Here is a 69922-nt window from a genome sequence, read left to right as displayed (position 1 = left end):
TCTGGCTCTGACCCTGGCCCTGGCCCTGGCTCTGACCCTGGCTCTGGCTCTGGCTCTGGCTCTGGCTCTGGCCCTGACCCTGGCTCTGGCCCTGGCTCTGGCTCTGACTCTGGCCCTGACCCTGGCCCTGACCCTGGCCCTGGCTCTGGCTCTGGCCCTGACCCTGGCTCTGGCCCTGGCTCTGGCCCTGGCCCTGGCCCTGGCCCTGGCCCTGGCCCTGGCTCTGGCCCTGGCCCTGGCTCTGGCCCTGGCTCTGGCTCTGGCCCTGGCTCTGGCCCTGGCCCTGACCCTGGCTCTGGCCCTGGCTCTGGCCCTGACCCTGGCCCTGGCTCTGGCTCTGGCTCTGGCCCTGACCCTGGCCCTGACCCTGGCCCTGGCTCTGGCTCTGGCTCTGGCTCTGGCCCTGGCCCTGGCCCTGGCCCTGGCTCCCCCGACGCGGTGGCTGTCGGAGCTTTGGCCATTTCCTTATGCTAATAACTCCTAGCAGGAGACGCCATGCAGGGGGCAAGCGAGGGTCTGGCGGGGGGCAGGGATGCTCTGCGGAGGGACCCGACAGCCGGCGCGGTGGGCAGGGGCCGGCGGGGGGAGGTTCAGCGCGGCCAAGCGCCGGGTCCTGCACCTTGGTCATAACAAGCCCGGGCAGCGCTACAGGCGTGGGGCGGGGGCTGGAGAGCCGCGCTGAGGAGAAGGGCCTGGGGGTGTTGGTTGCCGCTCGCCCCAACGTGAGCCGGCAGCGTACCCGGGTGGGCAAGAAGGGCAGCGGCATCCCGGCCTGTGTCAGGAATAGCTGAGTCAGCAGGAGCGGGTTGGGGATCACCCCCTGTGCTCAGTGCTGGTGAGGCCACACCTTGAGTACCAGGTTCAGATTTGGGCCCCTCGCTCCAAGAAGGATGTTGAGATGCTGGAGCGTGTCTAGAGAAGGGTGATGAAGGGGGTGAAGGGGCTGGAACACAAGTCTGATGAGGAACAGCTGAGGGACCTGGGACTGCTTAGCCTGGAGGAGGCTCCAGAGAGACCTCCTTCTCTCCAACTCCCTGAAGGGAGGTTGTGGTGAGCTGGGGGTCAGTCTATTCTCACAGATAACCAGCGACTGGATGAAGGGGAATGGCTGCAGGTTGCATCAGGGGAGGTTCAGGTTAGAAATGAAGATAAATTTCTTCTCAGAAAGAGCAGTTGGGCATTGGAACGGGCTGCCCAGGGAGGTGGGAGAGTCACCATCCCTTGGGCTGTTCAAGGAAAGGTTGGATGGGGTACTGAGGGATGTGGGTTAGTAAGTAATATGGGTGGTAGGGGCATGGTTGGACTAGATGATCTTGGGTATCTTTTCCAGCCTCAATGGTTCTATGATTCTAATTCGTAACACCAAGTGCAAGATCCATGCTGAGGAAACCCAGCTGATAAAATGATCTGTAAGTGGGACTGAGACCCAAATATTCCCCTCTGAGCCAAAGGAGTGAAAGCAGGTCACACAGGCCCAGTGGATGGGGCTGAGCCCCCCAGGTACTCCTGATAGTAACATGAAATGTACGACCTGGGGAGAACCCAAGTTTTAACGGGAGCAAGAGTTCACCTCCAAAAAGTCCTTGTCTCATTAGTTAAGTAGAGCTCATCACTTCCCTTTTCCCCATGAAGGAGGCCTCTGCAGTGCAGCTCTTGCATGTCACACCTGGCAGCTGAAGGAACAACTGGAGCAAAAGGGAATTGGGCCAGTGGTGCCTTATCAGACTCGGGCCAGGCCAGGAACCTTATCACTGAATCAAACTGAACGTAGACTTTGAGTTAATTTAAGTACAGGCTGGAGGTAAAAGAAAACAAACCCAAAGAACCCAAACCAGCTTCTAGTAAGTTTAGTAATGCTGTCAAAAAAACCCCTAACAACCCAAACCCAAAACCCCACACTTAGGGAAAAATATCCAATCATATTTTGTGATTATTAATCATTCTGACTCTTCATTAATGACCTGACATGCCAGCAGTGTGTGGTGATTAAGACAGACACACTTCACAACGCTGGATCTCCATGGTCACTCATTACATTAAAGCTTTTAATTTCTTGATCTCATGGTTTCCTGTCAGCTGTAACTAAAGACATTCTCACAATCCCAGCTCTTTATTCCAGTGTCCTTTTCAGCTGAAGTCCACTCCATCAGTAACAAACACCACTCCTCTCAGTACTTTGTATCATCAATGTATTAGCAACTGTTGAGAAAAAGTCCTAATAGCACCAGGAAAGAGTTGCCTATTAACAATGAAAACTTTTATTTGAGGAAATGCATAGAAATAATTGTGAAACTATTGTACAAGCAACATTGTGCAGTGTGTGGGGTTTGTGTTACTGGGAAATGTAGTTAGCAATAAAAATACATACTTCAAACTTCTTTACATCTGGATAAAAGATTATTAAACTATAAACTACTGAACATTTACAGAAGGGTTACATGCCCTTGGCTGTAAGCACAGAAGGGTGCAGGTTAGTCCATTATTGTGTTGGCCATAAAGACCACCCAGGTCCAGTGTCACCTCATCCTGTTGATGCTCAGCAGAGCCCCACACAAAACTCCCCAGCTAAGCTTTAACCTTCCCCCTGGAAGCTGAGAGCCCATGAGACACCCCCCCACACACAGACCCCAGCTCTTTGCAGCAGCAAGAGCCTCAAGGACAACTGGAGGAGCAGGCACGTCTCTGCTGCTGTGGTTGGACCAACAGCAGTTCCTGCACCAGAACTTTGGTGCCTCCACATACAGCTGGTTGGGAGGATCCTTTATTCATCTGGATTTTTGTTTTCTCCAGAAATTGATTGAAAGAAAGAAAAAAAGAGAGAAAAGCAATCTAGCTTGACTGAAACCTTAAAATGGTTCTAGTTCTGACTCTCAGGTCACTGCATGTCTGGTGGAAGTAAGGCTCTTCAAGTAGCAGCAGCTTCACAAATTGGAGATGTACTCAACTTTTCCCAGAAGAAATACCAAACAGTGGTAGTTACCACAGAGAAACCAAAGAGTATGTATAGTAATGCCAGGGAAGTGCTCCCCTTTGGCTCTACTACAAACACAGTTAGCCCTTGCATGCCTTTATTGCATGATCCAAGGACTCTCACAGCTCGTTCTGCCTAGCAGCACAGCTTCCTGCAGGGACCCTAACATTTTAAGACTGGTAGCACAGTGCTGATCTACTAGTTTCTAGGTTATGGTTACTCCAGTTCTGTGTGATCACAGAGGTCACAGATCGCTCGTGCAACACAAGCCTAAGCACAGGCTGATTTTGGAGCTGTACAGCAGTCCTGCAATTCAGCTTTGGGAGACTTTGAAGCAGTATTGCTTTCTACACCTAGATTCCTTAGGAAGAAAAGTTTGAGCTACTGAGCTAAGACTCTGTCAGCCCATCAGCCTCAAACATGTAAGAATAAAGTGAGGAAGGAAAATCTGACAGAATACTGGAAGTCAATAATGGCTTTCCAGGTGTTAGAGAGCTTTTTTAAAGGCACATCTGAGCCCAAGGCAATGCCATGGTGTAGATGTTGCTCTGCACTGTGGTGGTCTTCAGATGAAACATCAGTTCCAGTATCTCTTTCAGGTTGAGGTTTGCTCTCCCAAACGTAGTGTAACAGTATGGGACACGGTTCCTGCTCCATGTGAGGGTGCATTTCATCTCTCTATGACCCAGTGTGGCCTCATGACTAGAGAGTCATTCCTCTTTGTCAGTGGAGGGGAGGTATGCATTGCGTTACTGGACGTGTAGATGGCCTCCCTTGAGGCATGCAGCCAGCTTCGCTTCCTTTTCATGTTCCCTACAAACGCTCTAAGATACAAAAACTCCATTCTCAGGGAATTTTCCCTGGTCAGGTCTCTGGAAGACACTGTTATCCTGAGCAGCTGGTCCAGCACCGTATTCTTCCTGTAGCTGGACACCTCTCTGAGGTTGATAGGCTTTGAGCGGGCATAAAGAATCCGGAATTCCAGGTCAAAGTGTGCAACTGCAGGGCCTGACAGGATCAAAATGTTACTGCTGTTCAGCTTCCCGTCCGTCCAGGTGAAACTAGCAGGGGAAGAATGAGGAAATACTGAGTTAATTCAAGATAATTAGTGAACAGAGTACGAACTGAAGATTCTCTTTCATCACATCGTCAATTTAATGAAGTTTTCCTGTAATCCAAGCAATGAGCAGTGTGTTCTTTGAAGGACAAACAGAGTCACAGGAGGAGTTGGAAGGGGCCTCCAGAGCTCATTGTGTCCAACCCCCTGCCAAAGCAGGGTCCCTGGGACAGGTCACACAGGTCGGTGTCCAGACAGGGCTGGAATCTCTCCAGAGAAGGAGACTCCACACCCCCTGGGCAGCCTGTCCCAGGGCTCCCTCACCCTCACCGGGAAGAAGTTCTTCCCCAGATTGGTGGGGAACTCCCTGTGCTCCAATTTGAGGCCATCGCCCCTTGTCCTGTCCCCACAGACACTGAGAAGGGGCTGCCCATGTCCCCCTGTGTCCCACCCTTCAGATATTTATAAACATTAATAAGATCCCCTCTTTACCTTCTCTTCTCCAGGCTGAACAGCCCCAGTTCTTTCAGCCTGTCCCCACAGGGGAGATGCTCCACTCCTTTCATCATCTCCGTAGCCCCTCTGGACTCTCTCCAGGATACCCCTGGCTTTTTATCCCAGGGAGCCCAGAACTGGACACAATATTCAAGGTGGGGCCTGACCAGAGCAAAGGGGGAGGATCCCCTCCTGTGACCTGCTGGCCACACTCCTCCTGATGCCCCCCAGGATCCCATTGTCTCTCTCAGCCCCCAGGGCACACTGCTGGCTCATGGCCACCCTGTCACCCACCAGGACCCCCAGGTCCTTCTCCACAGAGCTTTTCTCCAGCAGGTCACCCCCAGCCTGTACTGATACAAATGGTTGTTCCTCCCCAGGTGCCAGACTCTCCACTTGCTTTAGTTGAACCCCACCTGGTCTCTCCCTGCCCAGCTCTCCAGCCTGGCCAGGTCTCTCTGGATGGCAGCACAGGGTTCCTGTGTGTCAGCCACAAATGTCAGGCACAAACTCCACAAGGAAAGCAGTTTGGCAGCGACATTCCCTTCCCACCTACAGAAATCCTGGCCAGCAACAGGAAGAAACGGGCACTTGCCTGTAGGAGCCTGTGGTCACTCTAATGCCATCAATTAGCATGAACTTTTCACGGACTTTCCCGACAATTTTGGCTCCTGACCTGGTGTAGTACGTCTTCCCAGTGATATTCCGGATTCTCATCAACTGTCAAAGACAAGGCAAGTGTCATGACTGCAACAGTTAAATGATTGCATTTAAAGGAGTAACACACCACCACCACCACTGCTGAGACGCCAGCAAAGCTGCTGAGCAGCAGCAGCACAAGATTCACCCTCTAGGGAGCAAATCAAGACTTTATCTTGTTTCAGCAGGTGAAGAGGTGGCGTTAAGGGACGAACCCACCAACTGATGGTGCAGAATGCAACTGGAAAAACTCCCAAATCTTCAAGGGATCCAAAGGCCACAGACTCCTGAGAACCTGCTCCTCCAAATTCTCATCGAGCCTGAGAAGCTCCAGTCCTGCTTTAGGAGCATTCCCTGAATATTCAATTAGCATTTGTGCTCAGAAAGCCACTGTAACAGCTGCTGACAAAGGTTTCTGGTTTTCTGTTAACGACCTTCTTGTGTGAGAATGGGTAAATCTTCCAAGTAAAAGCTAGAGCTACATAAACCCCATTCCAAATTCTGGCAGTAGGCAGCATGGTTTCTTCTTTTTATAGCTCAAAGTTTACAGTCTTAAAAGGATCAACTCCCTCTCCCTATAAATACGACAGGGCTCACCTTTTCCTGTCCCAGGTCAACTCCCAGGTCCTTGCACATTTTCAGAAAGTGGGAAAATGAAGACTGATCTAGAAGGATATAGGCTTTAACTTGCCGTTGGCTACAAGCTTCCAAGAGATCTTTGAAGATATCTGTGTCTGTGAAGGAATCCATAACCAGGGCGATCATCTGCAACAGGGTTCAGAAGGAATCATTAGACTGTTCCCACAGCGTCCCAAGGGAGACAGCACACAAGGAATCCGACTGTCACAGGACTGTGGAAACGTGTAATGACAGAAAAGGAGGAGGAGAGGGGTCTGATTAGAAGAAAGTCCTGTGAAGAGAATGGTATTTTGGTAAAGGGGATCACCCAGTGCAGGACACAGATACAGGAGGCACAATATTACATCTCCCCTTCAGTATGCTCACTTACCTCTACAGTTAAATATGTATATATAAAGTTAAATACCCTACATTATATAGATATTATATATATATTAACATATATTATCAATATATATAATTAAATATAGATAGTTAAACATTCTACAGTTAAATAGAACAAATAATTCCTGACTTTATGAACAGAAGTTGTTGAAGATGTTTTGCCCCAGTCCTGTTGCGTGACTGACTCAGAGCAGGTGACATCATTAAAGATTTTTCTTATTTCATTTCAGAATTTCACTTTTTACTGTCATTTCAGCTGCAGACATTGAAGTTTCCTTTGCCAGGCTCTGTAGCCTCTCTTCATTACGTAGGGGCAATGTAGCCTGAACACCTAGTGTGGAAGGACACATTCTCTCTATTTAAAAATGAGAGTCCATCACTAATTAGCAGCAACAAGGACTCCTGTATCTGTTCAACAGCATGTTGCTCATGGTTTTTAATTAAGGCTGTACTAAGCCCTTCCCTTTTTCACTGCATAACTTCACTTTCAAGATAAAAATTCCAGACACCTGAGATTTTTCTCCTTTCTCCTAGAACCATGTTAAGACCTGCACAAGCAGAGGGAGACTTGACACATCTCCAAAAACCTAAGGGAACTGAGAAATCCTTGAGGAAAGGAAAGCCACTTTGCTGTCAGTCTTCTTCAGCTGCATCAGTGACTTTTGGTGTAACAAGAGCACCCAGTTATCATGGAGTTGTCTGGGGGTGCAGAGAATATCTCAGCCAACAGACAAATCCAGTCTCCAGCTCCTGGGGAAAAGGGTTTGGGATTATTTTTCTCTGGGAATAGTTGTCTTATGCCCAAAGCTTAAGTTTCCCAAAGTCCTTCAAACTTATCAAACAAATTCTCTGTTGTCCACTGCTCTTTGCATCTCAGCTCTCCAAGATAAAAAAAAGGTTTGTCATCAACTTATTATCCAGATTCTCCAGATGCTACAAGCCAGGATCTGATTATGTGCCCAAGCCCCTCGAGTGCCTGGGAAGGACCTGCCAGGGCAGTACCTGGGGTGGGATTTACCTCCCTGAACCCCAAGGTGTGAGGTGCATCTGACAGGCACTGCGGAAGGAACTGCTGTTAAACAAGCTGGGAACGGATGTATCCCTCACAGGTACCAATTCCCGGAGGAAGCTTGGGGAGGGACGGATAGCACGGACTCGTTTTTCCTCAGGTTGTAAACACCGAACCTGGTAAAAGATACAGGAGATTGGGGGAAAGAAGGTATAAAGCAGTAACAAAGCAGCACAGCGAGTAAACCCGGGAGGTTGTTTGAAGAGAACGACGGGGGGAAGGAGGAGGCGGCCCTCGGGAAGCCGTGCGGGGGAAGGAGAGGTGCGGGGGGGTAACGGGGAAAGAACGGTGCGGGGAGAAGAGCCCGCGGGTCTCCCCGCCGCGCCCTGACCTGCCGTGCGGAGCGGATCTGCCGCCGCACCGCCTCCTTGCAGCCGTAGATGCTCTCCCCGCAGCCGGGCTGGAAATGCGCCTCCACCCGCGTCAGCCCGCGGAAGGCGCCGCTGGCGAAGCTCGGCCAGCCCAGCTCCAGCTCCGGCGGCTCCAGGTCCGAGAGCTCGGGGAAGTAGGTGAGCGAGGAGGCGTCGAGCGAGGGCTCGGCCGCCGGCTCCGGGGCCGCGGCGGGCGGCAGGGCGCCCCGCGCGATGGCCTGCACCTCGGGCTCCGAGAGGAACGGCGGCAGCTTCTCCCGCCGCAGGAAGGCCCGCAGCGCCTCGGGGCCGCCCGCCACCAGCTCCTCCAGCGCCAGCCGCTGCGCCTCGCTGTAGGGCCCGGGCGGCCGCGGCGGCCAGCGCCCGGCGCCCTCCTCCAGGCACTGCGAGGGGTTGGCCATGGCGGGGAGCGCTGCGGGACGGCTCGGCGCTGCCCCGCACCTTTATCGTGGCTCCGCGGGCGCGCCCCACACGCGGGAGGGAGGCTCGTCCCCGCCTCCCGCCCGGCCCCGGACAGCAGCGGGCGGCTCCGGGGGCCAGGAGGCACCGGGAGCGGGGCCGGCTGGTTTCCCCCATCCTCCCCCGCACAGGAACAACCCTGGAATGAAGCCGGGAGCGGGGCCGCGGGCTGCTGCCCGGCCCCGATCAAAGGCGGCGGCGGCGAAGGGTGGAGGGGACGGACGGAGCCGCGGGCGGGCGGCTGCGCTGAGCCGGCGGGGCGGAGGCCCCGGCAGCGGGGGAGCCCTGGGCAGGCACCGGGCTTCAGAACGCCAAATAAATAGAAAACAAAGCTCAGAGGTGCTTAGGGGAAACCCCCCGCGGCAAAAGGAGTTTATTAGTAGTGTTTCCTCTCCCCGTGAGTGCAGCGCAGCCCCTGTGCCGTGTAATGGAGATTAAAGCACACACAGAGCAAAGTTCCCTTCCCATACATGCACCATCACTTAGACAAGCTTTTAAAAATACAACTTGAACTGGGCTTTGAGGGTGTAGCTTGGCTCCCTCGCTGCGCTCCCGGTGTTCCAGCAAGACTCTGTCTTATCTTCAGCAGCAAGTGCAGGCAGAGCTCTGTCCCTGCCCCACACCTCTCCTTGTATATCCAGCTCACAGCCCTGGGGAGGGAGCAGCTGCTAATCCAGGCAAGAAACAGAGCCAGGCCTCCGTGTCCACATAGATTTGAGAGATAGACATGGCAAAGTTAATAAAGCATTACTCTCTGTGCTGAAGGCAGAGCCCTGTTGGTCTTCCATTCGTTGCTGTTGATGGCCCAGTGCAGCTGTCCTGAATATTCCCATGTACCATATTGCCCCATCAATAAGAAAAACCAAGCCCTGACTCTGATCTGACTGGCAGAGTTCAGAGCCTGGCTGGGCCCTGAAGTACTGGGATGCTGATCTGCGGTGTAACAGCACAGGTCAGATGTCAGAGTCCACACCCTGCTCCAGTAAGCGATCCAGCAAGCACAAACACACACAGCACTGCTAAAGGGAGTCAGCTCATGGCTCTGCAAAGGAACTTGGCCTAAGATCCATTTAATATCCAAAGTAGAGTACTTCCAAAAGTTGTAGTGGTACTTCAGCTCCTCAGACCAAGTTTGTAGTGGATAAAGGATAAACAGAGCAGGAAACATGGAATATTTGAGATAGCACAGTTCTGTTTCCTCTGAAGAGTGGGGGAAACCCCACAGGTTTGGCTCTACTCGTACAGTAAGATCAGCAAACAGAACCCACAGCACTTTGCAGTGCATTTGTCCATTGAATTCTGCCATGTGCCCTCAGTGACAGTCTCACCTCCAAGCTCAGCCAACGGAGGAGGCTCTTCACAGCCCTCACAACAGCAGCAAGATGCATCAGATGTTCCCAGACAGAGCCAGAACTTGAAGCTCCTCTTTTTACAGTGCAAAGGCTGAAAGTCTGAATTCAGTGCAACAAATTACATGAGGCAAAGTTCTCTGGTGCCATCCCAAAAGAGAAATGCAGTAGGTGTGCTGCAGCAGGACACTGAGCTCCAGGTAGCACCTCATCTCCCAGGTACAAGACCAAAACCCCAGCACCTCAGCAATAATGTTCCCATTAATACCATCACAGGTCCAACATATCCAGGCGTTACCTCCCAGCACCAGAAGCACTGACATCAGGGCTGGACCTGAAATGGGCACAGCTGTCCCAGAGCATGAAGTTGTGCCTTCCTGGTCTTGGTTTTAAAAAGATGCTCTCATGAGGATGTGTATAGACACAGGTATGTGTGTATATATACAGATGTATCTATACAAAGGCACAACAGGCTAAATCAAGCTGAAGAGCTAGTTAGCTCAGTCCATTTCAGAAAGCTTAAACGATGGGGAAAAGATACAGGTGAGGATAAAAACCTGAAGCTGCTCCACCAGCCTCCTCCCAAATTTAGTGGAAGGGTAGTCAGACTAAAATTAGCTTTATGGCTCTTTATAAAAGCTGTTTCCCCTCATGACAAAGATAAAAGTAGAGATAAAAGACAGCATTAAAAAGGAAAAAAACCTGAGCATACCTTGACATAAAGCTAAATCTCCAAAGCTGCTCTGAGCAAGGACAGTGTGACATGGATTTTTTCCAAGTTTAGCTAAATGAAAGCCATCAGCAATCCTAGAAAGCAGTAACAAGTTTACTTTTCAGGTTAAACATCCAGAATTAAAATGACCCTTCACCACTAACGCATCTGAGGGGGACGTGCAAGTACCTACAGTATAAATAACCCCTTTATTGCTTGAACCACACAGTAATAAACACAAAGTGCTGGAGAGCGACGCACACGGGTATTAAAGAGAGTAAAAAGTGCTGGAAGGAGGTGGAAGAAGCAGCGGGTCCAAAGTGCCGGCAGTTTGAGGCTGGAGCTCTCCCCTCCCGCGTGCAGAGCAGAGCTCATTTGCGCAGGGAGAAGAGCGAGACGCCCTGGAGGCTGCGCAGGCTGGTGCTGAGGTCACGCCTCTGCTTCAGGGTGCACCCTCCCCTGTACTGGGTCATGTAGCTGTCAGGCACACGTCCCCGCCGGGACAGGATGTCCACCATGTGGCTCAGCTTCGACCGGATGGTGGAGTAGTGGAATTGCCTCTCTTTATGGAGTTTTTGGAAATACTCTGCCCTGTGGCTGCTAGAATATTCGAAGGACCGGAGGGAGGACAGCGAGCCGGCAGAGCTTGTGAGGGAGCGCTGGGATGATGTTGATGAAGACCGCGATCGCAGGGTGGAACTCGCTGCAGCCTTTCCGGGCAGAGGTGGTCCGTCACTCGACAGCTTCCTGGGAAGCAGGGGTGTTTCCACGTACTCATCTTCCTTTGTCTGTGTCACCGTGGTCTTCAGCAGAACCGAAGTCTGAGTGCCTGTCATTCTGGCAGCGACAGAGGTCTGAGTGCTGGTTGCTGCCGTGCTGGTGCTGGTCTGTGTGGCAGCATCACACACGCTCACTACAGACTTCTCTTCCCAGGGGCCAGTTTGGGTGGATGAGTTTTTCCGTTCCACCACAGCCTCTGGACCACTGCCCCACTCTTCACAGAGGCAGGAGTGCCCCAGGTCACAAGGTCTGCCCCCAGGAGTATCTTCAGGCAGGTTTAGTTCTTTCAACAATTTCTTGGGAGTACTAGACATTCTGGCAAATTTGGCTCTCAAGTTGCCTTCGACAGTGTATTCCTGAGGGGACTCTGTTCTGCTTGGCAGGTGATCCAATATCCAGCTGTTCCTACAGCTGGACGGTGACTTCAGGCTGATGGGTGTCGACTGGGCATAAAGAATCCTAAACTGGAGGTCAAAGTGTTCAACCACTTGACCTGACAGTAGCAGCAAGTTACTGCTGTTCAGCTTCCCATCAGACCACGTGAAACTGTTGAGAAGAAACCAAAGCCCACAGTTAATCTCCAGTGCCTTTCAACACCTAGTTACAGACCACAGGATTCAGCTCAGAAGTGCTGTGTGGGGAAAGAGTCAATGGACCACTCCCTGTTTCTTCTGCAGGAGGAAGCCTATTTAGCCATGGCAAAGTGCTTTCCTTTCCTAGCAACAACTGTATGAACCCATTTTCCACAGCTGTTTCCAGCTTTGGGTCAGTCCCACTTACACCCAGTGAGTCCCCTTGCCACTGGCATTCAGTAGCACTGGCTAACAGCAGTGTTCATACTTCCCTCTTGCAGACACACCCCCTCCCCCCATGGCTTCATCATGCCCTGACAGACCCCAATACTTGCCTGTAGGAACCTGTTGTCACTCTAATGCCATCAATTAACATGAACTTCTCATGGACTTTCCCAACAATTTTGGCTCCTGATCTCATGTAGTATGTGTTCCCAGTGAGAGTTCGAACCCTCAGCAGCTGTTTCAGAAGAGAAGGGGAAAAGTAACATCAGATGGAAGTTAATTGCCAGGCATTGATTAGCATTGACACAAGCTTCCTGACATTGTCTGTGTGATTAGTTACACAGAGCCAAATCTCTGTTGGACTGGGAGCCTATGAAGAGAGCAGCCAGTTGTAATTAATTACTGCCCACAAAGGTAGGAGTGCTTCCCTGCCCAGAGAAACTCACTGGGGGGGTGAACAGAAGTCTGTCCAAGCCACAACACAGCTGTGTCAGCATATATTCAGAGGAATTAAATAAATCACCTGGATAACATCATCCAAACCCTTTTAAAAAAGAAAGCAGCCACGTATTAGGAAAGAAACGATATGTTACCAGAGCTCCACCACCCTTGAGCTTCCCATGTTTCTATTTTCCTGAGCAAGCAGTTCATTGAGCCAAAGAATAAAGCTGCTTAGATCTTGCAAGCAAAATTAAACAGTTGAAAATTGTTGTTGCCTCAGGACAGGGATGGCAGCACACACTCCACCCAGCACTCTGGGGAGCTGTGCAGCATAGTGGCATCTCCTACGTACAGGCAGCACATGTGCCTTTTCTGCATGGCTTTGTGAGTAGTTTCACATGCTGGATTAGAGGTTGCACTGAGCCTCAATAGGCTGAGAAGCATTCCAGAAACTCCCTTTTCATATCCACTATCAAACAGACAGGATGCATCAGCCTCTCAAGGGAGCCTGACCTCTCACAGAAAGGCAACTTCGATACCCATAACCATAAACTCCACCACAAAACACCTGAAGCCAAACCACACCTGCCAGTTCAGCACTTACACTTTCCTGCTCGGGGCAAACCCCCAAATTCTTGCACATTTCCAAGAAATGGGGTACAAAATCCTGGTCAAGAAGGATATAGACAGGGACTCTGCGCTTGTTATAGGCGTTCTGAAGGTCACCGAAGATATCAATGTCTGTGAAGGAATCCATCACAAGGGCAATCACCTGCAAACAAAGTGTGACATTTGTTTAGGAGCTTTATTCATTCCACACAAGGCCAGTTCACTGCTGCTGCCACAGCTCTGTCATGGCCAGGGGTACAGCTCTTTGTCCTGCTGCACAGGCCCTGCCAAGTTACAGAAGGTCTCTATATTCCTGCAGTGTTTCTGGAAACTGCAAAGCAGAACCCAGAGAGGTTCTTCCCTCACATCTGCTGCCATTTCTGTATGCTTTCACAGCTGCTTTCCTACATAACCACCCGGTAGCTGGGCTTTTGGTAACAGTGGGGAGGCTGTGGCAGTGGAATTGGGAATCCGGAGAGGCCATCTCCACTCCTGGCCTCCCAGCATGACATACCTGCTGCAGATCACCACTACCCACAGCAGAATTAGCTCAATGGGCCTCCTCATTGTCACAGCTGAACATCTCAGCTTCTCTCTGTGTGGTGGGAAGGGAATGCTCTCCCTATATAAGTTACCAAGAGGTAAACCTCTTCTGTGACTATGTATTAACTGCATTCACTATTTCCTGGCTCATACTAGATGTATTCTGAGTTTCCAGCCCATACCTTCACAAGAACCACCCCCCCCTTGACTTGACAGTTCTTTACAGAAGATGGAAGATTTCTCTCAGACAGCCAAAGACAAGATGATAGCCCTACACTTATGAATGAGCCATCCCACTAATTCAGAAGAACCCCAGGGAACTGCATGAAGCTGTGACCAGGGAGGTTTAGGTTGGCTGTTAGGAAGAAGTTCTGTACTGAGAGGGGGGTTGGGCACTGGCACAGGCTGCTCAGGGTCACAGCACCGAACTGGGCTGAGGGCAAGAGGATGATGTGCTCAGTGCCATCTCTGACTGGGCTGGGCCTGCATGGAGCCAGGAGCTGGACTAGATGGTCCCTATGGGTCCCTTCCAACTACACAGATTCTAGGATCTGCTGGAGGCACCTGCCCTTAGCAGATAGATAAGGCACCCAGACCTTGCTGCAACATGCCCAAGGTGTGTATGGACGTGACACAGCTGCTCCATGGGTGGCATTGCCCATACTCAGAGAAAACATTTCCCACAAGAACAGGCCAAGCTTTACATTCCCACCTGCTCCTTACAGGGTTGGTTCCACACAGATGAGTTTTTAGGAATAACACACAGGCACATTGGTGTTTCTAGGTCAGATGGGTTTATGCTTGTGCTTCTTACAGTTTTCCTGGGCTTTTCTCCAGCCTATCACCCATCTAAGTATCAAGGGAAGACAAAACTAAGATGCTTTTGAAATACACTTTTACTCAGTGTGAGCAAAAGTACAGTTACATAAAGAGGAACCCCCCTTTCCCTAAACTCATCCATTCTGCACAGCAGAGGCAAGATAACAGGTGTCCCATTCAGTCACTTCAGCTAACAGCACTTGAGTGAGGTGAGAAGAAACTCCACAGCATCTGAAGGTCTCCTGTTCCTCATTAACCCAGAGGTGACTGAGCAGCACCACACAGGATTGGGCTACAGGGAGTCAGAATTCCTCCCCATTCTGTGTCCACAAAACCACTCCCCATGTCAGGCAGGCACACGGCAGAGCAGCTCGCCTGGCTCTTGGCTCAGTGTGAGGAAAGGCATTTAGAAAGATGCTACAAGCAAGAATGTTAAAAACAAGTACAGCTTTTTGGAGAAAAAGATGCTTTGATGGAGTTTGCTCATATCACCAGACAAGGCTCACTACCGAATAAGGATCCTTTGAGAACAGAGCTTCCCCTGTCACCGTTTCTGGCAGGGAGCCCATCGTTCCCTTACCCTTACACACCCCCTAAGCTCCCAAGCCCTGAGGCAGGCAGGGACAGAGCTCAGCTGCTGATTCAGGATGAGCACAAGCTACACACTTGTTCCAACACGGAGGTTGCTACATCTGGCCACCCAAAGAGGAAGCCACACAATTTAAACTGTAGTTAAAGCCAATTGGATGGCTGCTAAGGGGAAGGGTGGGTCCCTCCGGGGGCTGGCAGTTGGAGGAGATGAGCTGGGGAGTGTGAGGAGTTATGGAGAACAGTTAGAGCTTACTGTGCCACGTGATTTTTAAGCCGTGCTCTGCTTCAAATCACAGCCATCCTCTGCCAGAGGGGGGAAGCCCTGCGCGTTACTTGGGGACAGTTAATGAAGGGAAGGGGTGAAGCAGGGAAATAGCTTTATAAGGGGAGGCCGCTTTGCTGTCACAGCCTTTAAGGGGCAGCAGGTTTCTGCAAGCGAATCCAGCTTGCAGAGCTCATCGGTGAGGAGCCTGGAAAGGGAAGCCTTCTGCTTTGATTAACAGCAACACCAACCCGGCGCCAGAGGCTGGACCGGCCACAACAGCCCCCGGCTACCGCCCCTGGAGCGGCACAGCGGGAAGGGCGGGTCCCACGGGCACACGCTGACCGGGCGAGCACCGCTCGGGGGTTTAGGAGCCTGTGCTCCTTCCGAGGCCTTCTCCGCTGGACGGGAGGCTGCAAGCCACGCAGCCTCGCTCGGCTCCGAGCGGCTGCGACTCTCGTCGAGGCCGCTGCTGGTTTTCGCCCCGGTTCCCCGTCCCGCTCGGATAAGGCGCTGCCGGCACAGCCCGCGGGTCTCCCCGCCGCGCACTGACCTGCCGTGCGGAGCGGATCTGCCGCCGCACCGCCTCCTTGCAGCCGTAGATGCTCTCCCCGCAGCCGGGCTGGAAATGCGCCTCCACCCGCGTCAGCCCGCGGAAGGCGCCGCTGGCGAAGCTCGGCCAGCCCAGCTCCAGCTCCGGCGGCTCCAGGTCCGAGAGCTCGGGGAAGTAGGTGAGCGAGGAGGCGTCGAGCGAGGGCTCGGCCGCCGGCTCCGGGGCCGCGGCGGGCGGCAGGGCGCCCCGCGCGATGGCCTGCACCTCGGGCTCCGAGAGGAACGGCGGCAGCTTCTCCCGCCGCAGGAAGGCCCGCAGCGCCTCGGGGCCGCCCGCCACCAGCTCCTCCAGCGCCAGCCGCTGCGCCTCGCTGTAGGGCCCGGGCGGCCGCGGCGGCCAGCGCCCGGCGCCCTCCTCCAGGCACTGCGAGGGGTTGGCCATGGCGGGGAGCGCGGCGGGACGGCTCGGCGCTGCCCCGCACCTTTATGGCGGCTTTGAATCCAAACAGTGCCGCGCCGCCGCCGCATTGGGGGAGCTGCGCTCCGCCCCGCGCCCCGGTTGGCCGCGGTGGAGGAGGAGGGCTGACCCCGGCCGCGCCTGGCCCGGGGGAAGGAGCGGTTCTGGCCGCGCTGTCCGAATCGCCCTGCGCCGCGCCGGGCGCTGGGGGCGACTCGACCCCTCTAGCGCCCGGTCCCGCAGGCCGTATGCCCCGGCGTCCCCCTCCTCACGGCACGGGGGTGCCCCGGCCGAGGCGGCCCTCTCGCCGAGCCCCTTCCAGCGGCCACGGAGCCGCCGCGTCCGCCCGCCGTATCCGGGCCGGTGAGGGGCCGTGCGCCCCCGCCGCATCGCCTGCCCGGGAGGGGCGACTGGCTTCGGCCCGGCTGGCCTCGGCCCGGCGCTCCCCCTTCGCGAGCGGCCGCTGCCCGCCCAAGCGCGGCAAGGCCGGCCTACCGGGGTGGGGTGGGGGGGGGCTTCCCGGCTAGGCCCGGCCAGCGGGGCGCGGGCCTTCGGTCACAACCCCACCCGTAAGGCGGGTAAATAAAACTCCGTGGCGGGTTTGTATTATGAAAAGAAATTTAATATAATTTTTAAATTAAAAAAATTCACTCTTATTAAAGACACTGCGCCAGGTGCTAATACTGCCAGACAAACCCTTTTGGCATGAGCGTCACGTACGGTGTGAGGTTCTGTGCATGGCGCCAACACGCTAAGAAACCGCCTCGTCATACCCCACGTCGGGTCTGGACAATATCAAATAGCCTTTTTTTTTTTAAAAAAAAAAACGTTTTAAATATATTAGACTCTGATTGCCAAAGTGCCGTTTTATACACAAAGCTGCTAGTACAATATACACTTCTTACATTGTTTTTCACATGAAATACACGTCATCGAGTTGTGTTTGTACACGGTTCACTACGGGTCAGTGGGGTTACGAGTTATTGCAGAAGGCTTGCCCTCCGTCGCTGCGATCCTGTGCGCGCCGCAGTCGCACCGAGCCGTGCCGGGGTTACCCACACCCCGGCCTCCATTCTCCCACCGCAATCTATAGGCTGAAGATGTATAGGTGGCAATATGAAGGCTGCATCCGTGCTGTTTAAAAGCCAGTGCCTCCCCTCCAGCTCCCAGCAGAGGTGACTGTATGGTTGTAGGCTTGGGAACTGGTGTTTTGAGCGGAGTTACTGTGGTTCTGCAGTTGAAATGTCTTAACGTACTCCAGGTTGTAATGGTGTCATGGCAGATGTTGCCTGAAGGACTCAGCAGTACTCAAATTGTGGTGGGGAACTGAAAAGTCCATTACCGTTTTGTCCAACATGAAAACAGCAGAATAAAGTTAAAGAACAACCAGGGGCAACACGTTCTTCTGTACAGCCACAGGCAAAACAAACCAGAGGATGTAAGCACTGGCTGTGCTCTGCAGCAGGAGGCTAGACCTTGCTGCCACGTGCCTGTTCTGGATCCTGCCTGTAGAGAACTGCTATGACAAAGTAGGTCAACGGGATTTGTTAAGTCAGAATGAAGACCCTGGCATTTCTTTGCTGTGTGCTTGGGCAGAGAGGGAGAGAAAGAAAAACCTCAACATCTGTTGTTTTGCTCTGAACTGTTATCCCATCGCAAAACTGTCCAAGTTAAAGGACGGCACCGTGCAGTCACCCCAAACCTTCCAGAGACTGGTTGCCGAGTTACCTTTAGCAAGTATGGATAAGGCACAGAAATACCCAGACACAGGGAGAAGAACTCCTCCTGGCCGATGCACTCCAGTTCCTCTCTGGCTCACTGGAGACCAGTGCTATTGGTGTCTCAGTTATGATATTCCTATTTCATGGTATTGCTGGTTTAGTTTCAGCAGAGATTTGGGTAAACAGAGCTCCCAGATTAAAGCCAAGGACACTAAACAGAAGCTGTAACGCCATCTGGCATTAAGTTAGCACTTTCAACCCCACAAAATACAACAGGAGAACTCGTGGCCTCTACTGAGTATTGTTTCATTATTGCTATTGCCCTGCCACACACCTCTCCTTCCCTACCAGGGGTTCTTCACTCACGTGGTACTTCAACCACACCTCCAAGATGGTAGAGAATCACACCAGCTAGAGTCAGTTCTTCCCAAAACCAGGAGGGGTCTAAGGTTTTGGAGCACCACAGAAGTGAGACCAAGTGGGATAAAATCACATCACTTGGTACCTGAAATAGAGATCCAGGTCTGATCTCGAACAGATTCCAGCAATGGTACTTAAGCCCTTATCACGTGTTTCATTGCTGGGACTTTCTTGGTTGAGCTCAGTAAAGCAGAGACACTATTTTGAGACACTTTTCTTTCCCCCCCCCATCCAAAACCCCCCCCATCCAAAAAAAGTCTTTCAACAAGGAAAATAAAGCTGCTTTCACCAACCACTTCGCTTGCTCACAACAGAACGACCTCAGCACGGAGGATGCAGAGGGGTCACCTCACAAGCAGCTCTGCCTACAGCTGACCTGTCAGTGCATCCGCGTTCACAAACCTTCACACAGTTTATGAGCAACTAAAAACCTTTGGCTTGCTGCTAGCAAAAGTGGGGCTCTAACCTGACACTAAATCAGTGCTTAGATGTTTACTGAGCATAATAACAGTGAGTATAGCTTAACCCCCCCTCCCAAATCTTCCTCTAATAAGCCAAGTGCTAGATAAGCTGGTTACAACATCATTGAGAGTTCCTACAGCTTTTTAGCAACACTAAGATCCAATGAAAGAGCCAAGTGCTTTCTGCTGTGTACATCAGAGCTTTCCACTGTGATGGCCTTTAAAACACACAGATGTAACCCCCCACTACTGTTGTAACTCTGCTGAATCTTACAATAACAAGCCCTGCTCCATAAGGCAGGCACCTCCAACGCACGCGTGGGAGCAGCCATGTGTTGCTACGCCTGCTTGCCTCTACAAAACAGTTTACCAGAGGCAGGTTAAATACTCTGCTCGCCCCAGATCTACAAGCCTCACCTCAGTTTCTCCTCTGAACATATTTCCCAGTGACCGTTATATCCCAAACATCACCAACATGTAAGTGCAGATCTGTTCCAGGTCACTCTCCCATAGTCTTCACAAGTCCTACTCTGATGCCCAAAGCTAGTGGCAGATAAATACCTGGCACAGAGGTGAAACAGATCCTGGAACATTTATTGATTACTGACTCTCTTGGCTGGGTAAGAATTGATTACATTTGATCAGATGCCTCTGGACTTCGGTGAGCATGTTGGCTTACAGCAATAGAGCCCAAGCAGCTGCACTGCAGCCAGTTTTACAATTACAGAGTCAAATTAGGGGGATGTTTTGTCATCTAGAACATGTAGTATCGTTGGTCTGATAGCAAATCAATTGTTGGTTTGCTTGAGATCACAGCCAGAGTGATGAGTTCCTGGAGTTTTGCCTATAAACCAGTCCCCGTGGACTAAAAACTGTTTCTCTAAACCAGAATGGCTTCCTGCAGCTGGAATGTATTGGCAGCTGGCAGCGACAGCAAGCTGCAAACTGCACAGCACCGTTGCCTTCAGTAGTCCCCTTTCAGTTTCCTTGGGGTTAGGTAGGATTCAAGACCCTTGACAGCACAAAGGAAGGAAAAGGACCTGACTCCTCTATTGTCTGGGCCCCCATTTTGCACCACTTACGACCTACTGGAGGGTGGCACCAAAATTTGTTACACTGAGTCCAGAATTCCCACTGGGATGGATGTGGTGAGACAACCCCCCCCACCACCACCACAGGAGAACAGAGGCATCTGAAAGGTCACCTTCCCATCCCATTACACCCAGCCCACACCTGGTGGTAGCCAGAAGAATCACCAGACCCACTGTTACCCACACGGCGATGTGGTAAAGATGGTCTGGGTACCGAATCATCCTCTTTCTACTAGAGAATGACTTTAAATCCCTTGAGGTTGAGTCAGGCACAAGAGTATTTCCTAGCCTTCTGTTTAGCTCTTGTGTTGCAGTAATGGGGAAGCCCAACTGCTCTGAATGAGTCAAAGCACAGAAAGAACCCCCTGCCTACAACTGAACCGAGGTGTGAAAAAACAATCAAATCAGACCAAGTGCTACCGTTCCCTAATTTGTTCCTAAAACCAGTGAGGGGAGAAAATTCTATCTTCAGAGTTGAAAAGGAGTAAACTGCCAGCCTGGTAAGAACCTCATGGGTCCTGAGGCGCTTCCTGCGCAGTGTGGGTGGCTGTGGTGGTGACACACAGCCTCAAGTCCCCCAGAGCCCTCAGTCGTAATGGATGCAGCTCCTGGCGTGATGGGGAGTGGAGGGTGGCACTTGACAGCCATTGGCAGCCTAACTCAGCTTTTGTAGCCTAGAAAAAAAAGGAAAGGCTGTGGGGGAGTGTATGTGTGAAGTGTAATAGTGATGTCTAGCAGACGCCAGCTAGAAGGAAGACTGATGGAAGCTGCACTTGCTGTTGCTTGGCTGAAGCACAAGTACACGAGCTGGGTTTAATCCACTGATGGCTTACAAAGACCCAAACAGGCTTATGTTTTCAGAGTTTGGAATTTAAACTGCCTGAGGAGACACACATTCATGCAGGCAAACAGGTCTGCAGTAGCCCCTGCGTGAGGAAAAAGGGCTGGTGGATCTACAGAAGTAGCAGTAAAACAACCTGTTAACTCAACTGTGGGCAGTTCCTCAGCGCTGGCTCCCCAGACACTCTCCAGGCACTCAAAGCCTTAACTTGAGCCAGCGCCAACCCCCCAGGTTACACCGTGCTGGTGTTTCTGAGGTAGTTTGTCACTAAAACACGTGTTGGGGTACCATTCCCCCTACAGCAGAGAGCTTTGCCAAGTACTGCACAGCACTAAGCAACCCCCACATTCACGGTGGCATTTAAGACTTAACAACAGCTGCTGACCACTGCTGAGGGCTTCAGCACAGGAGCTGGGAAAAACAGACCAAAAAAAAAGACTATCCTGCCCTGCTGCAGCATGTAACTACCAAAGCAATGGGTTAATACTTATTTATCAGCCAAAGACTGCGGGTTAACGTGAGTGTCGTAACGTCTAGGGAGATCAGAAACACCTTTGTGACATCCCTAGGTTAGTGGTGGCAAGCCTTTCCTCCTCATCCCTCCTGAGCCCTGTGGTTCTGGAAATCCAGAAAACTCCAAATGCAAAGCATATCGCCCTGGTATCCGTGCTGAGCAGAGAGAGTAATAAACAGATATACAGAGATAAACAGAATCGGTAGGAAAGTTGAGATCAGCAAAAGTCTTTTCAGTTTTAACAAATTAAGAGTCTAAATAGTACAAATAAGGTTTGTTTTTTAAATTACTTATCCCAATATAGACCTTTGTCAGTGGTTTATTGCAGTAAAATTCTATTGCCAGGGCCCCTTATTGCAACATCAGTTTTAAAGCCTATTGAGTGAAGCCTGTTCCAGGAAAAGTTCTGCTTAAAACCTGATGGCAGTCTGCAGTGACGAGCTTACGTGGGCAGAACAGGACCCAGCCAGTGCAGAGTTTTTGACAGTGAGCTGTCACTGCCAGGAGATGACACCTTGAGAACCTCCTGAAGCAAGCACAGCATCCCTGCTTGCTTGCTGCTCAGGCCCTGCGAGTGTGGGATCCGGCTGGATGGCAAACAGCTCTGTCCACCCTCCCAGAGCCCACGTGGGGTTGTTCTCCTCTCCAGGGCAGATGCATGGCCTGAGAGTGGAAATTCAGGTCTGAACTGTCACCTTCCAGAAGCTTGGTGACTTGCAGCAAGAGGCTCAGATGCAAAGATTTTAATTCAGATCCTTTCTTTGTTCCAAGGCATCTCATGGAGGCAGCACACCGTCGCTTCTTCCCCAGGGAGCAAGACTCAGGTGACTCTTTTTACACCACACATTGTTGGTGTTTTACACCACCCTTCCCCTCCTAAAAGCCTCACTCCACCTCCATCACTCATTCAACTGCGTGGAAGTAACTGGCAGGGCAAAGTACAATCCAAGGTGAACGAGGCCACTACAGTCCAGATGTCAGCAAACAGGTTGTCCCTTTGGAACACAAGCAACCCAGCCACGACAGACCCAACCAGCCCACCCACATCTTGTTTCCTCTGGGGTGAGAAACTGGTGAGACTAGGAAATTCTGCAACACCCATGCACCTTCTCTTCCATTTCCTCCATGGGAGCTTTGAATTTCAAGAGGGGCGGATCGCCGCTGGACACCGTGTAATACACCGAGGTCCCATTGGTGCTGTAGGGGGAAGTCCTGGATGCGATTAGGTGCGACTTGGCCTCAGCCCCGTTCTCGGCGACCCCTCCCATGCTGCTGCTGAAGTGGGTGCTGAGGAAAGGGTGATTGAGGAGTTTGGCTGCAGCCCGCTGCCGCTTCAGTTCGGAGAGTGTTTGGTGGTTGTGCTCCTTGTAGGTGCCCCAGAACTGCTGCGTGTCGGGGAGCCCGGGGTTGCCGTAGGGCAGCATGTGGCCTGGGTTGCTGTCAGGGTCGGTGTGCATACTCCAAATGTCCCCATTGGAAAAGGTGTACTGGTAAGGGCTGGCCGACGCCATGAGTCCATTCTGGAGGGGGATTTCAGAGTCACACTGGGTGCTTTTGTTTGCTAGCTCCGGAAGGAGGGAAGAGTTCTCCAGCACTGAATTCTGCAACAAGATGACATGAAAGAAAAGCATCTTCCCCCACCCCTCGTAACAGTCACCCCTGTGACACCTTCCTCAGCCTGCCCACGTTCAGCCCTTCCACCAGACAGGTGCTGCAGCACAAACCTCGAATTCACCCACTAACACAACCCTATAATGGTGTGAGCCCCGGCCAGGAGCTGGTTCCCAACTGGGAGCATGGAACGTGAACTCACAACCTCCCTCCCCACCAAAAAAGATAGAGAATATGCATTCATATAACATGACAATAACTGAATTAAACCCAAATAACAGTTCTTTAGTGAACAGTGAGGGCAACAGAGCACTGGAATAGGCTACCCAGGGAGGTGGTGGAGTCTCCATCCCTGGAGATATTCAAGACCTGTCTGGACACCTATCTGTGCAATATGAGCTAGAGAGCCTGCTTTGGCAGGGGGGTTGGACCCAATGATCTCTCAAGGTCCCTTCCAACCCCTATGATTCTGTGATTACCAGTTTACATGCTATTTTTTCAGAGCTTCCTGGTTCACCAGGACTGCATCTCCAAACTGCAACTGTAAATCCAAACCTGCCTTTCCCTGCAAGTGGGACATCCCACTTTACACCAAATGAGAATTTGCTCTTTTGCTTACATCTGCTAGATGAGGTTTATGAATCTTTCAGCCCCCTTACACTCCAGGGCACCCACTGCTATCGAACCTGCACCATCAGCCCTGCTTGGTGACTCCCATAGAACAAAAGCGATTCCTTACAGGGTCTGTGTTCTCCTGGTCAGACCGAGTCTCCCCGATTTCTCCAATGAGACCTGAGTTTCTTCCTTCTTCCGCCGCCCCCAGCTGCTGCCAGATGATGGCTTCTTTCTCACACTCCTTCCTGTAGAGGTTTGTCCGGTCTGAAAGGCTGGCCCTCCTCACCACCTTCCTGCAGGACAGGGAGAGGGAGCAGTGATGCTACAAGCAGGACATGACATTTCCTCTTACCCCACAGCTCTTCTCAGCACCAAATCGTGTTTCGCAGCCTCTCCCGCAGGAATGGAACATGGATTCAGGTTCCCAGCACCCACACAAAGCAAAGGCACAGGCATGGATATTAAAGGTGGGAGGAATTTTAAGGAGTTTTCAAGCAATCAGAGCTCATACAGCTCACCTGATGGCTCTGCCCTGCAACCGGTGGGGTAAATGTAGAGGGAAACGGCCCACAGGATGTGTAGGGAGCTTTGTGGTCTGCAGGACTGCTTTGGTGTCTAGCCAGCATCTTATAAAGGCCTGTGCAAACCGTGGCTGCACACAGTGTCTTGGCCATGACACATACTATTGAGCAGCTCAAGCTACTCCACTTGAGCAGTGACTCTGTGACACAGCGTCAGTGGTCAGCAGGGTAAACCCACAGCCCCGGTCCTCTGCTCGGAGCAGTGCTTAAACCACAGCAGTGCAAAGCCATCTCCCCACCCCCAGGAGACACCACCTAGAGACAGAGCTGCTCTTGGAAGGAGCTCTGCTCTCAGCTTCTGCCTTGGGGAGTTGGCTTGGAAGGACAGACGGGTGGCTCTCCCCACACCATGGTGCTGCAACCAACCGCGTCTGGGTGGCCAGACGTGCAGGGAGCAACGCACTCACCCCCGGCTGCCAGTGCTGGAGGTCCTTCGACTCAGGGAGGATTTATGCCTCATCTGAGACTTCATGATCACATCGTGTTTGTGTTTCAACTCCAGAAGTAACACTTTGAATTCCTCCTCTTCGCACAGATCTACAGCACACACAAACCAAGCCGTTAATCAGATGGCTTAAATGTGGTACCGTTACCACCACGTTACTACCACATTACTAACTGCACCTTCCTAGTACAGGCAGCTACAGACACAGGAAGAGAAGGGAAATTTAAGCAGAACATGCTTAGGCATGTTAGACTCTGAGCAAATTAGGGGAGGCAGAATAGTCTGGACATCTGAACAGGAGCGGGAAACAAGGGCTGCTGACTGGGGCGGGGGCTCAGCTTTAGCTTTCAGCTAGATTTTGCCCCACCTCTGTAGCATGCTGTGCCCCACCCCTGAAAGGGGGAGAGGGATCAATGACTGCATCAGTGCATCAATGCATCAATTACTTCTGTAAATACCAGCCTGCAGCTCCCCCGGATACAGCATTTTCCATAAGCCTCCAACATGAAAGGGAATACAGACAGATGCAAAGCTGAGTGGGGTAGAAGACAACAAGATTCCACCTTTAAAGCAAGGATGCACAGAGTTTTGCAGTTAAGGCTCGGAAAACTGCTTGCTGAAGAAGAACGTGGCACACTGTTACCAAACATGCCGTCGGATGCTAGCACATCAGCATTTTTACTTCCCATCCATCCCAAGACTCATGTGTGCTTTCTCCTTCCTCCCCAACTCCTTACAGCTTACCACACATCACTGGATCCAAGCAGACACCCAAGTCTTAGTGCTGCACTCAACAGCTGCTCAAATCCAAGGCTACAACGCACGAGTAGGGAGACTCCCAAGCACAGTACAGAGGGGCAATGTCAGTGGAAGCGCGCAGGAGAAAGACTTGGTGCTTGAGAAATTCCTTCTCCCTTGTTGTTAAGACCAGGAAGAAGCGTTTTCAGAAGGTGCCAGTTTAGAACTGCAGTCCCATTTAAAGGAACTGCAGTTTTGATTCTAAAGACATCTGAAAAATGATGTTAATGCTTCTGAAGGCACCATGTGAGGACTCCAGCACGTTTAGCTTTTCTTAGCATCTCTTTATTTTTACCAAGTTCAGTAAACTCACCGATTGGCATCTCATCCAAAGATGTCCTGGCACTCAAACTAGCTCCATGGGACACAAGCAACTCCGCCATCTGCATCTAAAGAAAGGGGAAGAAGGCCAAGTTGACAGAGGTATCTTAGGCAACCACTTTCCTCCTCAAAGCTGGAAAGCTGGAATAGGAGAAGCAGCGATGGCACGTGTGCTCAGCTTGCCTCAAATTATTCTGCTACATGTGTGATGTTAAACATTTCCTACCGTTCAATTGGTACCAATTCAGTACCTACATACTCCCCCAAACTTTCTCAGCAAGAGTTTTTTTTGGAGCCCCAAGGCCTTCATCAGACACATCCCATGAGTCCAGCTGATTTCTACCATTTGCATAGTACTCCACTATGAAGTTGTGCCAGAGGAGGTTTAGGTTGGGTGTCAGGAAGAGGTTCTGTACTGAGAGAGGGGTCGGGCACTGGCACAGGCTCCCCAGGGAAGGGGTCACAGCCCCGAGCTGGGCTGAGGGCAAGAAGCATCTGGACTATACCTCAGTACCATGCTCTGACTGTGCTGGGCCTGTGTGGACCCAGGAGCTGGACTTGATGGTCCTTATGGGTCCCTTCCAATGCAGGAGATTCTGTGATTCTATGAATTTGTCCAGGAAGAAAGAAATGTCACCCCTCATACATGGAATGTGCAACAAAATCAATACCTGTCCCCAGAAAGCAGCAGCATGAAGAGGTTCCCAGCCGTCCCAGTCCTTAACATCCAGGCTTGCTCCCTGGTCGAGAAGGACTTCAGCTGCATGCAGGTAACCATTGGCTGCAGCTATATGCAGCTAGGAGACAAGGAACAGAGCATGAAGCACCCACAAGGACCACAAATGCTTTTATACACCAAGTTTCAGTGGCATTTCTTGGATGTCCCCTGAGTCACCTGGATGGGCAGGACATGTCACACGTGGCCGATGCCGTCAGGCCAAAAGCAGGTTGTTCCTGTTACTAGAACTGGGCAGCACCTGCCTCTAACTTTGTTTCAAGAGGAAACTGCTTAACAGTTCTTAAAACAACTTACATACATGGGTTAGAAAAAACATGTTGCCACATTTTAAATGGAGAGCTCTTAAGTGCTTCCCAGTCTGTAGGGACACAGCACCATCAAAACACGAGCCTGCAACAACACCACCACCACCCACTGCAAAGTCTGCATTCCTCATGCCAGGTGAATGTCTCCTCTCAAGTGCTGTGGATGTGATTTTGGTTTTTTATTAAATTTTCCTCCTGCTTTAGCCAGGACTCTCTTCATCCAAGGGTGCTCCCACTCCGCCATAGATGTTTTTGCTGTATGAAAATCAAAACCATTTTAATCCTCGGCTACTCTCAGTTACAGGAATCTGATTTTTCAGATAGTGGCTTCTAACTACAACCATCACTTCAGAGGCATCATTAACAGTCTCCTTTAGTCCCCCACAATACTTCACATCTCTGAAGATGTTAATAATCGTGGTCTGCTGTTGCATCTCTGAGCAAAGCACTGACCCAGCACTGCTCTGAAGGCATGAGCTCCACTCGGAGTTCACCTGATTTCAACTGTGCTAAAGAAGGGAATTAGAACTTCTTCTCTGAAGTTTCCACGTGGGTTCCACCACACAAAGTTAAACCCTTGTCTAGAAAGAAATTCTGACACTTTCTGGCAATTCGGTTAATTTCTCCATTAAATATTGTGGTGCTGGGTGAATTAACAAGGAATCACTTGGCTTCCCTTTTTCTATCACCCCCAAGAATCTCCTCACCATCCTTGTTAAAGGGAAAAACATGTTAATAAAAAGAAAAGCTGCAATAAAAGCATCAGTCATCCAGGTTTATCTTGGAGGGACCCTGACCTCCCCCTGTGCTTCTGGGATATGCTATAGGTGACAATTTAGAGTCAGAAACCTGGGTGCTGTGCCATGATCTGGCTATCAAAGTGATGACACCATGTGGCCAGGGCATCAGTTCTGTCTGGACACAGGCACCAACTGGAAGTCCCAGCGTATCAGACAGCATCACTGAACTCTCCCTGAGCCAGGGGTGCTGTAAGCAAGGGGTTAAGACACACATTTGCAGGTGAAAAAGAAGAGAACAGGACTGGGATTGTCCAGCCTTTGGCATCTGTCCAGTCATACCAGATGCCAGCTTTGTGCTGTACATTTGTCCCCAGGGCCAGATGCCACCCTGCATGAATAAACACAGCACTCCAGTAGGCAGATGCTGTAAAAGCTCAAAGAGGAGGAGGAGGCAGAAAGTCCCCAGAGTGCCCAACACCAGATTCTGTTCCTGTTACAACCAGAGGACTCAGCTGTGGGAGCCGGGTCAGAACTAGTGAGAAGCCAAACGTTCCTGGGTGGTCTTTCAGTCCCGTTTCCTTGGGGATCAGCACAAATGCTACCCATGTTCTGCAGCAATTCCTCACAGGGTTTCTCACACTTTTCTTTGGACCAGCCACTGCCAGACAGAGCCCAGGAGTGTGGCAGTCCTGCTGCAGGACCCAAGCTGCTGGACAACTGACAGAGCTCACACACACAAAGGATCCACCTCAAAAAGCACAGGGACAGTCACCGAGTTACGTCAGCTGGACTCACGGGCAGAGCCTGTTCCCAGGTGACAAGGAACTAAAACAGGGGAAGAGATCAAAACAGCTTCCTCACACCTCTCCTTAACACCCTGGTTCTGTACACCTCCTGCCACAGGGCAGGTTTCGTACCCCACGGGCTGCAGGAAGGCAAAAGTGAAGCCGCAGCAGTTTCACTCACCAGTGTAGCACCTTGGGCATCAGTCCTGTTCAGGTCTTGTCCAGTTGCAAGTATGTCATGAATGTCACAGATCATGACCTGCTCCGGAGCAGCCCGCATCTCATTGATCCTTTCCTGTGTAATTCCTGTTAAAATCCCGAGTTAAGAGTTGGAAAGGGCCCTTGTCTCTGCTGGTTGAGTAAAATTAGATTTATGATTATGTTTAATATGAGCTCATATCCCTTTCAGAAGCAATATAGCTGAGGGGATTGACAGCTGTCCTTCACCCTCATCATTATTTAGGAATCAAAGGAACTAGAGTCAGGTTCCAAGAAACTATGCCAGGCAGCAGTGCTCTGCTTTCCTCCAGAGGCGAATCAAGAGCTGAGAAACAAGGTAATTTTTAGTACTACACTGACCCCTTTTTGTAGTTTACATGAGCTCAATCTCCTTACCTTGATAGGCCATGCAAGTCTCAATGACATCCAGAGTTGGCTCATCTTCACAGAGGTCATAGGGCATGTTGCCATCAGCATTTACTGCCAACAAGTCTGCCCCACTGCAAGGAGAAAGCAGAGTTACACGAGGAAGGACCTCAGGCATCCTCCAGCACACAGTGCCAAGCGCTGGGATAAACACCTTGCAGAAACTAACTGGGGTTTAATAATCACCCAAACATCACCCAGATCTGTGTGAGGTAAGAAAGATTTGCAGCAAACCTGGGAAGGGGGAAGATGAACTCCCAAAGCAGATGGCAGGCAGCATGCCACACCTTCCTCATGGGCTGTGGAGCACACAAGCCATGGGGCCATTCCTGTCCTCTCCCAATCCTGGCACTGGACAGCTTCTCAATGACAGGAGTGATTTATGTGCTGAACTTCTGGGTACCTCCTTGAGCATGTCCAGAGAAAGGCAACCAGGCTGGGGAAGGGGCTGGAGGGCAAATCCTATGAGGAGCGGCTGAGGGAGCTGGGGGTGTTCAGTCTGGAGAAGAGGAGGCTGAGGGGAGACCTTCTCACCACCTACAACTACCTGAAGGGAGGTTGTAGAGAGGTCAGCAACAGTCTCTTCAGCCAGGGGACAGGAGATGGCACAAGGGGAAATGGCCTCAAGCTGCCCCAGGACAGGTTTAGACACTAGAAAAATAGTTTTTACTGAAAGAGTTGTCAGGGCCTGGCACAGGCTGCCCAGGGAGGGGCTGAGTCACCTTCCCTGGATGTGTTAAAAAAAGGGTAGATGAGGTACTTAGGGATCTGGTTTAGCTTATGATGGGAATGGTTGGACTTGATGATCTCAAAGGTCTTTCCCAACCTTGTGATTCTGTGATACCAATGCTGAGCAAGTACCAGGTGCTTGTTCTCTGGGCATCTGGCAGTCCACAAAGACCAGAAAAGTTGGGAAGGACACGGGCTGAATGGTAGAGGGAGCTTTCCATCTAGTCAAGAGCGGGCTGGCAATAAATAGTCCTAAAAGCCAATATCCTGCCAACTGGTGAACTTTTCTCTCTCGTTATCCAAAGGCACTTCTCTAAGAGCTTTGGTGACCTCTGGGAGGTCACTATTCAGCAGTAAAATCACCAGCTAACTTGATCACTGACCCCATATTCCCACATAGTGGAAAATTCTCAGCAGCTTCCAAACCGTGCCATTTCAGCTCACTGTTAAACAGTTCCAGGTGAATTCTGATCTACATTGACAGCCACCAGCCTTGGAAAGACAGCAGGCAGTATCCATTGGATTTTAGATTTCTGTTTGTTTATTTTTCCCCCTCTGCCTGAGCTGAGCAAACCCCATTGAAATGCCTATTTGCAAAGCTCCAGCGTTAGTTTAGTTTAATCAGCAAAGAACAAATCACAGAACTGTGGGCTGCTTCCTCTGATCATCTCCAAGGGTTCCAGGTCCCATCACCAGTAGCACTGCCTTCAAAGGCAGTGCTTAACTAGTCATTTGATAGGTGTCACCTCCTGTAAAGGACAACTTAGATTGGTGCAAACAAATTAAATCACCCCAGTACAAGTCCAGGGAAAGACTGTTTCCAAGCATGGGATCACGATCTTAGGCTACAAGAGTCCAGATGTGCTGCAACTACTTACCACAGGGCAGTCTAGGACAACTAGGGCCATAAGCTCCAGTTCCTCACCCTGCCACCCATGCCTATGACAATCCCTTACCTACAATTAAGAGCCTGAGATGCACAGTACTGTTCCACATTTGTTTTATCCATTTTTATGCCCTCCCATCCAAAAATATCCCTAACCCAAGTGGAAACATCCACTAAGAGACCACTGTTTGCATTCTCCACTCCACTTCCTTCATGGTATGCCCAAAGAAGCAGGGCCACATTTCCAGTGCTAGTCTCCCAGATGATGGCATCGTAGAGAGAAGTCTCCCTCCCTTGGGGAGAAGCTGCAGTGTGAGGCAGATGTTAACACTCCCAAAACAGGCTCTGCCCTCTGGGAGATGGAGGAGAGGGCTCAGAGTCAGGACTATCTGCTCCAGACAGGGCTCACAGCAGCTGCTTATTAAATGCTGCATGGGGAACAGCTCAAAACGCATCTGGCTTCCTCCTCCTTGCCAGCAGGTCTAGGAAAGACTTGAGCTTTCGGGCCCTGGTTAAAGGCAAGCAGAAGGTCCAGAGAGTCTCACACCGCTGAAGAACAAACACATTAAAAGAAGCTAACTAGTTACTAATTAAGAGCTAGTAAGACAGGTCACAAAGTTCACCCAAGTACTTGAGCTCTACGAACATGCTGCCCTACATCAGTGTCACTTTGGCCGTGGGTGGAAGACTGGAAGTCATTATTTAAGAGCTTGGGGTGGGTCCTGCTGGCCACCCCATTTCCCACCCACCCAGCGAGCACAGTTTGACAAGCACAAACACTGGCACATCCACACCAGAACAGACAAAATTGGCCAATTTTGGCCCCGTCTCCAGAAGCTTCATGAAACTGAGTCAAGTCATCTAAGGCTTTACTGCATCTCCTCAGCCTTTGTGCTCTTCCTCCTCCACCCCCTTTCACCCCATGCAGGAAAGAGCCCCATGAATAGCCTGAAAGCAGGAAATAATCACCACCGCTGCAATCTCACAGGGTACTAAGGCAGTCTCGGTTTCCATCCACAGAAACTATGAGTAGAATCAGCTTTACAGAGAGGGGCAGACACAAAAAGCCACTTACTGCTGGATGAGGATCTTCACCAGGTTGATATGACCACACGTGGCTGCTGCATGCAATGGAGTCCACAGCTCGTTGTCCTTTGCATTGACATTGGCCCCGTGGTTGAGGAGAAGCTTGACTATCTCTTCATAGTTGTCTATGCAGCACTGGTGAGGAAGAGATACAGACAGATTGGTTTGGGGTTTTTATAAACCTTTGGGAAGATGAGGGCTCATACCTTCTCAGGTACACCACAGTACCTGGAGGTCAAGACCCGCTTTATCCTGCAGTGTTTGACAACAAGCATCTCTGGCAGAGTTAAACCCTGAATTGAGTCCAACCAGGTCAGAAAGGCATCATGCAGAACACCTACACCAGGCAGACTGGAGGTCACTGGTGTGTTACAAAGCCCTCTTTGTTTGGGGGCAGAACCAGTAGTAAATACTCACAGGGCTTCTGTCCCACTGGGTCTTTCATATTCACGAGCAAACATGGCAGAAATTCAGCGTAACCAGTATAACCACATACCAAGGGATGAGCTGACAAGCTGACATTCCCTTTTGTTTTTTTTTAGGGAGAATCCCACACACTGGCATGTGAGATGAGTAAAAGTCTTCCCAGCAGCTCATGCTACCTACCTGCTACCTGAAGAAATGCAAGTCAAATCCCCAGAGTTATGGGGTACTTCACAGGACACCTTTCACCTCCTGAAGTATGAACATCCTCCATGCACTTACAGCAGGGCCCAGAAGTGGTGTGCAAGAAGGGCCTCAAGCACTTTCCTCTGGGGAAGGTAGAATTTGCTCTTTGATCAACCTCACGTTTGCTTCTTGACACGAATGTGTGTGTGATAAAGACATGAAAACAAGATCTGGTCTTTTTCTTGGTCTACACGTTACTGCAGACCCCCAGCTCAGCACTGAGGCCTGGGCCTGTACCGGGCCTGAACTACACCCCACCCCGTGCGCTTACACAGGTGACTGACACAGACCCTTCCTGTACTTCTATTTCCATTTACTGGTTGGATATGGAAGTGGGGTTAAAATTGTGCCTGTCACACAGCCAAGTTATGACGTAATGTAGCTGTGTCCTTCCCTGGAAGCCACCAGTAACGGACAGTAACGTTCATCTGGCAGCTTCTCTCCACTCTGGGATTCAATTAATTCCAGTGAACACAAAGTTCCCACCTTAACTCCCAAACAATCTCCGTTAGGAGGAGAGGTGGGATGCTTCAGCACCTGGTGGGGAAAGCACTGAGGCTGTCAGCATCTCTGTGTGTGCAGAATAACATCTCTTTGGAGGGGTGGTGGCAGCGGGGCCCTTTTATTCTTCTACAAGTCAGTTTGCATTTCTAAGCAAACATTCACCCAGCTTGGAAAAGAGCAAGTGACTTATGGAAGGATCTGAAATCCCATGTCAATGGGAGCATTTACAGCAGGAACTAACAGCGAGAAGACCACGAGTCCCCACTGGGGCGGGTGACAACCGCAGCACTGTTCTGCGGCAACGGGGGCGGCAGCTGCCAGGCACAGCGAGTCCCATGGGCCTTCTGCAGGCTGACTGCCAGTGCCTTTGCGCTGAGAAGCAGGGCTTATGAGGAGGAGTCCCTTTGGGATCAGTGCAGAGGCTCAGAGGAAGGACACCACTATGGCAAGTGTGTATTTCACTGGCCATCGGCTGCTGCTATCTCATACTGAATTCGGAAGTCCCTGAGCCTACAGAGAGCAGCAGCAGGCCCTCTGAGCATCCTGGGCATCATTTAACTACACTGATTTCAAAACTTGAGGCTTGCCAAAGTCTCTACATTGGAGTTAACCTGCTTTAAGAGTTTGCAGCCCAGCCCTGCGAAAATAAAAGGGTGGGAAAGATGTTGTTCATGTCTGGAACCCAGCCCCAAGTCCTGAGCCCTTCTTAGCACTGAATGAAGCCTGGGATACGGCAAGAGAAGGGTTTGATCACAGTCTGCTCCCCAAGAAACAGCACTGTCGAAGTTCCACTGCTTTCACTGAGCCACAAAAGGAAATACAAGAGCTCTCTCCATTCACACCGAGAGGTCTGCTCAGAGGGCAGTGGGCAGATGTGACAAAGCAGAGTGGCAGGGAGCTGTGCCCTCCTCCTGTGCCTCACCTGATGCAGTGCAGTCAGCCCGTCTTCGTTACACAGGTCCGGGCTGATGTTGCTCTTCAGCAAGTAGCACACTGTAAGGGAAGGAGACAGGGGAAAGGAGTCAGGTCAGAAATCCCAACACAGCTCTTGCCAGACCCGGCCAGTTTGTGACAAAGGTAAGTCAGGGTGTCCCAGAGCTGCAGGAGACCACGAGCTCACAGTCACTGCAGTGAGGAAAAAGCCTTCTTGGTTTTATCCAGCAGAGAGCACCAGCATACAGCTTCCTCCCCAAGGAGACTTTGCTATGACAGCTATGGCTTTCATACAGCTGTGCTGGAAGAAGCCACATTTTTATCTTGTGCTCTGCCTCGTCTGAGGGCAACGTCTGCCCAGGAGACCTCAAAGGCAAGCAGTGATTTTGGGGTCCCGAGGTACAACTATAAGGGAGATCTCACTGTGGGAGGGATGAGATCTCACCTCAAGAAGCTATCAATGTGGGAGAAGGAGCCCGGTACATTCAGGGGGGCACCACAGCCAAAATACACTGAGGTTGCTTTGGACACTTCACATGAGCAGTTGGATATCTGAAGAAAGCCTCCCAGAGAATAAATGCAAATTTCTGAAACAGCCAAAAAGCCATTAGCCCCCAGGTTAAAGATAAAGCTTGTTCTGAGGTCCAGATCTTGCCGGAGGTAAGAGCAGCAAGGCTGGCAGAGCAAGTGAATTAATAATGGCAACACTGGAAACTCTTCACATTCAACACTGCTGACAGATCTTGCTGATCTGTACCCATCTTCTGTTGTTTACTTGCTCATTCCCTGCTTTTTCTCCAGAGATTTCACTACCTAATGCTTTTTCCACCCCAAATGTCACAGACAGCACAGGCACAAACCAGACATTCATAATCACCTCCCTGGGGCCAGGGCAGCAACAGATATCCAAGGCCCATCTCGTTTGTTGGCAAGGATGTAGCCATTAAATGAAACCAGAGTTGCAAAATGATGTATATTAACAACACCAAAAGGGCAAAAACCACCTTCAGAGCTGGCAATCACAATGACTGCAAGGCTGGACACCCCCAAAACATCCTGCAGCCTCTGCTGCTGCTTTTGACTGTCCCACTCTTAGAGGGAGCTCCTTCCCTAGCACATCAGGGCCATCTCTGGGGACAGAGCTCTTACAGCTCTTCTGGCATCCAAAGCAAAGCGTGGAAAAATGTGTCCACAATAACATCAGCCTCGATTCGTGGAGCTTTGTTTAAAAGATCTGGAAAATTCACTCACAAGAAAGGCAACTCAAAGCCCACAGTGAAACTGTGTTTGGAAGCCACAGGCCTGACCTTACCAAAAAGGTAGGTGAAACCAGACAGAAGTGAAATAAAAAACTTTATAGCACAGGATTGTTCCACTGAACTCAAAATGAATCCTGGAATCCCAGACTGGTCTGGGTTGGAAGGGACCCCAAGGATCACAGAGCTCCAACCCCCTGCCACAGGCAGGGACACCAACCTCCAGGCCTGGAGCTACACAAGGTTGCCCAGGGCCCCATCCAACCTGGCCTTGAACACCCCCAGGGATGGGGCACCCACCCCCTCTCTGGGCAGCCTATTCCAGCACCTCACCACTCTCTCTGCAAAGAACTTCCCCCTAATCTCTCATCTAACCCTTCCCTTCCTTTAGCTTTAATCTATCCCCCTTGTCCTGCCAGTCTCTGCCCTTTAACAAGCTGATTCTCCTCCTGTTCCTCTGCTCCCTTCAGGGACTGGAAGGCTGCAATGAGGTCCCCCCACAGCCTTCTCTTCTCCAGCCTGAACCAGCCCAGCTCCCTCAGCCTCTCTCTGTAGGGGAGCTGCTCCAGCCCTCTGATAATCTCCATGGCTCCTCTGAACCCTTTCCAACAGTTCTACATCTTTCTTGTATTTGAGCCTCAACTCTGGACACAGGACTCCAGCTGGGTCCTCCCGAGGGCAGAGCAGAGAGGGACAATCCCCTCCCTGTCCCTGCTGCCACCTCTCTTCCGATGGAGCCCAGGATCCCACCGCCCTTCCGAGCTGCAAGAGCCACTGCTGGCTCATGGGGAGTTTCTCATCTATCATGACACCCAGGTCCTTCTCAGCAGGTCAGTTTAACTCCTCAATGAAACTGGTCCAGGAAAGCAGAATACACCAAGGAATGCCCCTCATCCCCCAGCACGGTGAGCCCAAGGACCCAGCGCAGGGTGCTCACAGCCCGACACTTGTGTGCTTGACAGTAACGAGGGTGCTGAGCCCCAGCCAGTACATCCAATTTAATGACTGTGCTTCTGGTGTTTCTGGCCAGCCCCAAGCTCCTGCTCTTCTAATCCAAGCTGAGCGATGGGCGAGGCGTTCACCGGTGCATCTGGTTGTCTCTTACTGACTTTGGATGCTCTGCCCATTAGGGTTTTAATTCAATCTCGGTCATTTAAGAGCCACTGTGTACTAATGACATGCCGTTCCCTAATCATGTTTTGCCTGATTATGGACGTTTGGACAAGTAGATGCTGGCAGATTAATCTTACAATTGCTGTCCTTCCGTGGGAAGGAGCTGTAGCATAAATCCCAGCTCGCTATGGAGTACTGGGGTTTGTGTTGAAGGCTCTGCAGTCCTGGCTTGACAGAGCTTGAGAGAGTCCTTGAAGAGTTAAGATTCAAAGAAGGGATTTATCTTACCCTAAAGCAGCTCTGAACTCTCCACTAACCCTGTCTGCAGTGCACCTCCTCAGCTCCCATCTGCCCTCAGGACTGGCTCACTGCAGCCCTCAAAACCTTTCCCAGTATCTCCCAGTGCACTGAAGACCGACAACCACAAGACAAGAGAACAGAGCACAGAAAAGGCAGGCAAGGAAGCTAGGTAGGGCCATGGGAACAGTGTGTCCAGGCAAACACAGCTCTAAGAAGACACCAGGCACTTTTCCAACTAGTCCCAATTCTAACTAGCCCCAAGCTGAAGTTTGCACCTTGGGGTTTGGCAAGGGAGCACCAGGCTGGGCAGCAGTGAGTCCTGGCTCTTCTCTCTGAAGGCAGAGGGTCCTTGCCTTCAGCATTCCTCAGGCTCCACGCAGCAAATCCCAACAGGCACAACTCTCCAAGAACTGCCGTTCCCTATCACATAAGCCCCCTTTTACAAACATGGGGATTTACCCAGGTCCCACCAAGCTCACAGCAGAATGCAGCCCTGATTCCTACCCAGCAACCCCCAGCAGCAAGGCATGGGGTGGCAAAGAGCAATATTACCACCCCCTACTCCCTGGGGACAGAGCAGCAGGAGGATGAGGCAGGAGGACCAGGGTCTTCCCCATACCCACTACCCAGGCACAGCCTGGGTGAAAACCTCCTGCCATCCCATGTAGCTGGGAAGAATGGACTGTCCTTTCTGATGGACTTCAGGAGAAATGAGGGCTTGTGGGTTTTCCAGTGCCTTAGACATAGGAAAGGGAGGACCACAGCTGTGATGCTTTGCAGTGCTGGAAGCCAGACCCTCAGCTCCTGGGCTGCAGCACCACCATGGACCCTCTCTGCTACTTTAAGGCACAGCATGAGGGGCAGGGACCTGAGCAAGCCAAGCGCTTCTCTTCAAGCCTGCTGGTGCTATGTGCCTTGCTGCAAAGCCCCACACCATCACCTCCCACCTCCAGGCACCAGTGATGCCATCCAAGAGTGATGCCACCCAGGAGCAATGCTGTCCAGGTAGGAAGCACATGCTTAAGGATGCAGGTTCACCCCTCAGCACCAGCAGATCGCTTTCTGGCAGGGAAAGCCTCAGCACACTGTGCACAAAAAGAAAGACCCCCCCATACACACAATGTATAGCATGGAAATGGGACCTCTGTGAGCTGAGGGCACCCTCAAGCGTGACAGAATGGGGGTTTTATGGGTCACATCAGCAAGTTCCCTGGCAGCAGCCTCCACTTTAACACTTATGATTAACTTCTTAGAGAACTCAGTACCTAAACCACCGTCCTGCTCTGTGTGTAGGCAGAGGGAGCTGGGGAGAAGGGGCTGGGTGCGTGGATATACTTTATTACACGTCAAGAGCAAGTTGTGGGAAGCGGTTTCAAAGGCAGAGCAAATGAAGGAATGAAAACGATTACAATAAGAGCTGGGTGAACAAATTGTTGTGAATAATTCATTGCAAATTATATTAACTGAACAATCACTCAAATGTATTCTCCATTATTCTGCTCGCTCTGCCTATAATTGAACCTCTCACATGCCAAGATGGTGTACATCAAGCTTCAATTTATATTTCATCATTCACATCTGTGCTGTGTTAAATGGAAAAAGCTCCCACAACAGCTGTGAAAATACAGCCTGGGTTTTAAGTCACCCTCCATCACTTGGTCCAGGGCAGCCTCAGATAGATTCTCCTCCTTGCATACAACAAATCCACTTTTCAGGAGCTCTCCCTCCTCCAAAGCACATCCAAGCCTAGCTTCTTGTCCCCCAAATCCATAAATCAGGGTGAAGATGAAGAAGCCACTGCAAAGGCCCTAAGGAAAATTTGGTGCAGGGCCAGCACTGACCTCACCTGAGGAGATATCACAGCATTACCCTTTTCCTCCATGTCCCTTCTCACTCAGTTTACACCACAAACAGCTTTTCCAGAGAAGTTCCTAAACCAGATGAATACTTTTCCACAGAGAAGAAATGCCTCTGTTGCTGCAGATGCCCCTAAGTCAATAAGCTGCACCATAAAATCCTGGATACTGTTACACCCCCATCTATACCCAGCTTTTGCATACCTCAGGTATTAATAACTCATAAGAGAAAAAGCCAACTGAAACTGATACAGTTACCAGGGGGTGAAACCCTCTGCCCAACCCAAACACCCTTCTGAAAGGATGTCCTGATTCCTCCCCAAAACACAGGATGGCAAACTGTCTGTACTGGCAGGAGGTGTATCTGTGTGCTCAGAGTTCTCTCGCTCACACAAGCCATTTGTTTTGATAAAAACAGGTTTATCTTCAGCCTCTGCACTCCACAATTTCTTTTTGAATAGTTTTAAGCTGCTCTAGTTCATCCCTTGGTTCTCAGGCCACCTCTTAGAGCTCCTATCACACAGAGGTCTCTATGGCAGAAGAATAGTTTTGGTGGGTTTGTACCCCATTTCACTGAATAAAGCAAAGAGGTGTTGGATTAAGAGGCACACTTTTACACCCTGCTAGAAGTCACCGCCACCCAGGTGTATCTTTAGGCAAAACCCCAGTGTGGCAGAAGAGCCTCTTCCCAGCAGCCACACGGGGAGATGCTGGTGGTGTCTGTGCCACATAGATGTGTTGGCAAAGGTCTGGAAGGACTGATCCCAGCCTGCCAGGCATGGGCCAGTGGATAAGCTCAGCTACTTCAAAGCTGCACCTTCACCACTGTGGTTTTGTAGGGATATTTATTACCCAGGAGAAACATTACCCAGGAAAACCACACTGAAGCTGTGAGTGCTCTGCCAGCAAAGCATCCAGCTTCCCACCCCAGCACGCTGCGACTAATAGTTCCCTATGGACTTTTCTCAGCCCTACCTGCCTTCACATTCAACCATGCTAAATATCCAGCAGTGGCTCCCAAACCAAAGGAGCCAGGACTGAAAGACATACCTGGCCTGAAACCTCCCCATGGAGCCCACAAGCAGCCCCTGGCATCCTGGGGCTCAGGGCTTTCCTTGTCCGGGGAACCATCCTAAAGCTACTAATAGCTCCCTATGGACATCAATAGGCTCTACCTGCCTTTACATCCAGACATGCCAAATGTCCAGCAGTAGCTCCCAAACCCAAGGAGCCAGGACTCAAAGACATACCTGGCCTGAAACCTCCCCATGGAGCCCACAAGCAGCCCCTCTGACCCTGGGGCTCAGGGCTTTCCTTGTCCAGGGAACCATCCTAACATTCCTAATAGTTCCCTCTGAACTTTTCTTGGCTCTACCTGGTCCACTGATACACTCTGTGAAAGCCTTCTGAAAGATGAAGAATCCCACAGAAAACACCCCCCCCCCCCCCCCCCCCACTCAGGCAGTTCAGACATTTGGAACACCTAAACCCAAATACAGCCCAGTTTGCCTGCTGAGCTAGCAGCTGAGGCACCCCACTGAACACTGAGCCTCAAAGCCTGCTGAGACACTTCCCACCTAGTTTATAGCTGGGCACACACATTCCCCTTCTGATATACCCACAAAACGTGGGAAGCTTGGAGAAAGGCCAGCAGAGCCCCATCTGCTTTGTGCCACCTTCCCACGGGCAGGGACGTGCCATGGGGATGCACTCACTTCTCAAGGAAAAAATCTATTTCCCATCTTGATGCTTCTTGCTTAACAGGGCACCCCCCTCCTTCACCCCAGAGAGCCCACTTCATGTGGTGGGTGCTCCCTGCAGAGCCTGGAAGAGCTCAGTCCATACACAGGTTTTATTCTGACAGCAAGTGGGAGCTGGCCACAACTCCCACATTTATTTATCATGTAGGACCCAATTCTCTCTTCCCATCTTTGTGGTGATTTCAACCAGCTTTTGCTTCATGGTTTGAGCCCTATATCCATCCTTGTAGTACCAGAGCACCAAGAATACTACTATAAGGGGACAGGCATCTACAGCTGTGTCTTTGCATGGATGGGCCCCAGCCAGGTGCCCAAACCTACGACATCCCATGTTTTTCTTGTTCTGCATCTAAAGGACTTCAAGCTCTGATAATCCACTTAGTGCTAGTAATGCTGAAGCATCTTCTTTAACCACTGCCATCCACCTGGGATTACTCTGATAAGTAAGGATGTGCATGTTACCCATCTGCAACCAGCAGTGCTCAAAGGACACGGTGGAAACAAAGCCAAATTCATTTCAATATGGACAATAGAAATCCTGCTGCCTGACAAGCTTTTCTCAGGAGGCTGGGCCATGTTTGAAAACATCCTCATCCTCTCCTCCTGCTCAGAGTAAAAGTGGTCCACATAGGAGGTACTGAACACAGACAAGAAAACTAAAGTCAGTGTTTATTTTCTTGGTTTCCTGTTCCTCATCAGCTATGGAAAGAACAAGTCAGTCATTTTGGTCTGTTTTTTAAACAGATGATGGGCTTTAAAAGGGCTAAGTGTTTTATATAACCTTCAGGCTCAGCTGCCTTCAGCAGGATTTCAGTGGGCAGGGAGCCAGGAAAGCAGATTCCCCAGTATCATTGCGACAGTGACACCTGGGCTGCCAAAGAGCCTCTTCTCTCTCTAAGAGGCCTTCTGGAGGAGGGATTTAGAGAGTACTGATGGAGATATGGATCGGGGAGACCAAGGCCAAGTTGCCCAAGGGTGACTCAGAAGCTGTGGGGATGAGCAGTGCAGTGCTGGTGATGCTGCTCAGCAGAAGGCACTGACAGAGTGCAGAAGGAATTGTCCTGCTGCATGTGAGCCAGAGGCATGAGCAGGTAATACCAATGGAAAGCAAGACACAAGGGACAGCCACATCCTTCTCCAAGCAGTGAGTTGGAAGGAACCTGCATCCTCCATCTCTTGAGTTCACACATGACCTGTCAGGTTTGGTGGCCACAAGCAGACAAGCAACACATCTCACTTCACCTTTCAGGCAGAGTTAGACAAAGGACACCAACAGAGTCAGGACACGCTCAACCAGGACCCCCTGTTCTGCTGCTCTGGCTACTGCCAGTTCTCTCCCTACAGAAGGATCTTCTTGGAAGTCCTGACAACACACACCATCTGGACAGCACAACATCAGAGCTGTTGATCCAAGCAGCACAGAGGATCCCACTTACACACCTGCTCAGAAACTTCTGTTGATGCATTGGACCAAACCCTCTCTCCTGAGACACACAGCAGTCATTGCCTGCATGTCTGCACTGTGCTTCCTGGAAATGAAATCCTTCAGGGCACCAAAAAGGAAACACAGCAAAACAATTAATTGGCTTTAACAGAAATTACAGTTCAAGGAGCGCTGGGAGAAGAGGGAGCAGCAGTGTCTGGAGGTAAAACTTGGGGAGCTGAGTACATGAAGAGCTTCCCCAGCTACATGAATGCAGTAGCACAACAGGTGACGTGAGGAGCAGGCCTGCAAGACCTCCCGAGCTCCAGGGAGAGACAGCTTGCCAGTGTTGGCAAGAGATGACCCCAACATGCTCCATACAGCTGGAGAAGTTCACATTGCCATTCAAAAGTGTTATTAGGTTCCAGAGTCAACAGCCCCTGCCCCAGCTTGTATTTCAGGCACCCAACTGCCTCAGTAAAGCAGCTGTATGGTGACCTGAACCACATGTTTTTGAGAGTCTCAATTATGAAACAGGAAACTTTCTATTTAGAGTAACAGAAAGGAGGTTTTGGTGGCGGGGGGTGGGGAAATACATATCTGCTTTTCAAGCTGCCACGAGTTACTGCTGAGCGATTCCTCACAGCAACAGCCTGCTGAGCTCAGGGTAGACAGGGCTGTCCTCCCTCCTCTGCCCCTCAGCCCACCCTACTTCAGAGCCCCTTTCTCTCTTGTCCATCTCTATCCTTCCTCTGGTCTTTATGGAAGCTCCAGCTGCTTTGGCTGTTTCAGTATCTTCTCCACCCTCAGCAGCATCCCCCTGACCATGATCAGCATGTTTTAGGTTCTTTTTCTTTCTCCTCCAACTTCATCTGCCTTTAGTTCCAGGTAAATACACGAGGGATGAAGATCTTTAAGAGATGCAGGGTCAAATCACATCCTCAGGTCCGCTCCCATGGATCCCCATGTTCATGAAACAAGAATCATAGAATCATGTAGAATCCTAGAATCCCAGACTGGTCTGGGTTGGAAGGGACCCCAAGGATCATAGAGCTCCAACCCCCTGCCACAGGCAGGGACACCAACCTCCAGGCCTGGATCTACACAAGATTGTCCAGGGCCCCATCCAACCTGGCCTTGAACATCTCCAGGGATGGGGCACCCACCCCCTCTCTGGGCAGCCTGTTCCAGCCCCTCACCACTCTCTCTGCAAAGAACTTCCCCCTAATCTCTCATCTCACCCTTCCCTCCTTCAGCTTCACTCCATCCCCCTTGTCCTGCCAGTCTCTGTCCTTTAACAAGCTGATTCCCCCCCTGTTCCTCTGCTCCCTTCAGGGACTGGAAGGCTGCAATGAGGTCCCCCTGCAGCCTGCATAGGCAAGGACTAAATGCCTACATCAAGCAGAAGCACAGCGTGCCAGGACGTGCTCAGCAGTGCAGCCCTCCCCAAACCAGCTCTGTGTGACACGGCAGCACGAGGAGCCAGTGCCAGACCCCAAGTCACACCAGCCCAGATGTGTCTCACACCATTAGAGAAGTGTCATCTGCTAAACCATCACATCCCCTGCTCAACAGCATGACGTCTTACTGGAAACAGGGCCCTGGAAAGGAGATGTCTGGCTGGGCAGAAAGCCTTCATCTTTCTTTTTTTTTTTGGGTCAGATGAAGAGATTGTGGTTTCCTTTTAAAAAGCAAACACTGCAGAGAGAGAACTTTCACAGGAGTTCAGCAGCAAGCTGAACCTCACCAGAGAAGCATCAGCTCATCCTTCTGGTTTTGCAACCTGTAATTATTCAGCAGTAAATTTGACACAATTTGGAGATCTGGATTTCAACAGAGCCTTTCGGCCAGAGGGCTCCAAAAGCGCTGCTGCCGCTCGCAGAGCGAGCTCTGGGCTGTCCCTCAGGTTTCACCGTCCCTTGTTCCACAGATGTGACATCTCAGCCCCAGCCAGACCAAGACTCCAGAGGCTCAGGTTTCTTTGCCAAGGTCACAGGGACAGTCCATGGCACAGCTGTGACATGCCCTTGTGTCCCAGTTCCCAGCTCTGCCCTTTAAGCACAAGAAAACTCTTCTCTTGGCTGCACAACCAAGAGGAATTGGGCAAAGCAGCTGAAATCTCAATGCTAACACCTTTGATGGCAGCCAGACCCCAAGGTGAACCTTGCATGTGATAAGAATTCAGTAGTTGTGTCCATGGGTGTTTCAAAAAGAAACCAAAGCCATGACTCAGCAGCAGCTCTCCTCTGGTATCGCTCCTCAGGAAGGTCTCCACTGCTTGGGTCAGAACTGTTTGCTGACCACATCAAGGACCTGGGCCAGGCAAGGAAAGCAAGTTGCAGGAGGTGATGGAGCAAGGTCATCTGAAGGGTGTGCAGCATGGCAGCGTGCTTCATCTAATTGTGAATCAGGAATGGGGCCATCACCAAAGTGGACGTTTGGTCGCCATGCACATAACTGACAGACATCCTGATCTTCATCAGCAACCCAGCCAGGACAACCCTGTTTTTATCTCCCCTCTCACAAGCCCAAGTCCCAGAAGATTTGCAAGTTTTCGGGGCTGATCAAACCCCACTGATCTCCCCAGGTTTCAAACCACTTCTCTTTCGATCTCATTTCAGCACCCATCACACACAGACAGATCACACGGTCCAGAACCACTTCTCTGTATTGATGAACAAGCCATGCACCTTGCTTTCCAGGTCAAACACCTCCCATCCCAAAGCCACCCCTGCATCATCCCATGACAGCCTGAAGCCATCATAGGCCACTGAGCAACCGCACCATGTCCCACCCCAGGATGCACATCAGCCCTTGGTGGGACCTGGCTTGGAGGCACAGGTGATGCTTGTGGCACCACCTCCCAAACGAGGGCATTTCCAAAAGACACCCATGCACCCCAATGCTCCACAACACCAACTGGTTTTCAATGTAACCACATAGATCAGAGAAGCACAGGAACTGCTCTCCCAGCCCTTGACACCCCCCAAACCCCTGTCAGAGAAGTCAGAAGAGTTGATCCCTGAACATCACCAGCAAAGGTACTCAGTGCTGCATGGAAACCAGTTCATACGTCTAAGAGCTGAATCTGAAGTCAGCAGCTGAGCTTGGCAGAAACGCTGTGGGGTTCCCACAGTTATGGTAATAATCAGTGAGACAGGCCTGACAGAAGGGGTATGAGAAATCTGTGTGAGGGCTGCTCCACAGTTACTAGTCCACCCAGCCAGGAGCTCAAGCTGGAGAACATCCACCTCACGGGCCCTGGGCTTGATCCAGCTGAGGACAGTCTGCTCAGTAAAGATCACAGCATTGATTTGCTGCAGGTTGCTAGCTGTGCAATCCAAATTTATAACCCATTATCTTGAGGATCTAAGCTAAAAAACCCAACTAAACAAGCCCTGTCATCAAGAACAGCAGGCAAATGCTTCATTTCCTTACCATTTCCTAATTTCACTGACAAACATTGGAAATCCCTTTCCATGACCCCTCAGAAACTGCACAAAAGGCCTTGAGATTAGGTTGAAATAAGCAGGTGGGCAACAACTCAACCCAGGCTGATCTGTAACCCATCAAGTGCTTTGCATATATTCTGCATAATTACTTCACCTGCCCCATCACACAGTTGACAGCACTCCCAAACTTCTCCCACAAGCTCCATTAGATTTCTGCTTCCCACCACCTCAAGCAGCAGAAGATGAGAGCTCCCAGGCTGGGAGGCTGGTCCATGGGGAAGCAGCTTGAGTGTTTGACAGGTCATGGAGACTTCTCAGGAAGAAAGAAGAGCCCCAGTTGGTACCCTCAGCCACGCTGGCCACATCCTCAGACATGCCAGCACAAACCGAGCTGGCCTTTGCTGCCAGCTCCTCTGCTGAGCTTCCTGCGCTTTGATGCGGCAGAGGAAGAAGCCGTGCACGGGGTCGGCAGCGCTCTCCTTTTGAGCAAGTGCCTCCTTTGCTTTCAAAAGCCATCTCAGGCAGCTTACAACGCTTTCATTTACAGAACATGACTTGAGTTCAGAAAGGCCCTTTGGATCAGAGTAGGGAAGAGAGAGAAAACCGCTTCCCACACTGCCAAGTCGGGCACGGTGTGGCAGAGGAACAGGGATGCTCCTGCTGGGGTCCAAACCCAGCAGCACAGCTCACACCAGGATGCAAGCTCAAGACCCCCAACCCTTACAAGGCTGCTCTACCAGCCTTCGGGGTCAGGCTAGGGGTCTCTGACCTCATTAGTGAATGCTTAATGGAAAGTACAAAAGAGCAGCAATTCTCCCCCAGAACATGCTTTGCCTCAACGTGTCAGACCAGGCTGCGGATGGCTCACCCTGGCTCTGCAGTGAGCACTTCAGTCTCAGCACAGACAGTGATTTCATATTTTCTTTTAAATTTATTTTGCTTTGCATTTACATGCCAAGTGTATTAATACTAAATAGATGTATTAAATCACCAAATTAAACAATACTAATCCCTCCAGCGTTTGCACAGATTTCAAGCATCCCATTCACCAGAGCCCATTCACCACACCTCTGAACATTAGAGGCATAACTCCTCGATGCTGGGGACAAGGAGCTGCAGGCAGCAGCAGTGAGCAGAGACAGGGCAATGGATCCCAGTTCTCCCCCTTATCCTTTTGAGAGGTCTCCTGTACTGAGATGAAAGACCCTGTCTGACTCTCCATATGAGTATCACAACTCAACGTGATGGGCCTGCCATGCCCTCATTACAGAATCACCAGGTTGGAAAAGACCTTTGAGACCATTGAGTCCAACCATCCCTGTCCTGTGCTGACCCAGATCCCTGAGCACCTCATCTCCCCTCTGTTAAACACACCCAGGGGTGGGGACTCAGCCCCTCCCTGGGCAGCCTGTGCCACAGCCCCACAACTCTGCCAGGGAAGAACTTTGCCCTCCCATCTGCTCTGACCCTGCCCTGGGGCAGCTTGAGCCCATTGCCCCTTGTCCCATCTCCTGTCCCCTGGCTGAAGAGACCATCGCCCACCTCTCTGCACCCTCCTGGCAGGTGAATGTAGGTGGGGATAAGGTCTCCCCTCAACCTCTTCTCCAGGCTGAACACCCCCAGCTCCCTCAGCTGCTCCTCAGAGGATTTGCCCTCCAGCCCCTTCCCCAGCCTGGCTGCCCTTCTCTGGACTCGCTCCAGGACCTCAACGTCCTTCTTATGGTGAGGAGCCCAGAACTGGACCCAGCACTCGAGGTGCAGCCTCACCAGTGCCCAGTCCAGGGGCACAATCCCTGCCCTGGTCCTGCTGGCCACACTGTGTCTGATACAACCCAAGATGCCGTTAGCAAGAGCCAGCTGAGAGGAATTACTCTCCCTTGTGCTGCAGCACAGCAAAGCCTCACTTTGCCAACGCCTCCTGCATTTCCCAAGGAAACCTGCAGCTTTGAAAATAATTAACAGCCATTAAACTCCCCCGTTCAGTTTTGCCATTAGCAGCAGCAGGCCCATTCTCCTCTCCACAGCGGGGCCAACTCTGCTCACTTCTGTATCAACCCCAGGCTTGTTAACGAACCATTGTACCCCATCCTGTTTCCTTACCACACAGCACATCCCTCACATCAGGGAGCTTCTCCTCACACCTTCCCCACTACAAGTGCCCAAGCAGCACGGGCCACCTTTTAGCTGTCATCAGGTGAGAAAGGTGACATCCATCTTCCAGGCCTGAACAGTGGGGTGCCCTGTACTCACTGCATCCCTCCCGTGAGCAAATGGGGACAGAGAGCAAAGTGCTGCCACGCTGCTGGCCACGCCAGCTTCCGTGCCGTGGAGGAGAAGAGACATCATGATTAAATTACCTAACCCCTGATGTTAAGCCAGGCTTTGAGCTTTGCACCATCTCCCACCGACTCCACAGTCTAATATTTTGACTTAAAAAAATGCTTTAGTAGCTAAACCCACCTTAGTAAGTTCATTAAAGTAATTAATGCTTAAGTGGCTGCTTACATGGCTCTGCTGACAGCGCTAATTAGAGGCTGCAGAGGTGGATGCCAGTGACAGCACAGGGAACCAGGAGTGGGTTGGAGGCTTGTGCGTGGCACTGGGCAGACGTGAGTCCTGTGCACCATCTGGATCCAGCACCCCCCAATTTTTTTGCCCTAGTACTGAACCCAAAATTTGGTATCTCCAGCACTACTCAGCTCTGGTGAGGCCACACCTCGAGTGCTGTGTCCAGTTCTGGGCCCCTCACTACAGGAAGGACATTGAGATGCTGGAGCTCATCCAGAAAAGGGTGACAAAGCTGGTGAAGGGTCTGGAGCACAAGTCCTGTGAGGAGCAGCTGAGGGAGCTGGGGCTTTGTAGTCTTGAGAAAAGGAAGCTGAGGGGAGACCTCATTGCTCTCTACAGATACCTGCAGGGTGGTTGCAGAGATGTCAGGGTTGGTCTCTTCTCTCAGGTAACAAGCACTAGGATGAAAGTGAACAGCTTAAAATTGCCCCAGGGAGATTTGGGTCAGATGTCAGAAGAATTTCTGTACTGAATGGGCTGTCAGGTTTTGGGACAGGCTGCCCAGGAGGGTGGTGGGGTCACTGTCCCTGAAGGGGTTTAAAAGGTGTGTGGATGAAGTGCTGAAGGACATGGTCTAGAGGTGGAGTAGTCAGGGTTGGGCTGTGGTTGGACTCAATCATCTTAAGGGTCTCTTCCAGCTAAGGTGATTCTATGATTCCAAGTATAACTGAGCAACTTCAGCAGCTTCTCATGAAATGACATGTATTTTTCTGATGACCAGTGTCCAGTAGAAGAGGCCCATAGTTTCTTAGCCTCTTTTTTGAGATCAAGTCCTTCAAGAACGGGAGCAGGGCTGCTAGCCTGGGTTACAGGGCCCTTACAAACCATTGTGAGGACAGGCATTGAGGTGCTCTGCTTCCTGGAGACACCACAGACCATTTTATCCCCTGTGAAGTGACACAGGAGGGTTGCACTCTCACTCGCTACAACAAAGTGTAGCCTTCCTCACACAAGCAGCCTTGTCCTTCCAACATGGGCAGAGACCCACACGCTCAGTGCGACTTGTGCCAAGGACATTCATACCCATTGTAGGAGATAAGGGAGATCTGACCTCATTACTACATCTGTGATGGTAAGACCCCTGCCTCCACTGGTTTTGACCCTATCTCTTAGGGTCAAACAGTCTCAGATACATTGATTTCTGTAATAAATGCTTCTGAGATGTTTCCCACATGTCACAGACTGAAGCAAATCCCACCCAAAGCCTCCGCTCCCACCCTGGTCAGTGCTACAACAGAGAAATCCCCCTTGTTTCTGTACATAAAGAATAATTCCCAGGGAAAGGAGCCCACCAGACCAGGAACATCTAACAAGGTCTGGGTCTCACACGAGCGGGTGCAACCAGCACAGTTGCATAATGGAAACCTGACCTACAAACCCTGAACCAAATCCTTGCTACGTTCCCCTTTGGAAAGCAGCACAAGAGGGCTGCACAATTGTCCCACCAGCTCCTCCAGCTCTAACTGCTCCCTTGGCTCCATCCCCCACAGGACCATCACCTTTCCTCCAGCTGGCACAGCCATGGCCCACCTGGGAAGAAGGGGATCACTGGCCACATGAGCTGAAAGAGGTTGCACAAGTATGATCTGTGTGGCCTGTAACTAGGGGCCTGAGCGTGTCGTGCTGACCAAGGTCTCCATGCATCACCAAGCACCTTCAGCTGAAGGACCAACGATGGTGCAGCAGCATCTGCCCCCTCACAGGGCCCGAGGAGCACTGAGGCAAGGGACAGTTCCCCAGCAAGCACGCCTCCCTCTCAGATCAAATGGCCACACACAGACCTCTGGGGACAGAACAACTGCGGGGGCTAAAAGGAGCAAGATGACAATCAGGATTGGCATGAGGCATGGATAGTTTTCGGGGCAGGCCCCATTAACCTCTTCCCTGCTGAAGCCTTCTCTCCCAGCATGGCAGCTCCTTGAGGGGGCTGTTTCTCTAGAATCATAGAATCATAGCATGGTCTGGGTTGGAAGGGACCCCAAGGATCATAGAGCTCCAACCCCCCTGCCACAGGCAGGGCCACCAACCTCCAGGCCTGGATCTAGACAGACCTATGAAGCCAGATCGGCTTGAGGTGTTCTGTGCTGTAACGTACAACAGCCTCCAGGAGATTACAAAGGAGCAGCCACACACCAGGGGCTTCTTGTAACTAAAACAGCCTCAGAAGCAGAGATGAGCACTCAGCACGCACAGGCAAGGCCCAGGCAAGGCCATCCCCACTGCAGCTGTGATCTGCAGAGCCACCACGGGAAGGGAGCAAAGCCACCTCCTCCACTCCAGCACCAGCAGCATCAGTTACCAAAACCCCCATCAGACAGGAATTCGGGCAGACCTGAGCTCCAGAGCAGCTGGGCAAGATACACAAATGCTCCCTTGGATTTTTACTCTGCAAGAGAAATCCAAGAGCATCAAAAATAGGTCCTTCTAGGAGCTGCAGGAGAAGCAGGAGCTGTTTGTTATAAAGAGGTCCTTAGGCTGTCAGCAGTTTCAGGATGCTTTGCAACCACCTGGTCCCTTCTTCCTCCACCCAGAGCGTTTAAATCAAGGAGTTTCTTCAGAGAGGGGACTAAATTTGGATGACAAGGTTTATCCCAGTTTCATTGGCTCCTTGGCTGACAATCCCTTCCTTCCTGATATTTCCAAAGGAGAAATGATGAAGTTGATGAAGCCCATCCCCCAGGACGAAGCCAGCAGTGAGGGACACGGGCCAGGCTACGCTGACCCACTGGTGGTCCTCCTTGGCCACCATCTGCAGATCAGCTCCCAGGTGTCCATATCTCACAGGGTACCATATCTCCTCACAGATAACACTCCCTTCCCACATGAAGACAGACTTGAGCACAACTGCTCACCCCTGCCTGGAGTCAGGAAGATGCCCTGTGAGCCGCTTCGGAAGGCGCCTCTTCCCAAGCAGCCACTTCCAGCACGTTGAAGCCAACAGGACCACAGCAAAACACGTTTTAGATATCAAACATGACACAGTGGAGAATAACTCACTGAAGAAACCTGATTTACTTCACAAAGGTACCAGCAGTTTAGCAAACCCAGGGTGACTCCAGCAGAAGCCAGTGCCTTGCCATCGCTCGGCGTCACGGGCAGCGCGGCGCCGCGGGCGAGCCCCATCGTGAGGCAGGAACAGTGACATCTCTCCCAGCTATTCTTACCCTTTCTCACAACAACTCCAGGCTCATTTGCCAAACCAGGCTGATTCACAGCAAACAAACACGGCACTGCACTCACCAAACCCCACTGCGCCTCGGAAGGTGCTGTAAGTCACACACCTGGGCAGGGTTTACAGGGGGAAGTGAGAAGAAACATGCCTCTGCAATGATTTTGTGGCCCACCAGCACAGATCATGGGTTTATGCTCCTAAAACCCGGTGATGTAAATGCCAGGGTGTCACAGATTTTAAACCTGAGCTGATTTTTCCTCTCTTTGATGCTCTAGCATACCCCATTGTTATGGAGAGAGCAAAACTCACTAAAATCCGATTCCCTCAAGACAGAGTACAAGAAAATGATGTTTTCTACAGCAAATCAGTTCAACAGAGGCTCAACAAAACATGATTGATAATTAGTGTTTTCTTTCTGACAGCTAGGAGCAATTGTGTTGTCCTTAAATCTAGCACATTTGCCAATTTAAAACTAATCTGCCCCAAACTGAAACAAAACATCTCACAGAAACATTCCCAGCAAGTACCAGCAAAGATTTACAAAGTTATATGCTAGAGCATCACCTGCTACAGCACCAGACACCTCAGCAGCAATGAGGGTGGAGCTGAGATAGTCTTGTGGGAAGAGCCATCAGGTGAAAGGAAAACGGATGGGAACCAGCTCAATCAACTCAGGTTTCCCCTACCAGGAGTAGACCAAAAGGAAACAAACCTGATTAGGAGGGAGAGAGCCACTGATCCAGATTCATCGAGCAAAGCAGGACAGCTACAGAGTGACATTTATGGTTGCTTTCCTTCCCAGGGTCGCACAAAGCTGCCAGAGGATCTGGCCCAGATTCATGGGCTAAAGGCAGACCCTTTTAAATAAGGACAGCTTCTCTCCCCCAGCTTCCCTTCCCACTTGAGCAGCTGTCCAAAAAAGGCCATAAACACCCCCCCTGACGTCTAATTAAATAGAGTAAGTGCTGCTCACTGCCTGCTGGCACTGCTGTTCTCCCTGCACCCAGCAGAATGTCCTGACCGTGGGCAGGCTGAAGCCACGTTGCCAGACCAAGGCTCCTGGCTCAGCCCATTTCAGCCAGTGGGAAGGGCCACGCAGGCAGGATTTGGGGGTCCCCAGGCATTCCACTCTGAGGACAAGTGCCACTGTGGTTACAGGGTCCCTGATACACGCCAGCATTTGGACTCGGTGCTCTCCCCAGGGATGCTCCCAGTGCTGTATCCCATGGGAAGGTGATGCACCCACACCCCAGGGGCACCGTGCCTGCCTTCCCCAGGGAAGCTCAGGGCAACTCCCAGTACCTGCCTGAGCACTGGCGCTGCCAGGGCACCGGGGAGCCATCATCTCCTCTAGCAAATCCTCTCCCCCGCAAGATTAGCTCCCTGCCTTGCACAGCTGCCACCACGGCTTAGAAGGGGATAAGTTTGGATAAACGTGGCCACGCGGTGACTCGCTGGGTACCTGGGCTCCTGCTACACCAGGTCCTTGTTAACTGCTACACACACAGTCATGGGATGAACATGGGGGCCAGCCAGTGCGAGCACCTTCACAGCACGATGTGCCCAGGCTGGTAAAGAGCTCCACGGAGCCCCTCATGCACCTACTCTCCCCAAACCCCATGGGAATGACCCACTCCCCAAGGGCAGTTAAAGTGCAGATGGGTCCCCCAAAAGTCTCCAAGAAGGCTGCCCTGCCTGGTTCCCAGTCCTGCTGCTTTCCAGCACTGTCCTCATCCCAGGGCATGCACTGGCACAGGTACATGTTCTCTTTCCACAGCAAACACCAAGTTAAATGCCTAAGCCCACAAGCCAGCATTTTGCAGGGTCACTCCGTGCACCACAGATTGTGCCAAGTCTGATGAGGTTTTTGTCACCCCAGGAGGCTGTCCCAGAGCCAGGCTGCACCACTCGCTTCGCTCCTGCATCATGTGCATCCTGCTCTGCCAAGGAGACCTCCAGCCTTCTCCTCACCTACCCCACAAGCACCGACACCAGCAAACCCAGTCACAGCTCTGTCCCCCTGCTCACCTTTGCTAACAGCCTCAGAGCTGTAACGGTGACACAAAGGGCCCCCCAGGCAGCAGTGACACCCTCCTATACATGGCAGCAGCACAGACACGCACGTGAAGGCCCCATCATGTGAGGGACTCCTGGTTCTCCTGCTCTGCAGCTCCCTGCACACAGTGGGAAGGTGGCCTTGGCTTCCCAGCCAGCAGGTCTGCGTGCTGCAGGCTTCCACCACAGCTCTGGAGAATTCAGACCTCCCAATAAGAGCAAAGGGCTGTGTGCAGCACAATGCTCAGTGCCCAGCATCCTCTCCTATTGTAGTGAGAGAGAGTAAAAGCGGCCAAGGCTTTGTGTGAGTCTCACCAAACCTCCACGTTCACACACAGCTCAGACACCATCTGACACCGCCCAAGATGCTGGATGCTGAGTTGGATGTCATTAGAGACAGGAACTGCTTTGGAACAGGACAGAAGCTGCTTTGGGACAAAACTTTGCCTGATGCAGTGTGAATAAACATCCTTCCCTTGCCCTTAGACCCCAAGACTCCACGGTCTGGGGGTGACAGGCTGTGACTTTCATCTCCCAGTTACACAGCAACCAATGCTAGGGTTTTAACCCATCAAACCAGCCTGCCAGGTTTTGAAACATTCCCCAGCATCCCAGCTGTGGCATCTCGGGACCTCCACACCTGATGTGCCATGGGAGAGCTCTTTCAGCAAGGACAGGACAGCCAGCAAGCAAGACACCACAGTGATAAGCACCATGTTGCAAAGAGCTTTAAATAGAGCAGCTCAGCAGGTAGCAAGCACAACCCCTGTTTCCTTCCTGTTCCAAGGCTGGAAAACCCACAGCCTCTTCCTGTGGGAAGGGAAAGAGGAGGGTGGGGAACCCATGACACCAGGGTTGTTTCCAGAAGTGGGTAGCAGCCGCCACTGGCAACCACTCCTCCCCACAGCAGAGAGATGAGATGTTTCCACTGCTGTGGGGAACTCCTTGTGCCGATGGCAGCAATACCTGAGGAGGACAAAGTGCCACATCAGTCTATCTTCATACCCTGGGGTAGGAGTGCTCAACTGGGAGGTCTTTATGCAAGCATCCAGTGGAAAGGAGCTGCATTCCCAGAAGCCCTGTATTCTTACGGAACACAAACACACCAGGTGACCACACCAACCCGGCTTCAACACCCAAACATCTTCAGAGACCTGTGCCAGAATCCTCAGGGATTCACAAGAGGCCCCCAGCGAACAGCAGCTGAATGTTCTCCTGTTGGAGCCTGGTCCAGGAAGGCTGAATGGGCAACGTGTTTTGGGAAGCTTTCAGCCCCAACATGAGGACCAGGCGAGGCCAGATGGCCAGACCTGTCCCGTCACCCCTGCGCTGCTCTGGGGACGGGTCCTGCCGCCTCTGACTGCAATCCAAGCTGTCACTCCCACATCACAGGAGGAAATCAGGCAGCAAACGCTGCCCTTCAGCTAGGAGACAAGCCTCTGAAGGTAAGTGAAGCAAGAAACAGTTCCTGTTCTTTTGCTCCCCTCAGGACAACCAGGCAGATCCACACTGCAAACGCTCCTGTGACTAAAGACAAGGGAAATCTCAGAGCACCAAGCACAACGATGGCCAGAATCTTGTATCCCTGCTACAGAATCAGTGCTGACCAGTCCTCAGGCGATGGCTTGCCTTGCTCTGAAGAGTGCTGGAAAATTGCCAGGGATGAGAATCATTTGGGTCAGGGGGCAAAGCAGCAGCTTGTTCCTAGCTATTTCACAACGGCACGATTTGAGTTATGGGAGAACGAATTTCCCATGAAAGCACACAGGGAATCCTGCTTAGATGCCCTTTAAGATGAAATTTCAAACTCACTGGGCCCTTCTAATAAAAGCACAATGGACTGCCAGCACCTCCCCGTGACCTGCTGTCACCTACCAACCCAGATACGGTGTGTTTCTGGCACAGCATCCAGCAGCAGCTTGGAAGTTGACTGGTACCAGCCTAGACCAGAGCTTCAGAGCTTCATATCACATTCAGGACTTGGGTTATTGTTTAGACAGCATCAACTTGAGGAGGAAAGAAAACCCTGCCATCAACTGCCAGCCAGCCAGGAGGATGCCACTGCAGATCCACGGGGACCGTCCTCCTTCGCTGGAGCCCCGGCTCTCCCTTATGCCTCCTATTTCAGGCTACCAAACCGAAATTCTGATTAAAATAAAAAATAGAAGAGTCCCATTTAAGTTCCCAACAAACCCTGCTCTGGCCTTGCTAATTAAAGACAGGATCTAAAGTGAAAAAATAAACCAGGTCTGAAAAGTTTGAGAGTCACGGAAAAGTCTGAGTGGCAAAGTAGGTTGATGATGGTTCTCTGCAGGAGCGCCGCGTGTCTGCCAGCCCCAGGTTTCCAAGGTCTCTGTAGACCTGATGGACCCTCAAGGGGGTTAATCACAGCACCTGTCTCCACTGACAACACCTGAGAACCAAGCCCACATTGGCAGACATGCAGAATGTGCTCATCTCTCCATGTGAGTAAAATGATTGTCCTTCACAGAATCACCAGGTTGGAAAAGCCCTTTAAGCCCATCGAGTCCAACCGTCCCTGTCCTGTGCTGACCCAGATCCCTGAGCACCTCATCTCCCCTCTGTTAAACACACCCAGGGGTGGGGACTCAGCCCCTCCCTGGGCAGCCTGTGCCACAGCCCCACAACTCTGCCAGGGAAGAATTTTTCCCTCCCATCTGCTCTGACCCTGCCCTGGGGCAGCTTGAGCCCATTGCCCCTTGTCCCATCTCCTGTAGGAGACCTTGCTCCTTCCCCTCTCCAGGAGGCTGGGAATGGAGGTGGACTTCTCTTTAGCCGTAAAGACCACAGACATCGGCATAGGAGAGCTGCTTTGCTGCTGCACAAGGATGTCAAATATTCATTCAAGAACATTCTGCTAGTAAGATTTTGATTTAAGTAGCCAGTTTTGACACAAAGGATCCTTCAGAGTGGGCAATCTGAAAGCCTTTGAATACACCAAGCCCCCAGGACCCACCCAGTCAAGCTTTATCATTCCAACCAGAACCACACAAGTATCAGACCTCTAACCCCTTGCTGCTCTAAATCAGACTGGGGTGGAAATGGTTTGGAGGTGCCAGAATTTCCCCTGCCCACTCAAACTGTAGATGTTTCCAGACAGGTGTAACGTTGGACAAAATACAACCCGGGTGCAGACAACCACTCTACAAGGGAAGCCATCCTGGGTTAAAACCGGGCTGGTGCACCCAGTGAGGATGGGGTGAGGGTGGCTTCCAGGACAGTGCCTGCTCTGGAATCCCCTTCTAGAGCTGAGCCCATGGCAGTAGTCCTTTGGAGGAAGGAAAAAACCCAACCCAAACCAAACCACCAGGAAAACCCCTGGGGTTTCTCATTTGGTGGTTGGCTGGGGAAAGGGTGGGGGTTCCCTTTTCTTTGGCTTCCTAATTGGATCTCTCTTGTCAGCCCAGGTAAAGGCACACACAGCAAACAGAAGTGAGACCTTGGAAGTTTCCTGCACCAATTCAGATCCCTGTGCTCTTCCCCTCGAGCCAGGGAGCACTGCCCTGTGCCTCTTCAGAAGCAAAGCCCAGCAGAGCAGACGAGACCACCCAGAAAAAGGGAATCCAGCTCCAAATCCTCAGCCAAACTGACAGATGCTGCAAACTGTTACAAAATGCATCCAGAATGCATGAGAAACACCACAGAGCAGCTAAAGCCAGTTTCCTACACGGGCAGCATTTAGAGCCAGTCTGCCTGGTGCTATCCAGGGAATCCAGCAGCAAAATTCCACAACAAGCAGTTGCAAATTGCCGGGACCTGAGTGGAAACTGCATCCGCTCCCTAGTAGCTGCACATGGGCTCTTGTTCCCCGAATTAAAAGGAGTGCAGGGTGCTTGATTGCATCTTGGCTCTTGATTACAAAGGCATCAGCAGACAGAATTAAACAGTTCATTTCCTGGCCTATTTCACATCCTTTAGGTGAGGGGGTAGCGGGTAGGCAAGGCTTTGGAGCCAGCTTGAACACTTTGTGCCAGAATCTGATTTATTTGTTGCTGCTGCTGTTGTTTTTTTGTCACGACATTGGCAGTGGGTGATAAGGTTTCCCCAAGGCCTGGCCAGGCTCCAGAGGGAAAAAAAAACCCCTAAGCCGCGCAAGCGTACGTGGAAGCAGCTCTGCTCTAGGTTGTAAGGCACTGCCTGAACCAGCTGCCATAGCAACTGCTACTACGGAGAGAATCGGAGCATTCTTCACCCAAGTAGGAAAACTCAGAGGCAAGAGGCGTGTGGATGGGATGAGGAGCAAAATAACAGGGGACAAATAGAAGCAAGAGGGGAAAAACAGGCAGAAGGGAATGAGAAGCAGAGCTGCTTGCACAGGTATCTTCTCTCATGTGGTGGAGATGCCTATAAATACACTAAGATACCTAACTCCAACCTCATTAGCAAGCATTTTAGATACAGTTGATCCTGCCTTGAGGCAGGAGGAGGATTACATGACCTGCTGAGGCCCTCTCAACCTCTATTTTCCATGATTCTAGGAGGAAGAAATCTACACCAGCTGAGCTGGCCTGAATCCAGAAGGGCAGGAATTTAAATCTGGAAAAAAATAAATAAATAGATTTAATCCACTTTTCAAGTTCTCCTTGAGCAGGAGAAGGGGCAGAAAGCAGAGCCTGAGGTCACAGCTTACAGCCAAGTTCCTCCTGTCCAGAAACTATATCCAAGCACCACGCTGTCAACTGTGTCAGGGTAAAGCAGCCACACCATGTTTAGCCAGGCAAGAAGGCTTCACCTCAGAAGAAATATTGATTTCTCCACTAACCTGCACCTGATAGGAGAATATTTTTGGGTTGAGGGGTTTTTTGTTGTGCTTTTTTTGTTTGATTTTTGAGGGGTTTGGTGGGTTGTTTTTTTTTCCCAAACTACAGATGAAAACACAATGATGATGCAAATCTCCAGGTACCAGTGAGCTCTCAGCAGCATCCAGGCTAATGCCAGGTAGGACTGGATTAGGTACCACAACACTGCACCAAGGCAGAGCCCTGGCTATCGGAGGTCATGGCCAAGGTGAGAAGACAGACACCATTTCACTCTGAGTTGCAGCTGCTTGGTACCCAGAAGATGCCAAGGGGACCCAAACTGAGCTGCTACTCATGTTCTCTGGTTTCTGGGACAAAACACACGGTTAATGGGAGCGTAGGAAACAGCACTCACCTGGAAGGCAGCCAGAGATACAAACCCCACATCACAGACCCCTGGAAAGAGGAGCAGGCTGGGCTGCAGCATCAGCCCTTCCATGCCATTGTCCCACCAAGCTGGCAGCCAGGCATGCTGCTTTCAGAGCTCACTCCAACCCTTACCCACGACTGCCAGTGCACTCCCCATGCCTCGGTCCCCTCCGTGCAGACAGCAGGCAGTGATTCCCCCCTCCCTGGGAAAACCACAAGGAAAACCAAGCTGGGAAGTTGCTGGCTACAAAAAGACAGCGATGTATCAGCAGATATTACCAGGCTCAGACTGGGAAGTTCTGGCTTCAACACTTGGCAGCCTACAGATAACTGAAAAGCAGCTGCCAGCGGATGCTGCCTCCGCGGCACTGGGAGCAGCGCAGCCACCAGAGAGCGGGGAAAGGCAAACCCCAGCATCCCCAAGCTCCTGGCTGCATGAAGGCTCCATCAGTAATCTGCCTTCGGTTGACACAAGTCCTGACGTTGCTGGTGAAGGCAGCACTGCATCCTGAGCCCTACCTGCTGTGATTTGGCCGGGCAGGGCTTGCAGAGCAGATGGTGACCTTACATATCCTACCGACCGCCCCTTGCGAGCACAGCCCTGAGAGCCCCAGCCTCTACTCCCCACTGCCCAGACCTCCTCCCAGAAGGGAGCACTCCTTACAGTTGCAGGAAGAATCAACTGACAACAATACTAATAAACACCCAGTTTGCACTGAGGGGTACATGCAACCTTTGCACTGAGGGGTACATGCAACCAAAGAGACCCTGGTTATGAGCCTTCCCCTCCAAAACACACTGTAGCCAATGTGCAGAAGCTGATTAAGTGATTTAAGCTACTTCTAGAAAGAAAATCAAATCCAGCACTGGCCAATCCCTGTTAGATTTAAAACACCCTGAGTCCAAACTGGGATTCTCCATTACTGGAGGGGCAAGTAGATTCAATCTAATGTTTACAGGTTATCTTGCAATACTATTACAGGATGCATAAGAATTACATTCAGTGGGGTCAGAAATGGCAGAAGCCAACACACAGAGTAAAGTCCAGCCATGGAAATGATGTGAAGCCAACCCATTTCCATCACGTAAGCTGAGCCAAAACAAGGTACAAGTGGAAAGTTGTTGCCCAGAGGTAGGGGTGAGCTGCCAGGTCTGTGAGTGGCATGCTGGGGGAGGGGGTGGTGGTGTGTGTTTCAATTTGGATCCAAAAAAAATTTAAAATTCCATTCAGGATCCGTCCATCACCATTTCTTAGTGAGGATAAGTCAGAGAGCATTTATGGGCATGTTTTCTGTTCCTCTTTTAAGTAAGAACAGCAATTGCTCAGCACACAGCAGGGACACTGATTGTGCTGCAGCCCGAGATACTCAAAAGCTGAAGAATTTGGTATGGAAAGAGTCCATTTCCCAACTAACACATCTTGAAACAGCAAGCAGCGATGCTCAGCAACAGCCAGCAGCCTAAGAGCAGATACCCTGGGTCCTTCTGAAAGGGATCAGGAAGAGGCCTGACCACTGAAACCAAAGCTCTTCTACAACAGCTGGCATCACGTTTTCTAAAACACCTTCTGAAATGTCTCACTGTGTCATTTAAAAAAATTACATAGTATTTCTGATCAACCTTTTTTTTTTTATCTTTCAAGAAAAGGGTTTGAAACAAAACGTTTAAACTGACTCCAGTTTGGGGAGGGAGAGGGGCTCATCCCAGGAAAACCCAGGATGGACTTTTAGCATTCATTTCCAAACAGACAAGTTGGCATTTCAAGCTCTTATGGAAAGGAAAATAATCTCTCCCCCTGTTTGAGCCTCCCCAGAGGTCAGAAAAAGAGATTATTTACTTGTTGGGACACAGAGAAAGCTGCATATTCAATACTGCTTGTGCCCCAGGTGCCATCCACTTCGGTGCCACGTGCGAGGCACCCGCCTTGGCATCGCATCCAGGATCCATGTGGCCAAACGTGTGAACCTGCTTTTGGAAGAGACACACCGACCCCCATTAACTAAATTAACAAAATCCAGCACTGCCAAGAGCTCTCACACACGGCTTTCCAAAGAGGATGGCTTTCATTTCCACACCTAGGGAGTTCAAAACTCAAAACCTGCCTTTCCTATTGAGCAGACACTTCTCATTTCCAACTCCAGTCATTCCCCAAACACGCTCAGACTGCTGGCAATTTGGGGTTGCTTTTATCATTTTTTTTTTCTCTCAGAGCTCTTCAAAGGGCACAAAACCCAGGAGAAAAACCTTCTCAGGCAGATAAAAATGTACTCACTTATAGACACGGACACAGGAACCCCACATAAAGGCTTCAGGAGACTAATAACATAGGTGGGAAATTAAGGCACCTCATAAAAGGTTTTTAGTAACAAGGGAACAGATCACATCAACTTGGAAAGGTTAACGAAAGCAATTTATAGACACTAATTAGGGCCTCTTTTTAAAGTGCCTTTGCAAATGACAAGGTTGGGTTTGCTCCAGAAAGTTGCAAAGGGAGGGCGGTGGGACCTGCCTGGGGACGGCTCCTAAAAGGTTTTACCACCATTGTCAAGACCCCACATTTGTAGGGGTTTAAGGGCTGGGGGATGTATTTATATGAATAAGCTGTGCAGTGCCTGAACCCTGCGTGGGGAAATCTTCTGCACACTGGACCCAGCAAGCCCCAAGCTTGTGCCCTCCACTCTGCTCATGGGAGCCGTTGCTGGGTGCCAAGGTCATCAAACCTGAGCTGTCACCCACCTTTCTGGCTCCTTGTGTGGATCTGCATGGTTAAACTCCTGCAGAAACGATGGCTTATGTGACACTCTGCCTCTGATAAAGTTTGGTTTGCAGGACTAAGTGCCAGGAGGTGGGAGCTGAAGGACTGTGCCTCACAGACCCACGGACAGGGAAGGATGGTGGGGGCTGGCAGAGGGTACCCGTGGGGAGGCAGCTCTTACCCGAGAGCAGGAGAAACCAGGGCACCTCCAGCCCTGCTGGAAGGTGAACCAGTCCTTGGCAGGCTTTATTCCTCTCTTGGTTTGCTGAAGGTAACACAGCTCATCCCCCTGCTAATGCCAACCCCTCCAGCTCCTGCCGTTCAAGCGGGGGCGCCTCTGCTAACAGGCCAGGTGCACAAAGGGGCTGCAGGCAGCAACCACCACGGGTCTGTACAGGCAGCCACTTCACCCACCTCTGGGAGCTCTTTATTCAATTTACAGAACACCAGCTCCTCTCCCCATGCTCTGGGGCTGCTTTTATAGGAGCTCAGTGATGTAGAAAGACCTGGACACGACAGCCCTGTGGCAGCCTGGGATGCTTTCAGGGGTGAGGTGCCCAACAGGAATGGCAGGACCAGCCTCCTCCCCGTGGTTTTGATCCATCACCCTGCAGGATGCCCTCGAAGGGCTGCAGCTTTCCTTGCACTGAGCTGGGCAGCTTACCAACCATCACCTTCCTGCATTACAAAGCAACTCAGCTTCGCAGCCACCAGAGCAGTCGAGACACTGTACACACAACACTACTGCTCCCTGTAAGTGCTGATGGGCTGAGTGTCCTCCCCTTGGTTCCATCCCCACTACAACTAATCCAGATCGTGTCTAGAGCTGGGCAAGGGCTTGGACACATTCCCACTTAAAGCAGTGGCTGTGTGCGATGCCCTCCCGCAGCACGTCCTTCCTGGCTCCTTCCGCAAGGGAGAGCAGAGCGGGACCAGCCTGGCAGCTGGAGTGCTCAGCTCTCACCTCAAAGCTCACCCAGGAGATGGCTACAGACATTGAGCTCTCCAAACCAAAGTCTGGGGTCGTGGCCCATCACCTACTTCTCCTCAATGCGACAGTCCGCTCACCACCAGCGTGTTTGTGGCACGCTCGCTACCCTGGTTCTGTCAGCAGAGATCCAAAGGAGCTTTTAATAGCAGCTTGTTTGTTGAACCTGGGATATTTTGACAGATCTGCTGCAGAAGATGAGAGGAACGAGCAGGCAGGAGCCGTCACCCCTTCGCAGCTCCTGCCCACACCGGGGCCGATGCTCCCTAGGAACTCCTGCCGTCACCACCAGGCTGAGCTTCAGCAACACTGCAACAGGCCAGTTGCCCACAGACTCATCAGCCATGGACAAGCTTGGATTTCTTACATGGGAAAAAAGTCCTTTCTGCTGAGGCCACCACGTGTGCACGGCCAGAGCTGTCAGGGGTGAGGCAGGACGCCGGGGTGGCTCAGCCTGGTGCCTGCGCCATCGCTGGCAGAAGGAAACAGGGACAAGGGAAGGTGCTGCAGCTACCTGCAGGCCCACGGGAGCTGAGTTAAAGGAGTGCTGCTCTTCCAGTTACTCCTGGGCAAGGTGCAGGCAAAGGGCAGTGAAGTCAGCATATCCAGTTCCTCAGGGACATGGGGATACTCCCTGAAGGGCTCTGCACCCACCAACTCCATCTCACAAGGCTTGGCCTACCACACCATCAGGAGGTTACACTGCCTGGACAAAGAGCCAACTCGCAATCCAACTCCCCTTTCCTTTCTCTGATGTCATCCCACAGTGCCTACTACCATCTCCTCTCCCACCTTAGGAGTAAGGATGTTAAAAAAGAAGACAAAAGCACAGAAGAGTCACAAAGGATGGGAATGGCACACCTGCTCGGAGGCAGCTCGGAGGTGACGTGTGCTGGCAGCACCCCCAGCTCGCAAACCTTCCTCATGCTAACTTCTCAACTTCTTAATCACTTGTATTTCACCTCCCCCTCCACCTCCCACATGGAAACAAAAGATGATTCATACACCAAAATAACCATCCAAGACCTCCAAAAGCCCACAGATTCCCTCGCTGTGACCTAGGGCACCTGATAAGGAATCGTCCCAGTTTGGCATCTGGGTTTCACTTCGTCCCCTCCTCCCTCCCCCTGTTTAGACAGGTCCCACAGCACAGAAGGGGCAGAGCAGGGACAGAACCTGCCCAACACAGTATTTTTAGGACTGAAATTAATTGACCATAAACCAAATTGAATTTAAAAACTTGAGGTATCTGCAAATTCCAGTTATGAGGGGGAAGTGCCAGTGGCTCTGGGGACACTGCCCTGGGCAGGCTGGTTTCCCACTGAGCAGGGAAGGGTCTTTATCACCCCTGGTACAACTGGCACTGCACTGGGAAGAGCAACCGAAGGTTAAATCCCGCTACCTGGCCTCGCCTTGGGAAGGAGGTCAGCACAGAGATAGCACCAAGAGACCTTCAGCGATGGACTTCCCCTTGCAGGAGGAAAAGGGTGAGCTGAAAGCTCAGCCCCTGCACCCCTGGAGTATCTGTGCCCACATGTGGGACCTCCAACACCGGCACGGTAATGCCACTGCCTGTGCATACACCAGCCTGGCTGCTTGCTGCCCTCCACACATGCAAACACCGCTCGTGTGTCTCATGAAAGGAGGAAGCACAGGTCAGGCAGATGGTGAAAGGAGCTTCCCTCCTTCCAAACTGCCCCGAGCCAGAGACACAAAGCAACACCGCAAGGCCCGGCCTCCCGCAGACCCGTCAGCCCCATTGCACTCCCCAGCACAAGCGCTGAGCAGAGGCACTGTTGCCACACTGAGAGCAACGAAATGCCCTTTATTCACCCTGAGCTGTCACTGACAGGTGGGCAGCTGGGTAGGGACCCAAAGCCGTACCCCTCTGCGTCTCCACCAGCACTTGAGGCAATGCAAGCCATAAACCCGCCATCTGGGGTTGGGTCTCTGCAGCGTCGCTGTCGGGGCTCTCCAGGAGGACAGCAACAGCTCTGAGTGGAAAACACGGCTTCAGCAGAGCACAGAGCTGGAAGCAACACTTCAGCCTTTAAAGGCGAGGAAGAAACAGACAAAAGGCTGCAGTCTCCAGCACATGTCACAGGGCTGCTCTTCCAGAGAGAAGCTACAAACGTCACAAAGCCACAGATGCCGCAGGGCCTGGCAAACGCCACCCAGGCAGGCATCCCCCTTTCCAAAGAGGACCTGAGGACAAGCTACAGCGCACAAAAGGGCTTCTTGGAAATGGGGACGTGACTTCGGGGAGATTCCTCACAAGACAGGATGAGGTCCTTGCCTTCCACCCACGTACCTGATGAGTACACGCTGCTTCTCATAAAACGATGCTGGAAACCAGAGCACCACATGCTAGCAGAGATGCAACTCAACCAGCCAGGTTTCCTAAGCATCTTCCCTTGTCCCTGCCACTCCAAGGGAATGGGGAGATCATTCCATTGCCTGGCAGAGTGGCAACCTCCAGGTCTCCTCCAAGAAGAGTTCTCTGGAGATGAGCAGGCTCTGGCTCCCCAGAGCTCCCTGTGCTGTGCTGAGGCTCGTGGCAATTGACTTTCAGACTTTTTTCCTCCTCCCTTCAGAGCACTTTGATCCACTTTGAAATGGTGCAATTAAACCACTTTCTGGGCAATTTTGAATTCTGCTCTGTAAGAAACATTAAGTGAAGCCATGCTTGTCACTGTTTTGAACAGGGAAAACATTCAGGTAACCCTCAATCCATCCCCCCAAGCAAGGAAGCTGAAGAGATTTACACTGACATGTAAATCCCTGCAACAGACTTCTGTAAAACCACTAGAAGAGGCACACCCAGAAGGCAAGGAAGCATTCCACACCTTCTGAGAGTAGTGAGTGGGAAAAGGAAAGAGTTGAAAGCTGCCTCCCTTTCCCTAGACCTCGGTCGTAACTCCTGTCTTATACTGGCATTCACGTGCCCGCTCCTGTTGTCAACCTGGGTAATGCTGGTGTCACACAGTGCTATGAGGTGCCCACAGCTATATCAGAGGTGGCAATGCTGTAGAGACCAACACCACATCAGGGCCAGCCCAGTCCACGGATGTGACCCACGCTCTGCACACCACAGCACTACACACAGACCTCACACGTAACCAAAGAAGCCGCGGACACAAGCGCCGTACCTTCCTCCAAGTCATTCCTCAGAGAAGCCTCCAGCAGAGCAACACTGGCTTCAAAAGACACTTTCTTTCTGTTAACAGCATTTCTTTTCTTTTCATGCTTCCTCTTCTTGTGCTGCATCTCCTTCTCGTACTGTGCCCATTTCTTGAGCTGCTGAGCCCGCCGCTTCTGGGCTGCCCGCAGCCTCTCCAGCGTGGGCACCTTATCCAGGAGCTGCAGCTCTGTCAGGAGGTCCACGTGGGCATCCATCTCTTCTGCTGAGAGAGACAGCATGAAGGATGACTCAGCGGGAAACGACAGTCCCACCGCAGGTCCTCTGGATTGCAGCCACCTGCTGCTATACCAGCACCTCGAGGCCGAGCTGGGAGGGTCCCATGGCAGTGTGTGATGAGGATATGGTGGAAACCTGAAATGAAGGAGGAAAGTGTGAGGGATCAAGTCTCCCCATCCCTTACAAAGGACTAAGAGCAGGCTGCTGGAAAACGTGACAGGCAGCAGCTACTGTCTCAAAAGGCAGCTCACTTAACTGTGCTTTCATGGCTTGGTTGGTCTTGCTGGCCTGTGCAATCCCACCCTTCACCCGCTTGTACAGCACCCAGACAACTCCCCCTTGATGCAGCAGTAGTTTTGGTGTGCAATTCATCCACGTCTTTAGCTCAAGACTTCCCTCTTTGGAACCAAGCAAAGTTTAAATGGACAAAAATCTCCTACAGCATCTGATACCATCCCTCAGACAACTCAGGGGAGATTCCAGGACTGAGACACATCCTCCCCTCCAGCTGGCCCCTTCCCACACAGCCATCACCCCTCGCTACAGGCACCCTCAGCACTGCAGCCAGGGCCACACCACACTGACACATGCTATCAGCCACTGTCCCAGCACAAATGAAGATGCATGGGGCTACCCACCAGGTACCCCAAGGCCAGGCAGATTTCCCCAGAGGAGCTTTACCCACCAGGAGCATCATACATGTTCTTCTCCTTCACTCAGCAGCCCCTCCTCACTCCAGCCTAGCCCAGGGCAGACAGATAGGACACAGCTCAGGAGGTATTGGTGACACTTAAACTGCCCCAGCTACACAAAATCACGGGGTTTGTGTTCATTTCTCTCTCCCTTTGGGTTTGTGTCTTCGCCACACGATAGCTCGTTCTGGTTTTGCTACACAGCAGCATGACCACACTGATGAGAGCAGTTAAATCATGGCCCCAGGCTCTCAGTGTGACCATGACATCAGAGACCATGGAGCAGCTCTACCCACAGAGCGATCAACCAGGAGACCCACAGGCAGCCACCCAGTCACCCTCTGCACAGGAGGAGGGAACCCATCCCACACTTCCAGAGCAGGGAAAGGTGTGTTTGAAATAAAGCCCGTGTCACGAGCAGACCGAGCAAGCCCTTCCCAAACAGCCCTGTACCAAGCACAGCAAGGTGAGCCTACCAACTGAGGGCATGCTGCAGAACCACGCCAGGTGAGAGCTCCTGTGGTGTGGCCAGCTTGGGAAAATTAAAAGAGAGTTGATGGGGAATGGAAATCGTGGAGAACTGACCTGTTCACAGGCCACTGAGACACACACCAGGGCAGCCAGAGCCACCCCTCCCGCAGCCCCACCAACTCTGAAAGGGAGGAAGCAGCATAAGCCATGGAGTAACAGCATCCATAGGAAAAACAGCAGCAGAAGAGAGGGAACTAACCCCAGGTGAGAGACATGGTGAGGACACCAAACCTCACCCTATGCAGCCAGGCCAGAAAAGCCTCTCTATGTCCTCCTTCAGAGGGGGAGGTATGGCTCCGAGGAGCTGCAGGGAAACAGCCATGGCACAGCACATCCACCACATCTCTGTGAATTCTGCAAGGCTGAGACATCCGCTTCTTCACAACATCACCAGAGACCTTCCACAGGGGGTTGGCCTTACCTATAAATATCTCACCCTGCTGAGGGCCAGGCACGCCGCTTCCTCCGCACGGTAATTGGTTTGAGAACTGAAAACAAACAAACTCAGCCAGGTCCTGGGCAGTCGCTCTATCCCCTAGAAAGGGCCAACAGAAGGCCAAGGGCAGCTTCCACAACACCTGCAAACCTTACTCCGAGGGTTTCAGAAGAGACCTAAAAACCCACCCCAAACCTGCTCTGTCCCATGAGAAATTAAGATTGAAAGAAAGAAAGCAAAATGCTTTAGCTGTACACAGGGACAAAGCCCTGATTCTTGCAAAGCTTCTCAGGAGAGATCCTACCTAGAAATTCAAGCACTTACCCAGCATGGAAAATACAATCTCAGGACCTCAGCACGCCACAGGAGAGCAAGGGAAGGTGCCACATCTCCTCCATGGCACAAGAGGCCTGGTGCCCACCCATGGCCCTGGAAACCCTGGGCAGGAGTGATGTAAACGCAACCCCCTCTTTCACTCGGGGGGCAGATGCATTTTCCAAGCCCCCATGCCTGGCTGGGAAGCTCTTCAGCACCTCTCCCAAACTCGGCTCCCGTCCCTCACAGCATTCCTGGGAAGGTATCTTTTTTGGCAATCTCCACTCCAGTAACACAGGCTGCAGATCTGAGGCCCGTGGACAATACCTCGAAGGAGGGGAGCTAAGGGCAGGAAATGCCTCTCGGCATACCACACGCGGCACTCCCACCCTGCTCCTTTTCCAGGCCACTTCTGCCATTGTTCGCTGAGAGATGAACAAATATTTTCCAAAACACACCTGAAGTACACCAGAGGGCTGAATACTGTCAGTTTATCAACTCAACTAGACCTTATTTCAGCGTTCCTCTGCTCACTCAAGAAAAGCCTTCTCCCTGGTGTTAGGACTGCACCTCAGGAAGAGCAGGAGGACATGGGTTTAGGTGGGAAGGGAAGCATGGCTTGCTCCTCCTGCCCGTGTTTCAGCTTTCAGCATGTACCTCGTCTTCCAGCAGCTCCTCTGCTTTCACAACACAACTACAGGGAGATTCAATAGAGGGTTGGACCTCCTCTTGAGGTCCCTTTCAACCCTGTGATACAAGCAGCCTACAGCAGGGCATGAAATGGAGACGGGAGATCCACAACCACCACCTGCTCCCACAAGCACCAGGAACCAGCACCTCCTGAATCCAAGCAATGAACCCCTAAAGTGGCAGAGAGCTCACCCTGAGAGGTCTCCCTGAAGAGAACTTCAGCTCAACTTCTTCCAGGCTTTGGTACGAGCCTCCTGGCACCCTCCACTAACCCCAGAGCCTCACAAAGACTTTGGCTCCATCACTCTGGCTGCCTATATTCCCCAATGACCTAGTTTCTTCCCCGTACCAAAAAAAGTGGCACGTTGACTTCTCATCACCCAAACCAGTCAGTCTAACTATAGTGCAGTTCCAGGCCTCAGCATTTGTTTACCTGCAAAGCGACAGAGAAGCTGGCTGCGTGGGTGCCTGTGGTTTGCAAGGCACAGAGTTTTGGTTTCTTTTTTATTTAAAGGAGAAGGAGGGGAAAAACCCAAAAAAGAACAAAAAAAAAAGGGTTAACCAAGCTATGTTTCCATGAGCTCAGCAGATCTGCCAAGAGCATCCTGCCAGATACACGCAGCCCCTGGCCCCATGGGGACAACAGGCAACCTTTCCAGGGGCCAAAAGGAAGGCAAGATGCTGGCTGTTGTACTGTGCTCATGCCATCACCATCCTCTTGGTGCTCCAGCAGATCAGGACCTGCTCCAGCAGTGTCAAAGATCAGCCCCTCCAAAGGGAATGCAAGTCTTGCCAAACACAAGGGCAAACACAATCCTTTTCCTTTGCTTTTTTCTGTTTAAACTTTTCATTTCTTCCACATTTGCTCTCACCTTAGGACAAGATTTGGCTCCCTAACCTCAAAGGACTGTTTCAGGGCACTTGCAATACAAGAAGGGATGGTGATTCTGTGAAGCTAGAGCTTGCTGAGTCAGTGGTTGCAACGAGCCACCCACCCCCACCACCAACCCTGCCTGGAGAGGTCCTGCGCCTCCTACACACGCTCTTCTCCCCATTTCACGTTCAGAGGTTGGCACTTGTGTCCTGCACAGGAGAAAACTGAGTGCATTTATCTTCCCATTCCAACACACTCACTCACTTTCTCCCTTGACCTTCCTACAGAGCATGCACTTTGCCACGCTACTGCTGAGCAGCTGGATCCATCACAACAGCCACACTGCCGAGTGATGCTGGGGAGCCTCCTCGTCTCCCCACCAGAGGAGGAAGCTGGAGCTGAGACCTGCAAATCCTCCATCACATCTCCCCAAGGCACTACTTAAAGCCCAGCATGACACTGAAGCAGAACACAAACACTCCTGAGAGTCCTTCACTTTAAGTGGCATCAATTGACTTGGGTTTTAATCCACTTCTTAAAAAAAAAACCAAACACAAACCATGGAGGAGCAACTCTTGAATGGGACACCCTAAAACTAAACAGAATGCTCTAGCTGCTGAACTAAGCTGTGCATCGTTCAAGTGAAGGTAAATCTCAAGATTCAGACATGTGAGCAGCCACTTCTGAAGCCAAGGGCATCACTCTCCTCTGCTGGATTGCTTGTGGGGAGGGACCTGCAGAACCGGGCCCGGCCGATCACGTGAAGCGTCTGCTTTCACAGCGTAAAGCCAAGGCAGTGGCATGAAGAGGGACAGAAATAGCTGCCTCCTCCCCACCCCAGGCTAATCTTCTCTCAGCTGGAATCGGAAACCCAGCGTGAAAGGGTATAGCGGGGATCTGAGCGCGTAGGCAGCCTGCAGAGGAGGTGGCCACCCTATTCATGTCGTCAGCATCAGCTCCCACATCACGGCAAGGCAAGGAACTGCCAGTGTTACCCCTCCTGCTTGCTACGAGGGCCAAGGCCAATCCGTGCTGTTCCTGCCCAGATGACCAGCCCCTCACTGCCCTTTCACTGAACTCCAGCAAAGGGCACTAAAGAAGAATTCACAGGCTTCTCCTTCAGGCATCACCCTCAGGACCACCACTGCTCGGTGATACAGGACAGCTGAAGGCGCATGGTCAGTACTGCTGTTTCTGGTGTTGGCCAGGGCTGTTCCAAAGTCCTCAGGAAGCAGCAGAGCTGCCTCCCCAACGGGGAGACGAGCTCACCAACAGCCCAACGGCCGTGACACCGGCCAGAGAGCAGGAGGTGACAGACTGAGGGATGGGCAGGAGCAGCAGGAAGAGAAGCATGGGAGTTTGTCTGTCCCCAAGGGAGAACAAGGCAAGGAGACTGCCCCAAAATGTGGGTGTGCCATGGGGCTAACAGGACACCGAGAGCTGAGGTCCAGTGTGTCCCTCCCCACAGCCCAAGTGGGAGGTGAGAAGCGAGAAGGGCAGCAGTGTCCCCCTCCTGCCCTCCCCAGAGGAACACGCTCCAAGTCATTTCCTACCCTGTGTCACCACCGAGCACATAACCCGCT

At 51.5% G+C, this 69922-nt stretch overlaps 3 protein-coding genes across 3 annotated transcripts; all 3 read right to left on the bottom strand.

Moving 5' to 3' along the window:
- Window positions 1–3641: 3641 nt before the first annotated feature.
- Window positions 3642–8086, bottom strand: LOC311197898 (protein FAM83D-B-like; the record flags this gene model as incomplete). The annotated part of the gene is made up of 4 exons (XM_084271738.1): window positions 3642–4032; window positions 5119–5243; window positions 5820–5987; window positions 7646–8086. 4 exons carry the CDS (start codon window positions 8084–8086, stop codon window positions 3642–3644), a joined length of 1125 nt encoding a protein of 374 aa, XP_084127864.1.
- A 2490-nt stretch (window positions 8087–10576) lies between these two features.
- Window positions 10577–16041, bottom strand: LOC311197626 (protein FAM83D-B-like; the record flags this gene model as incomplete). The annotated part of the gene is made up of 4 exons (XM_084271407.1): window positions 10577–11531; window positions 11893–12017; window positions 12828–12995; window positions 15601–16041. The coding sequence occupies 4 exons, from the start codon at window positions 16039–16041 to the stop codon at window positions 10577–10579; spliced, it is 1689 nt and encodes a 562-aa protein (XP_084127533.1).
- A 5263-nt stretch (window positions 16042–21304) lies between these two features.
- On the bottom strand, window positions 21305–64794 carry PPP1R16B (protein phosphatase 1 regulatory subunit 16B). The gene is made up of 10 exons (XM_084271606.1): window positions 64533–64794; window positions 33486–33556; window positions 31380–31525; window positions 28660–28763; window positions 28226–28350; window positions 26147–26272; window positions 25468–25543; window positions 24319–24448; window positions 23455–23623; window positions 21305–22705 (listed from the first exon to the last, which is right to left on the bottom strand). The coding sequence occupies exons 1-10, from the start codon at window positions 64777–64779 to the stop codon at window positions 22184–22186; spliced, it is 1716 nt and encodes a 571-aa protein (XP_084127732.1). The 5' UTR covers window positions 64780–64794; the 3' UTR covers window positions 21305–22183.
- Window positions 64795–69922: the final 5128 nt, after the last annotated feature.

This window comes from Gallinula chloropus (genome assembly GCF_964237585.1).
Source record: "Gallinula chloropus genome assembly, chromosome: 16".
Lineage (NCBI taxonomy): Eukaryota > Metazoa > Chordata > Aves > Gruiformes > Rallidae > Gallinula > Gallinula chloropus.
Note: the sequence above shows the minus strand (reverse complement) of the source record. Positions and strands in the feature narration are given on the sequence as shown.

What these genes read in the sequence shown, in the direction of transcription:
- PPP1R16B (XM_084271606.1), bottom strand. Translation starts at nt 64,779, where the DNA reads ATGGATGCCCACGTGGACCTCCTGACAGAGCTGCAGCTCCTGGATAAG. An exon ending in GAGGAATGACTTGGAGGAAG is followed by an intron (nt 33,557 to 64,532) that starts GTACGGCGCTTG and finishes CTTCCCTTACAG; the next exon opens with TGTGCTACTTGCTGAAGAGC. An exon ending in TTTGGATGAGATGCCAATCG is followed by an intron (nt 24,449 to 25,467) that starts GTGAGTTTACTG and finishes TGTGTGCTGTAG; the next exon opens with ATCTGTGCGAAGAGGAGGAA.